The following is a 60,948-nucleotide window of genomic DNA, read 5'->3' as shown; positions in this document are numbered from 1 at the left end:
TTACAGTTGTGCTTGCATACATTTTCACATGGATGGCCCCTGTGGGAATTGAACCCACAATCCTGGCATGTTGCGCTGCAGGAAGTGAGCCATTTTTTTATATTTCACATTCTATACATGTACAGTTGAAGTCGGAAGTTTACATACACCTTAGTCAAATACATTTAAACTCACCTTTTCACAATTCCTGACCTTTAATCCTTGTAAAAATGCCCTGTCTTAGGTCAGTTAGGATCACCACTTTATTTTAAGAACGTGAAATGTCCGAAAAATAGTTGAGAGAATGATTTATTTCAGCATGTATTTCTTTCAGCACATTCCCAGTGGGTCAGAAGTTTACGTACACTCAATTAGTATTTGGTAGCATTGCCTTTAAATTGTTTAACTTAGGTCAAATGTTTTGGGTAGCCTTCCACAAGCTTCCCACAATAAGTTGGGTGAATTTTGGCCCATTCCTCTTGACAGAGCTGGTGTAACTGAGTCAGGTTTGTAGGCCTCCTTGCTTGCACACGCTTATTCAGTTCTGCCCACATATTTTCTATAGGATTGAGGTCAGGGCTTTGTGAAGGCCACTCCAATACCTTGACTTTGTTGTCCTTCGGCCATTTTGCCACAACTTTGGAAGTATGCATGGGGTCATTGTCCATTTGGAAGACCCATGTGTGACCAAGCTTTAACTTCCTGGCTGATGTCTGGAGATGTTGCTTCAATATATCCACATAATTTTCCTACCTCATGATGACATCTATTTTGTGAAGTGCACCAGTCCCTCCTGCAGCAAAGCACCCCCACAACATGATGATGCCACCCCAGTGCTTCGCGGTTGGGATGCTGTTCTTCAGCCTGCAAGCCTCCTCCCTTTTCCTCCAAACATAACGATGGTCATTATTGCCAAACAGTTATATTTTTGTTTCATCAGGCCATAGGACATTTCTCCAAAAAGTATGTTCTTTGTCCCCGTGTGCAGTTGCAAACCGTAGTCTGTCTTTTTTATGGCGGTTTTGGAGCAGTGGTTTCTACCTTGCTGAGCGGCCTTTCAGGTTATGTCGATATAGGACTCGTTTTACTGTGGATATAGATGCTTTTGTACCGGTTTTCTCCAGCATCTTCACAAGGTCCTTTGCTGTTGTTCTGGGATTGATTTGCACTTTTCGCACCAAATTACATTCATCTCTAGGAGACAGGACACATCTCTATCAAGAAATGTGTGGAGTGGTTGAAAAACGAGTTTTACTGACTCTATGTAAACTTCCGACTTCAACTGTACAGTCAGAAATATCTGTTTGTTTCTACTAAGCCTTCACAGTCTGACAATAAAGCAGCCCATTGCCCTGAGACATGGCTGACTTCAGTAAGGTCTACAGACATGTCTCAGGGCAAGGCAGCCCCCCATCTTGGTATCGCTATAACTCAGTGAACTCAGAATATGACATGAAAATGCACTACAGGCACATACCTGTTCAGATCTGACAAGGGAATATTAGTGGGAGGTTAAGTACCTGCAATTGCATTCCTTAAAATACAGGGCAAAGGGAAACTCATAGGTCTTGGGAATTGGGTCTGCACCCACAAGATCTGAGGCTGCATGTCACAGGGAAAACTGTATGGAATTCAGCTTGTGTGTTTTGATAAAGCTTGCAATGTGAGTCATAGTCGCACAAAGGTCAGATTTTAAATCCTATGCTGGATTTTCAAGGAGTACAGGGTGTGTGTATGGGATAGCGTGAGGAGGCTGATGTGCGGAAGAGCATGAGCATGATACATGTTAGCTTGGCATATTCAATAACTAGCCTCATTAAATCTGGCTTGAGTCTAAGCCTTAAAGGCCCAATCTTGCTACATCCATTTTTGGATGTATAAATTAATGATATATACACACCCATTGATTCTTGAATAATATAATTTATTAATGCCTCATGAGTTCAACTGTAGTACCCCATCAGAACTCAAAATAAAATATTATTTTACTCTAATGTTTGTAAACAAAGTCAATGTAAACAAACACTATATAGCCTCAAAACATGGTTGAAGCTATCATTTTGATATCAAGGATGGTCAGTCCTTGCATCCATAGCTCTGTCTCTGAATTTGAGTAGTGTGATATTTCTCCAGCCCCATTGCTCAGCTTTTTATAGAAACAGGGGCTGGGAGCATGCTTTGTCATTGTTTCAACTGCTGATTGCTCCTTCAAATGACACTTAAGGCTCTATTCAATCAGATCTGCTTTAGCCGACATCTGCATAGCGGTTGTTTTGGCGGTGTCAAAGGTGGAACTGTGATAGAGCTGTAAAATCCACAAGCGGCTTCTGGCATTATACCTAAAGCAGACATTGCCATTGGTTGCACTGAGTCGCATTAAGAGAAATCCCATGCAGCCTTGTTTACAAGTTTGAACAATGGAACGTGATATGTAATCTACACCTCGATTAGGCTGATAGAAAATCATGAAACTAAATAATGAGGATTTCTAGTTGAGCGTCATTATTTCTATTTAGCCTACACTTTCTCATTCTGAACTTCTAACGCGAATGGAACATGTGTGGCTTCCTGACAATGATCAAGAGCAGCTGCTCACTGATTTGACAGCTCCAATGCAGTTACACCTCTGACACCGCCAAAATACCAGCTACGCGGATGTCGGTTATTGCCGGGTTAATGCTTGATCCGATTGAATCTAGGTCTCACACCACATTTTAACCTCCTGTTCAGCACCACAATGAACATGATAATGAACATGTTGTTTAATAAAAAAAAATGGTGGAATTACACTTTTAAGTTAACTGTATGACATTCAATTAAATGAAGATTCTTTGTTACACTGTGGGCCCATTTACAGAATGACAGGGACAGAATGGTCTTCTAATATGCCATCACAACATGTCTAAAATATCTACATGGCATATTTAAATGTTATTTAGCTAGCCTATCGTAGCAGGCGTAAAATAAATGCCCGAGTGGGACACCCCACATTCGGGTCATGACGAGAAAAAAAAAACTGTTGGGAGAGGTTCTATTTTGCACTGTTCAACCAATGTAGTAAATGTGGAGGAGGAGTTATGATAGTCTGATTCTGATTGTTATTATTTTGAATGGAAACAACGTCAAAGAGCACGCTAGCTAACAAACGTGCCGTAGCTAACTGCTAGACAGATATTAGCTAGTGTTGTCTAGTGTTGTCTAGTGATAATGGTATGTGGTTTCTGTCGACTTTGTGGCAAGAATTTCATCTCGCTGAAACCTACATGAGGGTGGCTCTCCAGGAACAGGGTTGGAGAGCCCTGAGCTATGGTCATCATCAGATCATCATGGAGCACATGACTGTCTACGCTCTGAGGCACTAAAACAATGAAAGCACTATATCATAGTACAGCAGCTTGAGACAAAATACAGAGACATGCCATTAGAAAATATAGACAGGTATATTTCAAACCTTTCATTTTTGTGTAATATGACTTCCCAACATTCAAAAGGCAGTGTTTAAGTGGTATATAAATTAATATAAAATGAGTGAGTAACCCTTTATTACAGTCGGGTAAGTACTAGGTACTGGTAAATACTTGGCAACAAATTGTACTATTTGGTATAGTAGCTATTTGTAGTCCGAAGAAACAAAGTAGTCTACTCTAAAAATACATAAAAATGGCTGAGAAATATAATGCCTAGTGTTCCCTGCTAATTATTTCAAGTACCATGGAGGTTATGACTGCATTAACCTGATATGAAGCTGGTAATACTATATGATAACATAATAACAACATTCTAACTTTAAATATCTAGCTAGTACTTACCGTGCTGTTAAATAAAGTTACCAAAATGGGGTTAAAATAAAAAAGTTTAACAATTTGTTTAGAACTAGAACTCTACTCCAAATGTCCATTGTAATTGAATTATACATTTGACATGTTTAGGCACTTAAAAAAGAAACTACAAAGTGTTGTCTATCAGCATACAGCGAAGACAGACAACTATCATAGAAACATTATTGAAGTAATTGTCCAGTGAAAATCTCACTTTTAAAAAGTTTATATTCTGTTAACTCACACGCAAATAAATGTTGTTGACTCATATTTGTGGTCAAAGCATAAATTGGAGAAAATACACAAAACCCCACCCCTTAAACTCAAACAGACAGTTTAAAAAATGCTTGCTATTTCCACATAGAGGATGAGGTCATCCTCATTGAGCTTGAGCTGGCCAATCAGCAGTCTATTCGCATGAATATTTTTTATACCGGTATACGCCCACACCATTCCAACACAGAAAAGCTGCTTTTTAACATACTTGAACACATTTAAAGGAAAACAAAAATCACTCATACTGTATTCTAATTAATTTTGGGTCATATTTCATAGAAATCGGGAAACACTGGACAGTTACTCTAAAAGATCTATTGGATTTACCCAGTCTTTGGTGATTACAAGAGACACTCACAGGACATACTGTACATATTACAGTACACATTTTCATACATTATCTTGCTGAGAACGTCACATTCTGGTCTATGGGGGAATTACAATATTTGGGTCAATGACAAGGTGCTTTTCCAACATTAATTCAGTTTCTTTGGCAGCTTCTTCCACAGATTCTCTTGGTTAGAAGGATACTGTATAGTATTTGGGGCTCTTTGGGCGAGGCTTTATACATGGAAAAAATGTATACCATTGTATTCCACACTGCATAAGAGATGGAATACCAAATATATTGGTCTATGAGACAGGAAATACATTATGGCCATCAGAACCACAATATACAAAAAACAGAATAGTAAAAGGTGCAATTTCAGACAAGGACATTATTTGAGACAATTCGTATTGCATGAGAGCTGAATTTCAGACAAACGAGATCACATACGGTATATCCCAAATGATACAATATGCATCGACAGTCAAACACTCTAGATTCACGTTTGCCGTGGTATTGAGTCTAGAGGCAAGATTTGACTACACTGTTATAAATGTATACAACTTTCAATATATTTCAAATAATACAGTTAAACACAACAGGGGATTCATCCCAATTACCCACACTTCTCCCAAACTGTTAACACACAACCTGTCATGGATTTAACATAAGCTATGCAAGCACATGACTGCTAAGGAAGGACAACCTCAACAATAAAACGTTGCCCTTTCAATCAGTTAGAGTAAATTACAAAGGAAAAGAACAAGAGAATAATTAACCAAGGCACATTTTCACACAAGTATCCCATTGAAATCAATTAATGATTTATGTGGAAGTTAGAGTTGTGCAAGCTTCTCAACCCTGAATTAACCCCTTAGACAAGATGCTTAGAGGCATCAGAAGGCCCCTCCATCAGATTTTAAATTGAGGATCTCCGCAGCCAGCTTCTGGGAGTCCATCAGGTGAGGGAACATCCCCATGACCGTATCTACTTGGTGGGGGTTGAAGATGGCCTGCAGTTTCTTACGGAGCTCCTCTCTGTCTGTGTCAAAGGCAGAAGGTGGAGGTGGCTGGGCCCAGGAGTTGAGTTCCTGCTGATTCCTGTAAGAGGAGCATGAGTGGGGGGCCCCATGCGGAGTAGGGGGGTGATGGTGGGGGCTTGGGGTGAGGCTACACGATGCCCTAGCCTGGGGGACCCCGCCATGGAAGGGGTCTGACCAGTACTTCTGGGGGTGCTGATGGGGGTGGAAATTACGTGCCCCCACCCCGCCTTGCTGGAAGTTGCAGGGGAGGCTGTAGTGATGCATGTTGGGTGGGAACAGAGAAGGCGAGTAGGTGTCATACCTTGGCTGGGATTGGGACTCGAGGTGTGGGTTGCTGTGGTGCTGCTGCTGCTGGGGACCTGTGAAGGGAGCCACATGGAAACAACACCTGCAGGGCTGGAGGCTGTCCTGAGCCAGCCTCTCTGGATGCATGCCTGGATGTCTGGAACCAGAGGGGAAGCCCTGCTGTTGCTGCTGCTGCCTGGGACTGAAGGACTTGCTGTGGCCGTGGGACATATCTGAGTACTGGCTCTCATAGGTGCCAAAACCAGAGTCCAGGCACTCATGGGAGATGCTGGCATAGGGGAGGTCAGTAGTAGCGTAGGGGGAGAGCATACTGGGCCAGTCCATTTGTCCTTGGCCTACTGCTGTGGGGCTGCGGGCCTGCTGGTTCCTACTGGAGTGTGGCCCATCCCAGGACAGCAACATGTTCTCAGTTACCTGGCTATTGGGACCCTCCCTCAGGGAACCGCGGTGCTCCAACGTCAGCCTGTGCTCCAGGTCATTCTCCAGAGAATAGGAGGGAAAGGGGCTCGGGTCGGACTGGGGGCCCCTCAGGTGTGACATCATGTGATTCCGGTCCTCTTTTACTGAGGAGAGCCTTGCCTTCTCCCTGAGCTCATCAGCCAATGAGCAGTGGGATTGGTGAGTGCGCTCAGGGTGGTAGAACTTACACTTTACGCCGTACGTGCACTTTTTACCTGAAATAGAAAACATAAATGAGAGTTACTAAACATGACAGTTAAAGTATTTCTACCTAAATCTAAAATAATACAATTCTACAGGAGAAAGTATCTTGACTCTTCACAAAGAGTCTCAGATTAGAAGAGCTGATATAAAAATCAGTTATGCCTAATGGAAACCTGATCCTAGATTAGTACTTTGTGTTTCTCTTCTGCTTCAACAAGACAGGTTTTAAACTAAGCGTCAGTAGTCAGACAATATAATTAGAACCCTATGGTATCTCACTCATATATCTCTATGGTTGAGATCTTACCATAAGGACAGAGTTGGCGTTTGTGTTCTGGTAGTAGAGGCTTCTTCCTCAGGAAGTTCTCCAGACTGGGACCATGACGACCAAGCGGGTCATCTGGGGGCATGAATCTGGGCCGGAAATGGGTAATATTGATCAGAAACCATACAGGCAGAGAAGTGATAGGATCGAATTAGAACAATAAATTAGAATTAGAATTAGAACAATAAAACACAGAGCAGCCAGAGGGAATGTTTGCTTTTCATATCTGAAATAATTACATTAACACAGGTCTCATGAATCATCCTCTAACCATACAGGAGTGGTCACCAACCTTTTGAGTCAAGATCACAGAGTCAAAATGCAAGCGGAGATCTACCACAAATTTGTTTTAGAAGATTGCATAAAAAAAAAAAATGTAAGCCTATGCAACATTAACCTATTAAAAACAGTACTGTAACAATTAGGTTTATGCAGTAGGCTATAGGTCCAATACCTTATCACCGCATATTGGCTTTGCTTGAAATTGTCCTGCAAATGTATTGTTGTTCGCACCATTTTTATACATTTTAGGTAGGCTATACGGTCACACCGGTAATAGAGCAGATGTATTACTTGTGAGGCACAGCTGAGTGAGCTACATTTATATAATAATTTATTTTACTGGGCTGATGGTGCCTGCATCTGATGGTCAGTCTCAGTGGAGAGAGCGAGCAGCAGACTGAAGGTTCGCCTCTTAACGCCTCTTTCCATTTTCTACGCTGACCAAAAAGGGACACGTCTTCCAGCTGATGGCAAAACTCGAGTCGCACCACATTATTTCTGCCTCTGGACAAATACATGTTGTTACTCCTTTTATGGTGATTTTTCAGTAGCATATTGTGAAATATTAATGTAATAAAACAGAATCATTAAAAGCTTTAAAAGGATCCTGTAACCACACCTGTATAGCATAAGAAAAGCCAATATACAAAATAAAGAGACACACATTGTAATCTAGAAGCATGCCTGGATAAGAAGTGTCAAAATCAATATAATGAATGTATTTATGACTATAGCCTGGAGTGTGCTGATATAATCTACTTGTGACTGCAGCCTGGTAGGGGCCCCTATTACTTTTTAACCAAACTGTCACAGTTACGCCACCAATATAATCGGTTCAGTGATTTGTAGAGTGTTAAATGATTTGTTGAGGTAGGAAAAAGTCTGCCTCAAAGAAAGAACTTAGGGTTGGAAACAATTGTGGCGCAAAGCCAAAAAGAGTTCATAATTTACAGTCACTCCTCTCTATGTATGTAATGTAAGGATGAAACTGTATAAAAGGAGTGTGCTAAGGCTGGGAAAAACAGTTGATCCATGAACCAGCTCGGCTTTTTACTTTGTAATAAAGTTTACTTTGAATTCACAAGTTCTGATATCTGAGAAATATTATTGGACCAATATTTCTACGACACTTTCAACGGAGAAAGTGAAATATTCCTCTATATTAAAAAAGACCCAAGCCGCTAATAATAACCACGCAAGCCTACCGATGCACCTTTCTAATCATTCATTACAGTGGCAGTGCTGGTTGTAGCGCGAGTGGAAGTAGGATGAACGTGCACTTTATGACTTATAAAAGTGTAAAAAAAAAAAAGTTATAAAAAAGTTAAAAAGTTTAGACAGTGCTGAGAAAGAACTTAAACATCAACAAGCTCATAAAAACACCAGTCATGTTGTTGAGTCATGTTTTAAAAGTTCTTAAATATCAAAATATCAACTTTGCTGTAGCTTTCTTTTATGCTTGCTACATTACTACAGACATGGTAATCTGAGCCATCCGATTGGTAGGCCTATAGCGCACTTGATTTACTCTCCGGGCCCGCCGGGAAGGCAGAGTTTGTACCTTCAGACACATGAAATGGTTTAAAAATGGAACACTTCACCTACCTGGCATGCAGGGCAGCTGAATCGGGTGCACCTGACGCCAACAGCGCGAGAATAATAAAGTAAATATAGGAACGCAAGGCTTGTGATTGAGTTTTTTACAGAAATGTTTGGCAATCGTCTAGGAATGCCTTGGAGATCAACCAGTTGGTGTTTTACACTGCTCTAAAATGTGAAATCAGCCTTTCGGAACCAAGTTGCTCGCTATTTCTGGGCTGAATCTTGACTAGAGAACCATGTACATGACTCAAATTGTTCTACATATCTAACCTTGACATCAATTCATGATTAATACATGTTTTTTTTAAAGAGTTAAAAACCTGTTTTTATACATCTCTCCATCTCTCATGTTTCTGTCCAAAATCAGTATTTATGACATATGTTACCTGCTGAAACCCCCCATACCACATGTATGGTTCCCCTGCCTGCGTGGGATTGAATTCAGGCCCCACTGGCCTCTTCACCATTGTATCTTCTCTCTATCAATCTCCCCTTAATGCATGCCTGTCACCCCCCCCATTTTAAAAATAAATAAATCCAGCACTCACTTGTCATTGACGAAAGAGTACATAAGCAGCCTCTCCTCGATACAGCGCTTCCACTCCGGACGCTCTCCCTGGAGGTCCCTATAGGTGTCGTTAGACACGATCACGCCGTCCGACTCGTAGGCCAGCTTCACAATAAAACGGTCGTCGTAGCAGACCACCCGTTTACCACCGACACGTCTCGAGGGAGTGAAGACAACGATCTTCTTCTTCTCTAGCTCCATTAGAATGTGTTGGTCTGGAAATAAACGTGCAGATGTTTCACCAAGTGTTTTATTATGTCCCAGTCAAGGGCCTTTATTCATAAAGCTTCTCAGAGTAGGAGTGCTGATTTCGGATCAGTTTTGCCGTATAGATAATAATGAATAAGATTACATGGACAGCTGTTGCTGGAGATGTAAGAAGCAGAGATGGTTCGCTTTATGTTTGGTCTTTCATCATATTGGAATTCTGTTTGACACAAATTATTCCACTGCCTTACCTTGTCTTCTTAGTACACATTAACATGACTAATATTTAAAAACAACGTATTCTATACCTTTGCATGATGAACAAGCCAGGTGAAACTATGATAATAAAGGGTTGCATAACATTGCTTCAATCAAATATGGTATAGTGTACCAAATCAAACAGGGGACACGCTGTGTAAAAAAAAACACACAGAGCACAAAGCCATCAATCGTTTAAAACAAATATTACCTGACTGTTTAATTATTACATAAGCTGTTCAAACTTCACAACCTACATCCCCAATATCATATAACATGGAAACCTCCCAGCAGACTAAATTAAAGCATTGACAAATACATCCAAAATTAATGTTGAATAAATGCACCTGTGTGCACAGTGTTCAATATGACCTAAAAGTAATGTATTATTTCCTAGTGCTCCTAATGATACCCTTGAATATGGACCCTGACTTAAATAAGTGTGACAGAGCTCCATATTGAACAATTTTCTTGAGGTTTTAAGAGACTACTATTGACTAAAGCCTGAAATGCACTCACAAATGTCAACTGCCTGTGTCAAAAACGCTTTGATTGTTCAGGTAACAACAATCACTTGACATGTAAACCTTAACGCTTGATTAGAAACAGTTAAAAGACACAGTTTCAGACAGTAACCTGAGTGTGTGAGAAAAACAGTTTCACTTCCTGGTGGGGATTTCCCAATTCCCAGGTAGGACTGACTGTTGCGGTTATTTTTACTTCCTGGTTACTGGGACTGAAAATAGAACTTTTGGCATGCTTGCTCCACCTCAGACAAAGCCACTGAACCATGCAAGCAGTGGGCACCAAGTGATGATGCCTCAGCTTCAAATAGTGGTCCACCCTACTGCACACTGGCTTTGTTAGTGGTTACGCTAGGTTAACACAAACACCTCCTAAAAGATAGCCTTCAGGTACATGGACAAGAGTCACTGCTGTGTTCGACAACATGATGTGGGTTGAAGCAATCCCAAATTGGGATAATTTATTTAGAATGTTTTTCAGAAAGCCTAGAGTATGACGTCAGGCAGTATTTCTTGATTTCAGAATTTCAACATTTGTCCAATAATACCCTCTGGTGGAGTTTCCCAATGCCTTTTGCCTCAGTCTCATATTACAGACACATCATATGACTGGAAACATACCGTATGTGCAGTGAGTGTACTTACCAAAACCCCTGCATATAAAGGAGATAAGGGAATGTATTGCATTATTTTAAAGAGATAGTCACAATGAATACTGTATTGTACTTTATTCTATTGTGTTGATTATCTGTGTCTAGTATTTTTATGTATTGCTGACCTCACAAAATTAATTTCCATAGACAAACCTAATCCTGGACTAAAAAGAGAGATTAATCTCCGTCCCGGAAACTGTCCGTAAAAGCATTGTTTCATGTTGTACATGAACATAGTTTGTGTTTTCAAAATCCCCTGGTATTAAAGTATTAATATTCAGAAACAGAGACTAGTCTAATTTAAACTACAGTGCATTCAGAAAGTATTCAGGCCCCTTGACTTTTTCCACATTTTTTTACGTTACAGACTTTTCTAAAGTGGATTAAATTGTTTATTTTTTCTTCTCATCAATCTACACACAATACAACATAATGAAAAAGAAAAAACAAGTTGAGAAATGTTGGCAAATGTATAATTTTTTAAATAAGTATTCAGACCCTTTACTCAGTACTTTATTGAAGTACCTTTGGCAGCGATTACAGTCTCGAGTCTTCCTGGGTGTGACGCTACAAGCTTGGCACACCTGTATTTGGGAAGTTTCTCCTATTCTTCACTGCAGATCCTCTCAAGCTCTGTCAAGTTGGATGGGGAGCGTCGCTGCACAGCTATTTTCAGGTCTCTCCACAGATGTTCGATCGGGTTCAAGTCTGGGCTATGATCGGGTTCAAGTCTGGGCTATACCACAACTTGACTCCAATCAAGTTGTAGAAACATCTCAAGGTTGATCAATGGAACCAGGATGCACCTGAGCTCAAGTTCGTGTCTCATGGCAAAGTGCCTGAATACTTATGTAAATAAGGTATTTCAATTTTTTATTTTTAATACATTTGCAAAAAAATTGGGTATTGTGTGTAAATTGATGAGGATTTTAATTTATTTCATCCATTTTAGAATAAGGCTGTAATGTAACATAATGTGGAAAAGTCAAGGGTTCTTAATACTTTCTGAATGCACTGTATTTGTGAATCTCACCTGTGATGGGGACATCAGGCCTGGGCTGCTCCTTGCGCCAGGAGGGCACAAACACAATGACAGTTGAGTGACCTCTATCCAGGAAATAGATCACTGCCAACTCAATTCCCCTACAGGAGAACACTTCCTTGTTACCATGACTGGAAGGGAGACAAGAGAGCAGGAAATGGGATAAATAAATCTGTCATTACTTTCTATGAATCAACAAACCTTTCTAGTGAAGAGGGCAGATTTAAAAGGAAGGAGAGAGGTGAAGGTGAAAGTTATGTCGATCTCTGATTGTTTCATTGTTAAAAAAGGTAGAGAAAAGTTAATCTGACCAAATAATTTCTCCTCTGTCTACAATGCATTCGCTTCAGTGGCAATGCAAGTGAATGACAAGAATTACATAGTTAAAAAAATACAGGAACACAGGCATGCAGCTCAAACAGTACGCTTTCTGAGGAGTAAAGTAGCACGACATCATTAAAGTAAAAGTAGCTGTTATAAGATAACATGTGACAGAATGACAGCTATACTGTACATCAAGGTCCTATTTTACATACATTACCGTTCAAAAGTTCGGGGTCACAGAACTGTCCTTGTTTTTGAAAGAAAACCCATTTTTTTGTCCATTAAAATAACATCAAATTGATCAGAAATACAGTGTAGACATTGTTAATGTCGTAAATTACCATTGTAGCTGGATAGCTGATTTTTAATGGAATATCTACATAGGCATATAGAGGCCTATTATCAGCAACCATCACTCCTGTGTTCCAATGGCACGTTGTGTTAGCTAATCCAAGTTTGTCATTTTAAAAAGGCAAATTGATCATTAGAAAACAATTTTGTGATTATGTTAGCACAGCTGAAAACTGTTGTCCTGATTAAAGAAGCAATAAAACTGGCCTTCTTTAGACTAGTGGAGTATCTGGAGCATCAGCATTTGTTGGCCAGAAACAAAGAACTTTCTTCTGAAACTCGTCAGTCTGTTCTTGTTCTGAGAAATTAAGGCTATTCCATGCGCGAATGCCAAGAAAATGAAAATCTCGTACAACGCTGTGTTCTACTCCCTTCACAGGACAGCGCAAACTGGCACTAACCAGAATAGAAAGAGGAGTGGGAGGCCCCGGTGCACAACTGAGCAAGAGGACAAGTACATTAGAGTGTGTAGTTTGAGAAACAGACGCCTCACAAGTCTTAAACTGGCAGCTTCATTAAATAGTACCCACAAAACACCCGTTTCAACGTCAACAGTGAAGAGGCGACTCCGGGATGCTGGCGATCCATTGGAACGTGCCATTGGAACACAGGAGTGATGGTTTCTGATAATGGGCCTCTGTACGACTATGTAGATAATCCATTAAACAAAAAGCAGTTCCCAGCTACAATAGTCATTTACAACATTAACAATGCCTACACTGTATTTCTGATCAATATGATGTTATTTTAATGGACAAAATGTGCTTTTCTTTCAAAAACAAGGACATTTCTATGTGATCCCGGTAGTGTATATCAGTGCTAAATAACACTTGCAAAGAGACCTTTGGACAATAAATATAAAATACAGATAAAACAAAAAAACACTTCGGCAAAACATAAAAACATTACATGGTAGGGTGAGTGGGTGAAAACGAGCTTTGGTGATGAAATTTCACTTCCTTATGTTATAAAATGTATTTTACCAAGACAAATTATGATTCTTCATGTTCTGAATCATTCAGTTGGGTCTTTCTCTCACATATCATTAACATTATATCCAAAAAGTCAGATTTCATATCCTAATATATCCAATAATAAGCACTGAGCTCTTTTGACAGAGCGTTGACGCTCCTTGCTGCAACTGTTTTGGATTTTACATGTAGTGTTCTTCTGTAAAGTTTTTCCTGTGGGTCGCAAAGTGCTAAAGTAGCATGACACGAGCGGAATGAAAATGTAAAAGGCTTTGAAAATAAAAAGCTCGCGGTAGGCCTACACTCAGCGCTGTTGACATTTCACCCCCCCCAAAAAATGTGTTTTTTGGGTGAAATCTTCAAAATGTAACAGGAATGACGCATTAATATGAAAAGTGTAAACTAAAATACAACATGTCATGTCTCAAAATTGATATCTATCTTACCTCTACTATTTTATGTCCTCCGGATTCGAGAACAAAGATGACGAGTTCAACTTTGAGCAGGTCAGTTTGCCTCAATTCTCGCACAGCATCCAGCCTAGCTGACACAATGCTATTTTCAAGATTTTTGAACCCCCCCTTTTTTAATTATATAAAAAAAAAAACACATCTGGCTTCCATTGATTTAGTCACCCTAATCTTGGCCATCCTACAAGGGTAATAAACTGAACAGATTATTTTAGATACATGGGGTTTGGACCATTGGTTTTCTTAGAGAAGTGTCTACATAATTAACATATTATTTTACCCATTGGTAAAAAACATTTTTGATTGGACACCCTACATTTTTTTGGTCATTTAGCAGACGCTCTTATCCAGATAAATTAGGGTCAAGTGCCTTGCTCAAGGGTACATCAACAGATTTGTCACCCAGTCGGCTTAGAGATTTGAACCAGCAATCTTTCGTTTACTGGCCCAATGGTTTTAACTGCTTTAACCTGCTGTCACTTGTGAATCTGACATTCCTTTGAACATACACGTGGGTTGTGTTTCCTTATTGGTTTATGATTTGAATCGAGTCCAAACATACACTGTATACTCAAATTGCTAGGTAATCAAACTGTAATAATGTAAGTTCTAAAATGTTGGCGTGGCTCCATCCATGTAATAAGGAGACAAGTTAAAATGGTTGTAATTGCAAACACTTGAACTAAGAAGACATAATAAGACTGAGTGACAATGTCGTCTGGCCTGTTCAATATGAACTCTATCCTGACAATATAAACACCGCCTTGACACATAGCTATCACTGGGAGCCAGTGCGAGGCAGAGACTTGCGTAGGAGATTTGCATATAGTGCAGCATTAACCTTAGCAAAGGCATGCACAGGCATGGATAACTACCTCTTCAAACCCAGCTGACAAAATTATTAAGGTGTATGAGAAGAGCTCGTGGTTCTTGTGATGCAGGGTCATAGTTCAACTGCTGATAATGAGTAGTTGTACACCTGTAGTTTACAGGTATTTTTGCATAGCTGGCTGTCATTATCATTGTGATCTACAACCAACCACATGAGGATAACATAATACAGTACATCCGCTTCATCTAATTTCTCAACCACAATAACACCTTAACCCTTACAGGGCAGGACTGTCATGACCATGACATACAGGCGCGCATGCACAGAGCTGAACTCATTGAACCACTTCAATTGAATGCTAGCTCTTACAAACAAGACAAGAATAATCCCTTCCTCTCTTCTCGCTCACCTCATGGCCACATTGCTGCCGTCAATGACGATAGGTTTCAGTCCACTGTCTGTGTCCCCCCTGTCTTCCAGTAATGAGACTGGTCTGTCTCCTTGGGAGCCATGGGTCCTAGAGGAGGCCATGCTGGAGACTGTGTGGCCAGTAGTATCTTCACCACTCTCAGGAATGGTGGAGTTAGAAGTAGCAGTGCTGGCTCCACTACGGACCAACTCCCCCAGTACAGAGTTGGTGTCTGTACTCAGGCCTAGCTTAAGCAGGGCGGCCCGAACCTCCATGGGGGAGTAGCCCAACTTTCTGAAGAAGTCCACCCTGAGTTGGAGCTCAGTGGCTGGGGTCTGGAGACTGGGAAAGGCCTGGTCCATCTTCTACTACTGTCAGTCTGGGCTTTCCTGTGCAGCTGTTCAGCTTGGGAGGGTTATGGCTTATTTTTCATGTTGATACGGTTGCCTGGATTGAACGGAGAGAGACTTTAGTTAAATTCAAGACAATGTTATGCAAATATACTGAACAAAAGTAGTCCAAAGAACATTCTTTTTGATGATCATCCAGGTGCTTTTCGGCAAACCTGAGTCAACTTTATAGATAGCAGTTCTCCCATTATGCCTGGCGAAAACCAAACACTGTATTCCACAGTAAGAACCTCATACCAACGGTCAAGCATTGTGGTGGTAGTGTGATGGTTTGGGGATGCTTTGCTGCCCAAAGACCTGGACGACTTGCCTTAATAGAAGGAAAAATGAATTCTGCTCAGTATCAGAGAATGTCAGGTCATCCGTCTGTGAGCTGAAGCTAAAGCGCAGCTGGGTCATGCAGCAAGACAATGATCCAAAATACACAATCAGGTCTACATGAAAATGGCTAAAAAGCAACGAATTTAAAGTTTTGAAATGGCCTAGTCAAATCCCAATTGAGATGTTGTGGCTGGACTTGAAACGAGCAGTTTATACTTGAAAACCCACAAATGTCGCTGAGTTAAAGCAGTTCTGCAGGCAAGAGTGGGCCACAATTCCTCCACAGCGATGTGAGAGACTGATCAACAGCTACAGGAAGCATTTGGTTGCAGTCATTGCAGCTAAAGGTAGCACAACCAGTTATTGAATGTAAGAGGGCAGTTACTTATTCACACAACGGAATTGGGTGTTACATAACTTTGTTATTAAAAAAATAAATCCATGTTTTGTTATTTGTAAACTCAGGTTCCCTTTATCTAATATTAGGTTTTGCATCAGCATCAAAAATAGAGAAAATCAGAAAGGGGGCAAATACCTTTTCACGGCACTGTATAAAATGCGACAATTTCTAATATCTTACTGAGTTACAGTTCACATAAGGAAATCAGTCAATTGAAATAAATTAGGCCCTAATCTATGGATTTCACAAGACTGGGAATATAGATATGCATCTGCTGGTCACAAATAACCCGCCCCCAAAAAGGTAGGGGCGATAATCCGAAAACCAGTCAGTATCTGGTGTGACCACCATTCGCCTCATGCCGCGCGACAGATCTCCTTCGCATAGAGTTGATCAAGCGGTTGATTGTGGCCTGTGGAATGTTATCCCACTCCTCTTCAATGGCTGTGCGAAGTTGCTGGATATTGGCGAGAACTGGAGAACGCTGTCGTACGCGTCGATCCAGAGCGTTCCAAACATGTTCAATGGGCGACATGTCTGGTGAGTATGCAGGCCATGGAAGAACTGGGACAATTTCAGATCCTTGCAATATGGGGCTGTGCATTATCATGCTGAAACATGAGGTGATGGCGGCGGATGAATGGCACGACGATGAGCATCAGGATCTCATCACTGTATATCAGTGCATTCAAATTGCCATCGATAAAATGCAATTGTATTTGTTGTCTGTAGCTAATGCCTGCCCATAACATAACCCCACCGGTACCATGGGGCACTCTGTTCACAACGTTGACATCGGCAAACTGCTCGCCCACACGTTTGCCATCTACCCGGTACAGTTGAAACCGAGATCCATCCGTGAAGAGCACACTTCTCCAGTGTGCCAGCGGCAATCGAAGGTGAGCATTTGCCCACGAGTCAGTTACGATGCCGAACTGCAGTCAGGTCAAGACCCTGTTGAGGACGACGAGCATGCAGATGAGCTTCCCTGAGACAATTTTTGACAGTTTATGCAGAAATTCTACGGTTGTGCAAGCCCAGATTCATCAGCTGGCTGATCTCAGACGATCCCGCAGGTGAAGAAACCGGATGTGGAGGTCATTGGCTGGTGTGGTTACACATGGTCTGCGTTTGTGAGGCCGGTTGGAAGTACTGACAAATTCTGTAAAACGACATTGTAGTAGAGAAATGAACATTCAATTCAGCTCTGATGGACATTCCTGCTGTCAGCATGCCAGTTGCACACAGCCTCAAAACTTGAGACATCTGTGACATTGTGATGCACATTTTAGAGTGTCCTTTTATTGTCCCCAGCACAAGGTGCACCTGTGTAATGCTCATGCTGCTTAATCAGCTTCTTGATATGCCACACTTGTCAGGTGGATGGATTATCTTGGCAAAGGATAAATGCTCACTAACATTTTTACTTACAATATTATAATTAAGCGCCCTGTTCAAGGCACATCGACAAATTTTTCACCTAGTCGGCTCAGGGATTTGAACCAGCAACTCTTAACCGCTAGGCTACCTGCCGTCCACTAACAGAGAAGTAAACAAATGTGTCAACAAAATTTGAGAGAAATAAGCTTTTAGTGCATATGAAACATTTCTGGGATCTTTAATGTCAGCTCATGAAACATGGGACCAACACTTTATATTTTTGTTCTGTGTAGTTTGGCTGGTATTATGTTAGAGTAATATGCAAATAATTCAGTTGACAACTTGACATATTGACTGTACTGCATTACATTTGTATTACGTTGCAGGCCTAATATCTTTGTATTCACATTAGGCTAAAGTGTCATAGGTCAACAGCAATCGCAAACCGTTTTTAGTTTATTGCAATGTATCACAGAAACTACACAATTAAACTGGTAAACCTATTGTAAACTTCCCAAATGTTTTTCAACATTACCATAGCCTGAAGCACCCCAGACGAATCATGAAAGCAAATAACTGGATTAATCCCAAACCAATATAAAATGATTTACCCATGTAAATAATAAAATAGCATATACAAAAACTACGTTACATTACAAAGGCCGACAATGCAGAGGCAGACAACGGATTAGTGTATTCGTTTGTACAGGAGAGCCTGGCGCCGTGTTTTTCTCATGACAGTGGAATACAAGTACAGGTGACACGTAAATCAGTCATATGACGTTTGAGTGAAACTAATATAGTAAATCATTAGCTTTGTACAATTACACAACGTTGACAATGGCTTTTAGAATTTACCTTAACTTTCAAGTCGTGTTCCTCTTCGTGGTGCTCCATTTTCACCTCGACCATACATTTTGCATTTCTGATGTACGCTATGGTTATGACTTCGCAACCGCAGCACCTCCCTCTCTCGTGCTCAAAAGTGTCCTTCCTTTATTCCTGTGTGGCCACAGCCCCAACTTGTTAAAGTCCTCCCAAATTGCTTCCAAATTACAGCCTACGTTACTGTAGAGCTACATTTTCTCAGTCCTAGCGGAGAAGTCAAATTCAATTCTTGAATTTCTGAAACTGAAACTAACCCTGCCCTTATGCTTTTACTAAGTCTGATTTCTAAATAAATTCACCAACATTATGGACATGTTATACCTATAGGTATAGCAATAGGAAGTAGGGGTGCTGAGGGTGCAGAATAAAAAATATATAATAATTGAAGAAAATTGGGCCTTAACTAGTCCTGTGGACCAGCTACACCCCCGCCCCCCTCCCAAACATCTTCCTGCAGCTATGCCTGTAGGCCTATTTCATTGTCTTACTGGAATTGCTCTCTATGAAAACTTTAGAAGCGTCTAGACATTAACAATAGGCTGCAGTGATGATATAGGCTTAACCTACAGTGTAAATGTTTTTTTTTACAGTGATACGTATCTGCCCTCGTGAAATGTAGGCTCTAGTTCACTATAATTGATATATTCTATGGTACAGAACAGTTTTCCCCACTAGATGTCACCCTTTCCATTGTCTCATGCTGGGTTGATGCACTCGTAGGCCTACCTTGCAAGGAAATATCAAGCCAAAGCTATCTTCATGTGTGTGTTTGAGTATGACAATAGATTGCATGTGGGTTTCAAGTTTGGGGGAAGCTATTTTTTTCACAAAAATATGCACCTTTTATGATGAAGCATTGCATGGATCAGACTACTATAAAACAGGCAAAAAATATAACTCACTGTTCACAAAAAATACCTGCCTTCTTTTTTTGCTCATGTCACAATCGTCGCAAGAAGCGGACCAAAGCGCAGCGTGGTTTGAATACATTCTTCTATCTTTAATGAAGAACACTTAAACAAACTTACAAAACGTATAAGACGACCGTGACCGCTATATAAACAATGTGCTAACATGCAACATAACATAGACAATAACCCACAACCCACAATACAAAACAGGCTACCTAAATATGGTTCCCAATCAGAGACAACGCAAAACACCTGTCTCTGATTGAGAACCATATCAGGCTAAAACACATAGAAATATACAAACCAGACATACAACATAGAATGCCCACACAGATCACACCCTGACCAACCAAAACATAAAACATACAAAGCAAACTATGGTCAGGGCGTGACAGCTCACATCCAGAGCTCAGCCCCAGCTAGAGGAACATTCTTTAGCAGGACACGAGAAAAATGTAGTTTTATAAACACATTTTGTGCAATTCTACAACACTTTACTTGTCATGACTGGAGACATTAGCATAATCTTTAATACCACAAAATGACAGGGTAGGCTGATTTGCTGAAAATGACAAACTGAGATCAATAAAAAACAATATTGTCTTGAATGCAACCATCTAATTGAGGCGTATGAAAAGGGGAGACATTGTAGGCTATGTAGTCTATCTAGCCTAGATGAGGAAATTATTGTCCCAAAATAACTTGCCACGATAAAGACAGCTGATATTTGCTGCATGCTTGCCCAAACTGCACACTTCCTAAATTGCGAGCTTCCCGGCTGTATGTGCTGGTAATTTAAAACAATCCACCGCTATTTTTTTTAAAAACAAGCTAAAAATCCTCTGTGGCTAAATCATGCTCTCTGGTGTAGTGTTTTGAAGGATTACATTTTTTTGTGTATAGACAGGAGTATATCATTATGGCAAGTTCCATTCAAGTTACTTTAAGGGAAGCTTAGCTTATTGGACACGCCGCCTATGAATATGTGTAAGGCTAAGGGAGTAGCATTAAGGCTGGCTTGAGTCAAAAACAAATGTGTATTGTATGTGTGTGATTTGTTACTTCACGGGTTAGGAGAGGTTAGGCAAGTGTGTGGATGTGGCCAGTTTGTCTGTGCATTTCAAGTGAATCAATTTGTTTGGTAGGTACCAGGGTGGTAGCACTTTAGTTTAGAGTGCTAAAACAACAGGGTAACATCCGGAAAGTAATATGAAACAACAGCGAAACAAGACTGCAACGACCAGGTACAAACGAGGTAATAACCTGTTAATAGTTACTATTTAGCCGCTAAATACTGATGTAAAGTTACAGTTGAAGTCGGAGGTTTACATACACTTAGGTTGGAGTCATTAAAACTCGTTTTTCAACCACTCCACAAATTTCTTGTTAACAAACTATAGTTTTAGCAAGTCGGTTAGGGACATCTACTTTGTGCATGACACAAGTACGTTTTCCAACAATTGTTTACAGACAGGTTATTTCACAGGTTATTTTATAATTCACTGTATCACAATTCCAGTGGGTCAGAAGTTTACATACACTAAGTTGACTGTGCCTTTAAACAGCTTGGAAAATTCCAGTAAATGATGTCATGGCTTTAGAAGCTTCATATAGGCTAATTGACATACTTTGAGTCAATTGGAGGTGTACCTGTGGATGTATTTCAAGGCCTGCCTTCAAACTCAGTGCCTCTTTGCTTGACATCATGGGAAAATCAAAAGAAATCAGCCAAGACCTCCACAAGTCTGGTTCATCCTTGGGAGCAATTTCCAAACGCCTGAAGGTACCACATTCATCTGTACAAACAATAGTAGGCAAGTATAAACACCATGGGACCATGCAGCTGTCATACCGCTCAGGAAGGAGACACGTTCTGTCTCCTAGAGATGAATGTACTTTGGTGCGAAAAGTGCAAATCAATCCCAGAACAACAGCAAAGGATCTTGTGAAGACGCTGGAGGAAACAGGTACACAAGTATCTATATCCACAGTTAAACGAGTCCTATATCGACATAACCTGAAAGGCCGCTCAGCAAGGAAGAAGCCACTGCTCCAAAACCGGCATAAAAAAAGCCAGACTACGGTTTGCAACTGCACATGGGAACAAAGATCGTACTTTATGTAGAAATGTCCTCTGGTCTGATGAAACAAAAATAGAACTGTTTGGCCATAATGACCATTGTTATGTTTGGAGGAGTGAAGCACGGGGGTGGCAGCATCATGTTGTGGGGGTGCTTTGCTGCAGGAGGGACTGGTGCACTTCACAAAATATATGGCATCATGAGTGAGGAAAATTATGTGGATATATTGAAGCAACATCTCAAGACATCAGTCAGGAAGTTAAAGCTTGGTCGCAAATGGGTCTTCCAAATGGACAATGACACCAAGCATAATGGCTTAAGGACAACAAAGTCAAGGTATTGGAGTGGCCATCACAAAGCCCTGACCGCCATCCTATAGAAAATTTGTGGGCAGAACTGAAAAAGCGTGTGCGAGCAAGGAGGCCTACAAATTTGACTTAGTTACACCAGCTCTGTCAGGAGGATTGGGCCAAAATTCACCAAACTTATTTTGGGAAGCTTGTGGAAAGCTATCCGAAACGTTTGACCCAAGTGAAACAATTAAAAGGCAATGCTACCAAATACTAATTGAGTGTATATAAACTTCTGACCCACTGGGAATGTGATGAAAGAAATAAAAGCTGAAAGAAATCCTTCTCTCTACTATTATTCTGACATTTCACATTCTTAAAATATCCTAACTGACCTAAAACAGGGCATTTTTACTAGGATTAAATGTCAGGAATTGTGCAAAACTGAGTTTAAATGTATTTGGCTAAGGTGTATGTAAACTTCTGACTTCAACTGTATATACATTTCTCTGGTTGTTCTTTAGAAACAATTATTCTTTATTGAAGAACTATCAATAATGGAGGCAAATTAGCAAAAGTTATATAGTAAGTATTTAAGGACATTTTCCATCTTCTCAGCATCACTGTTTATACTTATTAAGAATGTACTTGGAACTTTCGTAGAAAAACTGTTTATTTAACAGAATCGTTTGAGAAACGACATCATACATGTACTGTATGTGGTCCAACCTCAAAACGTACATTTTGTGTCTTTGGCTATAGCTGGGTAGTTTGTTGTTGCCGTCATGTTGTTGCCGTCATGTTTCGCTATTGTTTCCTATTACTTTCCGTGCATCACCAAGTTATTTCGGCACTGTACTTAAGTAACTATTATGTAACTTACTGGTCATTTCTTTATAGTTTCACCATAGTTTCAGTATACAGTGGGTTAATGTATTCAGACGCCTTCCCCTTTTCCACATTTTGTTACATTACAGACTTATTCTAAAATTGATTAAATTACTTTTGTTCTTCATCAATCTACACACAATACCCCATAATACCCCATATTTAAAAATACAAATCTAAAATACCTTATTTACATAAGTATTCAGACCCTTTGCTATGAGACATGAAATTGAGGCCAGGTGCCTCCCGTTTCCATTGATCATCCTTGATATGTCTCTACAACTTGATTGGAGTCAACTTGTGGTACATTTAATTGATTGGACATGATTTGGAAAGGCACACACTTGTCTATATAAGGTCCCACAGTTGACAGTGCATGTCAGAGCAAAAACCAAGCCATGGTCAAAAAAATTGTCCGTAGAGCTCCGAGACAGGATTGTGTTGAGGCACAGACCTGGGGAAGGATACCAAAACATCTGCAGCGTTGAAGGTCCCTAAGAACACAGTGGCCTCCATCATTCTTAAATGGAAGAAGTTTGGAAACACCAAGACTCTTCCTAGAGCTGGCTGCCCGGCCAAACTGAGACATAGGAGGAGAAGGGCCTTGGTCAGGGAGGTGACCAAGAACCCGATGGTCACTCTGACAGAACTCCAGAGTTCCTCTGTGGAGATGGGAGAACCTTCCAGAAGGACAACCATCTCTGCAGCACTCCACCAATCAGGCCTTAATGGCAGAGTGGCCAGACGGAAGCCACTACTTAGCAAAAGGCCCATGACAGCCTGTTTGGAGTTTGCAAAAAGGCACCTAAAGGAACCCCCAGACCATGAGAAACAAGATTCTCTGGTCTAATGAAACCAAGATTGAACACTGAAATAACAAAAATAACAAAGATAATGACCGAAACAGTTCTGGCTGGTGCAGACACACAAAACAGGAAACAACTACCCACAAAACACAGGTGGGATGAGGCTACCTAAGTATGGTTCTCAATCAGAGACAACGATAGACAGCTGCCTCTGATTGAGAACCACGCCAAACACATAGAAATATAAAACACAGAACAAAAACATAGAATGCCCACCCCAACTCACGTAAGTGTGTGTGTATCCTGTGTTATTATTTAGTTAGTTAATAAATTATTAAATACATTTGTGTAGTACTGAATAAGGCTCAAGGTTGGGGTTCTTGCGGATCCAAGAATGTTGCGACTGCTCAGAATGAGACTGATATGAGGTAATGATTAATAAGTGACTGTTATCGATATATAATTTATATATCTTCTAGAGTTTAATTCGGGAGATGGTAAACAACTTATTCTGTGGTCCCCCAAATTCCTACGGAGTTAATTGTTACATGATTAATTTAATTGGGTAACAATTAAACATAGTTAGTGGATTAAATATGTAACAGTCATCAGATTAATTAAAGTCATGTCACTACAGACCTGTATTGTTGTCTGCTTCCCATTTTTTCCTGTTCTAGAATAGAGGCTGCTTGAGCTGAAGCTGTCTTGGGTGTGACACGAGTGAAACCCGGTGGCCTGCGAGCGAACTGCAAAGCATAGCCCTTCCGAATTGTATTCAGTACCCAAAGGGGAGCTGTGCATGCATGTTTCCACACACTCAGTCTGCTGGACAGGTCTGCTCTTTCTATTACAAAAGGCAAGGCTGTCGTTTGATTGGGAATATCTAACTGGGGTACAGGCAGAGGCTGCTGTGCATTTTGACTAGTTAGATTTTGGCTGTTTACCGAGTCACATGCAGAGGCTGCTGCATGACTGTAATTAAACTGTGTGTCTCGGTGAAACCTAACTGTCCCAGCCTTATGTTTGGCCTTGGGCTCATGGAATCTTTCTCTAAGGCCATGACGCTCATAAGAATAGGGGCAGGAGAATAGGTGGGAAACACAGGAGTGTGTACACTTAGTGTGTGTTGGAGGGATGTGTGGAAGTGTGTGTCTTGTGTGCACATATACCGGGCAGCTTTTTCTGGCATTGGGCAAGGTGTATCTAGTCTTCTCTTTCGTGTTGCTACCATGCATGGAGCGGATTTGACTAACTGTAGGATACAAAGCGAAGTCCCTCCCAGGAAGGCTCTCACGTCCTCCGTGGTTTCTTTCCTCTGTACGCCTGGGCAGTGGGGTGCTGCTGAGGGCATATAGGATTGCGGTTCCAGCCTCTTGCAACTGCTAATGGAGAAGCATGGGACATCTCCGATGTCGGAGTGGGTCTGTCCTGGGTTCGGGAAGCACTCGAAGTACAATGGCCACAAAAAGCTCAATTAGTATGACACGAGCTGAATTAAATGTAAAAAGCTTTGAAAATATAAAGTTTGGAATACGCTTAGTACTCCGTTGACATTTACAAGGATACACTTGTTTTTGTGGGAACAGGAATTTCAAATGAATATGAAAAGCGTATACTAAAATATGAAAATACATGTACTACATGTCATGTCTCAAAATCAATATCCATCTTATCTCTATATTGTTTTATGTCCTGCGGATTTGAGAAGAAAAATAATGAGGTCAATGGAAAAGTGAGCCTGTCAGGTAACCAGTAGCCTTAATTCTTGCACAGAATCCTGCTACTCCTACTGCTATCTCTTCGTCCGCCCACGTGTTCTCGCACACCCCGAGAGCAGCTGGTCAGCGGGGTGGTGGCACCGAGATCCTCATCTCTCCCAAGTGGTCATTCTCTCTTTCTCCCCTTACCCATCTGTCTATCGCCTCCTTTGAATTCCATGCTGTCACAGTTACCAGCCCTTTCAAGCTTAACATCCTTATCATTTATCGCCCTCCAGGTTCCCTCGGAGAGTTCATCAATGAGCTTGATGCCTTGATAAGCTCCTTTCCTGAGGACGGCTCACCTCTCACAGTTCTGGGCGACTTTAACCTCCCCACGTCTACCTTTGACTCATTCCTCTCTGCCTCCTTCTTTCCACTCCTCTCCTCTTTTGACCACACCCTCTCACCTTCCCCCCCTACTCACAAGGCAGGCAATACGCTTGACCTCATCTTTACTAGATGATGTTCTTCCACTAACCTCACTGCAACTCCCCTCCAAGTCTCCGACCACTACCTTGTATCCTTTTCCCTCTCGCTCTCATCCAACACTTCCCACACTGCCCCTACTCGGATGGTATCGCGCCGTCCCAACCTTCGCTCTCTCTCCCCCGCTACTCTCTCCTCTTCCATCCTATCATCTCTCCCCTCTGCTCAAACCTTCTCCAACCTATCTCCTGATTCTGCCTCCTCAACCCTCCTCTCCTCCCTTTCTGCATCCTTTGACTCTCTATGTCCCCTATCCTCCAGGCCGGCTCGGTCCTCCCCTCCCGCTCCGTGGCTCGACGACTCATTGCGAGCTCACAGAACAGGGCTCCGGGCAGCCGAGCGGAAATGGAGGAAAACTCGCCTCCCTGCGGACCTGGCATCCTTTCACTCCCTCCTCTCTACATTTTCCTCTTCTGTCTCTGCTGCTAAAGCCACTTTCTACCACTCTAAATTCCAAGCATCTGCCTCTAACCCTAGGAAGCTCCTTGCCACCTTCTCCTCCCTCCTGAATCCTCCCCCCCCCCCCCCTCCTCCCTCTCTGCAGATGACTTCGTCAACCATTTTGAAAAGAAGGTCGACGACATCCGATCCTCGTTTGCTAAGTCAAACGACACAGCTGGTTCTGCTCACACTGCCCTACCCTGTGCTCTGACCTCTTTCTCCCCTCTCTCTCCAGATGAAATCTCGCGTCTTGTGACGGCCGGCCGCCCAACAACCTGCCCGCTTGACCCTATCCCCTCCTCTCTTCTCCAGACCATTTCCGGAGACCTTCTCCCTAACCTCACCTCGCTCATCAACTCATCCCTGACCGCTGGCTACGTCCCTTCCGTCTTCAAGAGAGCGAGAGTTGCACCCCTTCTGAAAAAACCTACACTCGATCCCTCCGATGTCAACAACTACAGACCAGTATCCCTTCTCTCTTTTCTCTCCAAAACTCTCGAACGTGCCGTCCTTGGCCAGCTCTCCTGCTATCTCTCTCAGAATGACCTTCTTGATCCAAATCAGTCAGGTTTCAAGACTAGTCATTCAACTGAGACTGCTCTTCTCTGTATCACGGAGGCGCTCCGCACTGCTAAAGCTAACTCTCTCTCCTCTGCTCTCATCCTTCTAGACCTATCGGCTGCCTTCGACACTGTGAACCATCAGATCCTCCTCTCCACCCTCTCCGAGTTGGGCATCTCCGGCGCGGCCCACGCTTGGATTGCGTCCTACCTGACAGGTCGCTCCTACCAGGTGGCGTGGCGAGAATCTGTCTCCTCACCACGTGCTCTCACCACTGGTGTCCCCCAGGGCTCTGTTCTAGGCCCTCTCCTATTCTCGCTATACACCAAGTCACTTGGCTCTGTCATAACCTCACATGGTCTCTCCTATCATTGCTATGCAGACGACACACAATTAATCTTCTCCTTTCCCCCTTCTGATGACCAGGTGGCGAATCGCATCTCTGCATGTCTGGCAGACATATCAGTGTGGATGACGGATCACCACCTCAAGCTGAACCTCGGCAAGACGGAGCTGCTCTTCCTCCCGGGGAAGGACTGCCCGTTCCATGATCTCGCCATCACGGTTGACAACTCCATTGTGTCCTCCTCCCAGAGCGCTAAGAACCTTGGCGTGATCCTGGACAACACCCTGTCGTTCTCAACTAACATCAAGGCGGTGGCCCGTTCCTGTAGGTTCATGCTCTACAACATCCGCAGAGTACGACCCTGCCTCACACAGGAAGCGGCGCAGGTCCTAATCCAGGCACTTGTCATCTCCCGTCTGGATTACTGCAACTCGCTGTTGGCTGGGCTCCCTGCCTGTGCCATTAAACCCCTACAACTCATCCAGAACGCCGCAGCCCGTCTGGTGTTCAACCTTCCCAAGTTCTCTCACGTCACCCCGCTCCTCCGCTCTCTCCACTGGCTTCCAGTTGAAGCTCGCATCCGCTACAAGGCCATGGTGCTTGCCTACGGAGCTGTGAGGGGAACGGCACCTCAGTACCTCCAGGCTCTGATCAGGCCCTACACCCAAACAAGGGCACTGCGTTCATCCACCTCTGGCCTGCTCGCCTCCCTACCACTGAGGAAGTACAGTTCCCGCTCAGCCCAGTCAAAACTGTTCGCTGCTCTGGCCCCCCAATGGTGGAACAAACTCCCTCACGACGCCAGGACAGCGGAGTCAATCACCACCTTCCGGAGACACCTGAAACCCCACCTCTTTAAGGAATACCTAGGATAGGATAAAGTAATCCTTCTGACCCCCCCCCCCCTTAAAAGATTTAGATGCACTGTTGTAAAGTGGCTGTTCCACTGGATGTCATAAGGTGAATGCACCAATTTGTAAGTCGCTCTGGATAAGAGCGTCTGCTAAATGACTTAAATGTAAATGTAATGTAAATGAGAATCCAGCCTAGCTGACACGATGCAATTTTTATGATTTTTTACCACTGTAAATCTCTCTAGTACAAGGTGACTTTTATCAATATATTCGCCTGAATTTACCCCATAAAATGAAATGATAATTAGCTGCCAATCTGGCTATCATAAAGAACTACAAATGCCATAATGATCTGGACAAGACTGCCAAATCGAAGCAAAGGTATGAATCTCTGGGTTAACTATCTAATGTTAGCTAAATGTAGTAATGAATAAATAGGATACATTTCTTTAAATGGACAATTCTGTGAACTGTCTTGTTCAAGTTTTAAATTGACACAATAACCATTAACAAAGGTGTCAGCTAGAGATGGAGTGCAGGTTCTTGCAGAGATTTGTAGTTTTGCATGATGATGCTAATTAGCATTTTTGAAACAGAGTAATAGAGCCGAATATATTGATAAAAGAGAGAATCCAAGAGAAATATACTTGGTTATCATAACGACGCGTCAGGTAAGCCTACACAAAACGCAGCACTTATTAAGGATCAGGCCCTTTTTTTCCTATTTTTGCCTAAAATGACATACCCAAATATAACTGCCTGTAGCTCAGGACCTGAAGCAAGGATATGCATATTCTTGATTCCATTTGAAAGGAAATACTTTGCCATTTGTGGAAAGAGAATATAAATATAACACATTGATCTGGTAAAAGATAATACAAACAAAAAAACATGCTTTTTCTATTTTGTTATTTCTTTCCATCATCTTTGAAATGCAAGAGAAAGGCCATAATATAATAATGCAGTTTAGGCACAATTTTGATTTTGGCCACTAGATGGCAACAGTGTGTGTGCAAAGAGTTCAGATTGATCCAGTGAAGCATTGCAATACTGCACAGTATTTTGTTTCAAGTCTGCCCAAATGTGCCAAATTGGTAAATTGATACATTTTCAAGTATATAACTATAGAGAACATACAAAATGATATGGTGATACAACATTTTAGTTTACACACTCCCAGGAATGTCATACATGATGGATAATTAGCTTATATACTAACTTTCATGAATCTAGATGGCTGGGCAGGGTGGATGTGGAGCCAGAGACAGCAGGGGTTCAAACTGTAGAACCCAGTTCCTATATTTGAATATAACAATGGATTTTATCAAACAAAACTATGCTACATTTTTATCTCTGGGACCCTCAGGATGACAAATCAGAGCAAGATTACTGAATGCAAGTACATTATTTACCTTCAGAGGAGAATGTATCAAACCAGTTGCTGTGATAAAAGTGTTTTGTTGTTGTGCACTCTCCTAAACAATAGCATGTTATTTTTTCAATGTAACAGCTACTGTAAATTGGACAGTGCAGTTAGATTAACACCAATTTAAGCTATCTGCCCATATAAGACATGTCTATGTCCTGGAAAGTTTGCTGTTACTTACAACATAATTCCAGTCACAGTAGCGCACGTTAGCTCACGTTAGCATCAGCCGTCCCGGTATAGGGACACCAATCCCGTAGAGGTTTTAAGTGTATCTAAAATACCCTTTGTGAAAAATGAGTGGTGGAATAACTATTGTTTGACCACTAGGTTTATTGTGTATTATGACACCTCCACTGTGTGTCTCTATTGATTTAGTCACCCTATTTTTGGCCATCCTACAAGGGTAAAAACTATTTTGAATGAATTATGATAGAGACATAAGGTTTGGACCATTCGTTTTCTGGGAGGATTATCTACACAATTAACTTAGTATTTTACCCATTGGTTAAAATATGTGTTTTTGATTGGACACCCTATATAATACACCAGAGCACTTGTAAATACACACCTCCCTTCTGTAAGCATCAAAGCAGAGCAGGAGAAGGAATGCATGCTGGTCTGATATATATATATATATATTGTTTTATTTTACCTTTTTTTAACTAGGCAAGTCAGTTAAGAACAAATTCTTATTTATAATTGTGTATAATAGGACTCCCGATCACGGCCAGTTGTGACACAGCCTGGGAACAAACCAGGGTCTGTAGTGACACCTCTAGCACCGCTATACAGTGCCCTAGACTCCTGCGCCACACAGGCCAATATTACTCCAGACCAAAGCAATCCATCACAGAGTGATTCTCAATTGCAAAAGGCAGACATGAAATTCACAGCACTTGAATGCTGGAAATTCACAGCATTGATGAGAATCTGATGGATTGCATTGGTCTGGAGTAAGGTCAGACAAGCATGCACTCTGAACCCTAACTTTAAGCACAAGGCTAATCCTAACCTTAAATCAATGTTCCAACATCTAGTGGAAAGACTTCCCAGAAGAGTGGAGGCTGTTATAGCAGCAAAGGGGGGACCATATTAATGACCATATCCATATTAATGCACATGATTTTGGAATGAGATGTTCAATGAGCCGGTGTCCACATACGTTTGGTCATGTACTGTTGTCTATCAAATCTGTTATATGAGTCTGCCTTGATGCTTGCTGAGGAGAGGTGTGTACAGCATAGAGAGGCTCGCCATTGTATGTAATTGCTTTGCATTGCATTTATTCACTGCAGTTATTCAATCTCATCCAGTAATAAAATAACCTAACCGGCGGCAGTGTGCCCTGTGTCCAGAAAATCTACATGCACAATGCAGAACCGAAGCCAGAGAGCAGTAGCCAGCGCATTCACATGTAGGCCCAGACCGGCTACACTAACAATAAATGAAGTTCCATTAATGAACATAGCAGATGAATAACTTGTGCTTGTGTTCATCTGTCTGTGGAGTAATTGCATGAAATTAAATCTGATGTACCTAAAGGTAAAGCTATAAAGAAAGTATCAGTAAAGTACATGATTTGCTTTAGAATAGTGGGTACACTGGAACTACAGTATAAAGAAATGACCAGTTCCTCAAACGTTTCTGTTAAATAAACAATCCTTCTAGAAAAATTCCAAGTACATTCTTAATAAGTATAGACGGTGCTGCTGAGAAGATGGGAAATGGTCTAAATTACTTACTACATAACCTTTGCTTATTACCCTCTATTATTGATAGTTCTTCAGTAACAAATGATAGCTTCGTCATAACAATCAGGAACATTCATATAACTTTATGCCAGAATTTAGCAGCTACATACTAACTACGAACAGGTTATTACGGCGTTCGTTGCCGTCTTATTTCCCTGTTTCCTGTTAACTTCTGGACGTTACCCTGTTGTTTTAGCACTGTAAACTAGGTGTTACCCGTAGGGGTATAGTTGTTTACGTATGTGTGCATGTGTGCATACATAGGGTTAATGCCACGGTCTGGTTGGAGGTCATTCTGTCGTGTCCTAGGTTAATGCCGTGTACTAAGAGGAGTTCTGGAGACTGGAGAAACTAATCAGGGCCAGTTGCCAGGGCCAATGCCTTCCTAGAGGTCCCACACCACTGGCCACACATCTCTGCAGGGAGGGTTGATATTACTGCAGAGCAATGAGCTAAAACCAGACTGGATGACTTTCCCCACCCCTCCACCCTGCACCACTCTCCGACCCAGCCTCCAGCCCCTCTACTCAACTAAGCCCCTCTCTATCCCTCAACTAACCTGGCAACCACAGGGAGAGTGCAGGCTTTTTAGTATGTTTCATGAGCAGGAGAGATAATATAATGATACAATGTTAGAGAGTAACACACTTGTAGGAAGCCTATGTAATACCTTAAACATATTTGTGAAGCATGTAGAGACTAAACTTTTTGGAATATCTCCTGTATTGCATCCGATGATTCTAGATATTCAATGTATTGGCCTGTAAAAATATTGTAAGGGCAGGATATTGTAAGGGCAGGATATTTATCAGCAGAAGTCAAGGCAGGTTGAAGTGCTCAAAGTGTAGACTTTTTTTTATGTGATCCAAATGTGAAGATAATACAAAATATACAGCACATCTTCATCTTAGATTTACAATATAATACACTGGCAACAGCAAAAATAAATAGCCTCTGAATCAGGGTTAACCTGTCCTTGTCACGGTTTTCTTCCATAGGTGAAGGAGAGGACCAAAATGCAGCGCGGCTAGTGTTCAACATGTTTAATTAGACGAATAAACGGTAACACTAATACAAGTAACAAAATAACAAATGTGAAAACCGAGACAGCCCTATCTGGTGCAGACAAAACACAGAGACAGGAAACAATCACCCACAAAATCCCAACACAAAACAAGCCTCCTATATATGATTCTCAATCAGGGACAACGATTGACAGCTGCCTCTGATTGAGAACCATATTAGGCTGGACACAGAAACAGACTATCTAGACACACAACATAGAATTCCCACCCAGCTCATGTCCTGACCAACACGAAACAAGCAAAACACATGAGAACTCTGGTCAGGACGTTACAATACCCCCCTTTTGAGGTGCGGACTCCGAACGCACCCCTAAAACTCAAGAGGAGGGTCTGGGTGGGCATCTGTCCGCGGTGGCGGCTCCGGAGCAGGACGATGACACCACTCTACCACTGTCTTTGTCCCCCTCCTTAGCGTCCTTTGAGTGGCGACCCTCGCCCCCGACCTTGGTCTAGGAACCTTCACCAAGGCCCCCCCTAGATAGAGGAGATAGCTCAGGACAGAGAGGTAGCTCAGGACAGAGAGGTAGCTCAAGACAGAGAGGTCGCTCAAGACAGAGAGGTCGCTCAAGACAGAGAGGTAGCTCAAGACAGAGAGGTAGCTCACGACAGAGGGGCAACTCACGACAGAGGGGCAACTCCGGACTGAAAAGCAGCTTCGGACAGAGAGGCAGCTCTGGACTGAAGGGCAGCTTCGGACTGAGTGGCAGCTCCGGACTGAGTGGCAGCTCCGGACTGAGTGGCAGCTCATGACTGGAGGGCAGCTCATGACTGGAGGGCGGCTCATGACTGGAGGACGGCTCATGACTGGAGAGCGGCTCATGACTGGAGAGCGGCTCATGACTGGAGGGCGGCTCATGACTGGCTGGCGGCTCATGACTGGCTGGCGGCTCATGACTGGCTGGCGGCTCTGGCAGCTCCTGACTGGCTGGCGGCTCTGGCAGCTCCTGACTGACGGACGGCTCTAGCGGCTCCTGACTGACGGACGGCTCTAACGGCTCGGGACAGACGGATGGCTGATTTTAATATCTAGCATTTCGATGGCCATGACGAATAGATATGGTGACAGCGAACAGCCATGTTTAACTCCTCTTGACAATTCAAAACTCTGAGAAGTAGCCGTTATTTACTATTTTACACCTGGGGTTGCTATACATTACTTTTCCCCATTTAATAAGAGAATCACCAAAATTGAAAAAATCCAGGCATTCATAAATCAAATCCAGTCTTACTTTATTAAATTTCTTTTCAAAATCAACTATAAATACCAGGCCTGGCATCTTATATGTTTCATGATGTTCTATTATTTCTAGTAGTTGTCGTATATTATCTCCAATGTACCGTCCATGTAAAAAACCTGTCTGATCAGGATGAACAATACCTGGTAAAACCCTTTTAATTCTGAGTGCTATGTATTTCACTAGTATTTTTTTTATCACAACATAGAAGTGTAAGGGGCCTCCAGTTTTTTAGATAGACTGGATATTTATATTTGCCATCTGGGTCTTGTTTTAATAATAGTGAAACCAGACCTTCCTGCTGAGTACCTGACAGACTACCATTTCTATAGGAGTAGTTAAAACAATCTAACAATGGAGCTTTTAGTATAAAAAAAATAATACTTGCTATACTTCTACCGGTATGCCATCAAGCCCTGGGATTTTTCCAGACTGAAAAGATTTAATAGCCTCAAAAAAGTTATTCCTTTGTAATTTAGCCTTTACACTGATCTCTCTGTACATTTGTTAATTTGACATTTTTTGTATTATTTGGAAAGAATTCCTTACAGTAATCTTCAATCAGTGGGAGAGGATGAGACGGAAAAAAGAACATCTGCTTAAAATATTTAGCTTCGTCTTTTAGTCTTTTAAAATATAATTTGGAGAATCATAGATGACTGTCTTCAGTAACGATTTTCTGCAAATTATTTTTGTTAGCATTCCTGTGTTGGAGATTCAGGAAGAATTTTGTGCATTTTTCTCCATATTCCATCCAGTTTGCTTTATATTTGTAATAGATTACATTAGATCATTCTTGAATAAGTGCCTCAAGTTCTTTATGTTTTTCCTGTAACTTATTTTGTATCTCAGTAGTAGTTTTTATTGCTATCCTCAAGTACTATTAGTTCATGTATTTTCTATGTTAGTCTTGTCTCTTTAGCCAGAAACTGCCTTTTAAATTTTTTATTATTGATGAATATTGAATTGAATGACCTCTGAAGGTACATTTAAAGGTATTCCAAACAACAAGTGGATTTGCTGTTCCTATATTATACTGGAAAAATTAACTTATAAATTATTTTGTCTTAGTTAAAAATAAGTTGTCCTCCTTTAAACTTTGATAAAATTTTCAATATCCCTGCCACACCCTGACCTTAGAGATCCTTTTTGTGTCTCTATTTGGTTTAGTCAGGGTGTGATTTGGGGTGGGTATTCTATGTTCTATTATTTGTATTTCTATGTTTTGGCCGGGTAGGGTTCTCAATCAGGGACCCTTTTTCCCACCTGTCTTTGTGGGAGGTTGTCTTTGTTTGTTGGCACTGTAGCCTTTAGCTTCACTTTAGCCTTTTGTCGGCGTCATATGAAATACAGGAATATGTACGCTTACCACGCTGCACCTTGGTCCTCTTCATTCAACGACCGTGACAATGCCCGTCCACATGGAAATTCTATAAGAGTTATGTGAAGTCCAATTAGATGATGATCAGATCGCATTCTGTTTCCTATTGAAACGTTTTTAACCTTTGATGCAAGAGAGAAAGAGACAAGAAAGTAGTCAAGACGACTAGCTTGATTAAGTCTCCTCTTTTGAGTTTTTAGTCTCCAAATATCCACTATTCCTAATGTGCCCATAATATTTGTGATTTCCTTAAGGGCACGGTGATGATAGTTTGTAGAGTGATTTCCTTTACGGTCCATTGAGGTAGTTAACACTGTGTTATAGTCTCCTACCATAATGATTTGATATTTTGTTGCCTGTAGGTTCAATAAATTGGTATAAATATTTTCGAAGAAGTATGGATCATCCTGATTTGGACAATATAGAGCAATGAGCCAAATCTCTTTTTCGTCCACTTTCATATTAAAAAAGATCCACCTTCCTTGCAAATCATTCCTAACTATTTGCACAATTTTTTTGTTAATAAATATCATCACACCTCTTGAGTTCCTTTGTCCATGACAGAAAATAATTTCACCACCCCATTCCTTTTTCCACACAACTTCATCTAAGGATGTAAACAATATATGTTATATTCCTTTTCTTGTAGCTAAGTAAAGACTGATTTTTTTTTTTAATAATCTGCTAATCCGTTACAATTATAACTGGCTATACTTATTTCACCCCTTACCATAACTAGATACTATTCTCAGTCTAAATTGACCATAATTAGTGCTTGTAAAGTTACTGCCATCAGAGGTATTATGAAGGTCAAAACTAGTGCTTTCAAATGTCTGATATTTAGAATTCAAGAAATAGGTTCTGGTATTATATGTTTTATTCCCTTGCCTGTTTGCCTGTGAGCCAATGCCACAGATGTTAGAAAATTGAGACAATAAATTATGTGTGTCGTAAATCTGAGTAAGTTGATGTGAATGATATTGGATGTGATTTAGTGAGAGTGTGTACGATGTCTGTATAAGAGTAAGACTATAATGTGTGATGTCCAAATAAATAATAACTCCGCCAATTTGCACGGTTTAGTGTCTATGTGTGTACCATGTAGTGCATATAGCCTTAATATTCATGATGATAATTGTGCTCCATATTGTATCACCATCTGTCACGTTCCTGACCTATTTATGTTAGTTTTTGTGTGTTAGTTGGTCAGGACGTGAGGTTGGGTGGGCATTCTATGTTATCTGTTTCTATGTTGGTTTTGGTTTGCCTGGTATGGCTCTTGATTAGAGGCAGGTGGTTTGCGTTTGCCTCTAATTAAGAGTCATATTTAGGTAGGGCATTCTCACTGTTTGTTTGTGGGTGATTGTCTCCTGTGTCAGTATGTTTGTTCGTACCACACTGGACTGTAGCGTTTGTTTGTTTCGTTTTCGTTTCGATGTCGTCTGTTTCCTGTACGTAAGTTTATGTTTAGTTATATAAGTTTATGTTCAGGTTTCGTCAACGTCGTTTTGTTATTTTGTAGTTTGGAAAGTGTTTTGTTTCGTTTCGTGTTTGCCATCATCGTTGTTAATAAAGATGGCTTATTTCCCTGAGCCTGCGTTTTGGTCTGAAGATCCTTCTCTCCTCACCTCATCCGAGGATGAGGAGAGCGTCACTCGTTACAGAATCACCCACCAAACTAAGACCAAGCGGCAAGGGAAAAATAAACGGAGAAAAGGACAGGAGAAAAACAAGGATTTCTGGACATGGGAACAGATAATGAATGGAGAAGGTCCCTGGGCTAAGGCAGGAGAAAATCGCCGTTCTCAGGAAGAGAGGGAGGCAGCTAAAGCCCAGGAACGGTGGTTTGAGGAGGCAGCAAGGAGACGTGGCTGGAAGCCCGAAAAGCCATGGGAACAGGTGGAGGCACTGAGGAGAGCAGAGGCTACCGGGGAGAGGAACCGGAGCTATGAGGGAACGCGTCTGGCACGGAAGCCAAAAAAGCCCGTGAGTAATTCCCAAAAATTTCTTGGGGGGGGGCTAGGAGATAGTGGGCCAAGGGCAGGTAGGAGACCTGCGCCCACTTCCCAGGCTTACCGTGGAGAGCGGGAGTACGGGCAGGCGCCGTGTTACGCAGTAGAGCGCACGGTGTCTCCTGTACGAGTGCATAGCCCAGTGCGGGTTATTCCACCTCCCCGCACTGGTAGGGCTAGATTGGGTATTGAGCCAGGTGTCATGAGGCCGGCTCAACGCGTCTGGTCTCCAGTGCGTCTCCTCGGGCCGGCATACATGGCACCTGCCTTACGCATGGTTTCCCCGGTTCGCCTACATAGGCCGGTGCGGGTTATTCCACCTCCCCGCACTGGTCGGGCAACCGGGAGCATTCAACCAGGTAAGGTTGGGCAAGCTCAATGCTCAAGAGTGCCAGTACGCCTCCACGGTCCGGTATTTCCGGCACCACCTCCCCGCCCCAGCCTAGTACCTACAGTGTATACACTACGCACTAGGCTACCAGTGCGTATCCTGAGCCCTGTTCCTCCTCCACGCACTCTCCCTGTAGTGCGTGTATCTAGCCCGGTGCCTCCAGTTCCGGGTCCACGCACTAAGCTACCTGTGCGTCTCCAGAGCCCTGAACCCACTGTATCTTCTCCCCCTACTAATCCTGATGTGCTTGTCCTCAGCCCGGTGTCACCAGTGCCGGTACCACGCATCAGGGATAGAGTAGGCTTTGAGAATACAGTGTGCCCTGTCCCTGCTCCCCGCACTAGTAGGAAGGTGCTTATCATTAGCACGGTGCCTCCAGTTCCGGCACCACGTACCAGGTCTACAGTGCGCCATATCCGGCCAGAGCCATCCGTCTCCCCAGCGCCATCTGAGCCATCCGTCTCCCCAGCGCCATCTGAGCCATCCGTCTCCCCAGCGCCATCTGAGCCATCCGTCTCCCCAGCGCCATCTGAGCCATCCGTCTCCCCAGCGCCGTCTGAGCCATCCGTCTGCCAGGAGCCTGCAAAGCTGCCCGTCTGCCATGAGCCTGCAAAGCCGCCCGTCTGCCATGAGCCTACAGAGCCGTCAGCCAGACAGGAGCCGCTAGAGCCATCAGCCAGACAGGAGCCGCTAGAGCCGTCAGCCAGACAGGATCTGCCAGAGCCGCCAACCAGACAGGATCTGCCAGAGCCGCCAACCAGACAGGATCTGCCAGAGCCGCCAACCAGACAGGATCTGCCAGAGCCGCCAACCAGACAGGATCTGCCAGAGCCGCCAACCAGACAGGATCTGCCAGAGCCGCCAGCGAGCCATGAGCAGCCAGAGCCGTCAGAGCGCCATGAGCAGCCAGAGCCGTCAGAGCGCCATGAGCGTCGAGAGCCGTCAGCCTGCCATGAGCGTCGAGAGCCGTCAGCCTGCCATGAGCGTCGAGAGCCGTCAGCCTGCCATGAGCGTCGAGAGCCGTCAGCCTGCCATGAGCGTCGAGAGCCGTCAGCCTGCCATGAGCGTCGAGAGCCGTCAGCCTGCCATGAGCATCGAGATTCGTCAGTCAGCCATGAGCTGTCCTTCAGCCTGAAAAGGCTGGATACCCAGAACTGCCCATCAGTCCAGAGCTGTCTCTCTGTCCGGAGCTGCCTTTCAGTCCGGAGTTGCCCCTCTATCCTAATCTCCCTCTCTATCTTCATCTATCTCTATATTCTTATCTATCCCTCTTTCTTGATTTATCTCTCTGTCCCGGTGTTGTCCCTATTAGATATGTTGTTAAGGGAATTTTGTGGGGGTCAAAAGAGGGTGGACATTCTTGGAGGGAGGAAGTTAGGATGGATTATGGTGGGGTGGGAACCGCGCCCCGAGCCTGAACCACCACCGTGGTTAGATGCCCACCCAGACCCTCCCCTAGACTTTGTGCTGGTGCGTCCGGAGTTCGCACCTTGTGGGGGGGGTACTGTCACGTTCCTGACCTATTTATGTTAGTTTTTGTGTGTTAGTTGGTCAGGACGTGAGGTTGGGTGGGCATTCTATGTTATCTGTTTCTATGTTGGTTTTGGTTTGCCTGGTATGGCTCTTGATTAGAGGCAGGTGGTTTGCGTTTGCCTCTAATTAAGAGTCATATTTAGGTAGGGCATTCTCACTGTTTGTTTGTGGGTGATTGTCTCCTGTGTCAGTATGTTTGTTCGTACCACACTGGACTGTAGCGTTTGTTTGTTTCGTTTTCGTTTCGATGTCGTCTGTTTCCTGTACGTAAGTTTATGTTTAGTTATATAAGTTTATGTTCAGGTTTCGTCAACGTCGTTTTGTTATTTTGTAGTTTGGAAAGTGTTTTGTTTCGTTTCGTGTTTGCCATCATCGTTGTTAATAAAGATGGCTTATTTCCCTGAGCCTGCGTTTTGGTCTGAAGATCCTTCTCTCCTCACCTCATCCGAGGATGAGGAGAGCGTCACTCGTTACACCATCATAGTTCCATCATAATTAACTTTAACATCATTGAAAAACACATCCAGCATTTCCATAGCAATTGGCGTTTCACATGATCATGAAAGAGATCTTGCATTACTATAGAGATGGCTTCACTACAGTACCACTGTATCCCGTACAATATGTTATTATTCCCAAATGTGTATGTTTACATGCACACTAATAATTCAACATTAAACTGCTTATGTCAGTAGGCCGAGTATGGCAATAGTCATGTAAACACTTTACTCTGCTTATCTTAATTGGCGTAAGTTCAAAATCGAAGTAAGCATCTGCCGATTAAAACACCTGGTATTCTGAACAATCTTTTGAATTATTAGGACATGCAATTAGCTTAAATCGGCATTCCAGAAGTGCATTTGATCGGCACATGTGCCAGCACCGTTAGCGCAACCCTTCCTCTTATGCAAGCAAGTGAAAACTGAAAGTATGCATCTTAAAATTTGTTTTTACATACAAACTTTCTATGTCCGAACTCAGAATCAATTTGGCTTTGCAAAAATAACATGATTTTCTGCATTTTTTTACCTTTAGGGATCTGTGCCCCTAAACCGGGACGGTTGTTGCTCAATATGCGATAATGTGACTAGAAAATGTTGTATACACCAGCCAACTTTCCGGGACATAGACATGTCTTATATGGGCAGAAAGCTTAAATTCTTGTTAATCTAACTGCAGTGTCCAATTTACAGTATATCATACTATTGTTTTAGGATAGTGCACAACAACAAAACACTTTCATCACAGCAACTGGTTTGATACATTCACCTCTGAAGTTAAATAATGTACTTAAATTCAGTAATCTTGCTCTGATTTGTCATCCTGAGAGTCCCAGAGATAAAATGCAGCATAGTTTTGCTTGATGTGTGAAAGTTAGTGTATTTTCTGTAGGGAAGCTAATGATTCATCATGTATGACATTCCTGGGAGTGTGTACATTTTTTTTATTACCATAGCATATTTGTATGTTCTCTATAGTTATGTTCTTGAAAATGTGTAAATTGACCAATTCGGCACGTTTGGGAAAACTCCTGGCAGACTTGATACAAAATATTGTGTAGTGATGTAATTATTCACTGGATCAGTCTGAAACTTTGCACACACATTGCTGCCATCTTGTTGACACAATCTAAGTTACACCAAGCATCCTAACTCAATATGTGGCCTATCTCTTGCATTTCAAAGATTATGGAACAATTTATTTTTGAAAAGGATCTAATGTGTTATATTCTCCTACATTAATTTCACATTTCCACAAACTTCAAAGTGTTTCCTTTAAAATGGAATCAAGAATATGCATATCCTTGCTTCAGGTCTTGAGCTACAGGCAGTTAGATTTGGGTATGTCATTTTAGGCGAAAATTGAAAGAAAGGGTCCGATCCTTAAGAGGTCCACCAGGTAGCCTAATTTCAAACTATTATTCTAATCTGACTATCCACAATAATCGAAGTGTCCACTACGAGAATGAGAACAGTAAATTTATGTGATAATTGTAAGGTTCTGCTTTTCTTTTCTTTGTCAACCTTCTGTTCTTTTTCTTTGTGTTCTTGAGCTTAGCCTTGTCTTACATTTTTGTTAATTGATTTCACCTGTGTTCATTTCTCACCTGGTCTCATCAGCTCCCTATTTAGTTCAGAACTTTCTGTCTGGATGGTTGTGAGGTATTGTTTGTTTTTGACTACCTACCTGTGTTTGACCATTGCCTGCGACCACGATTCCTGCGTTCTGCGAAGGTTTAATAAGCATTTGCCGCGCTCTGCGCCTTTTTCTCCCTGAGTATTCATTACAATAATATTTTCATGAACAGAAATTACCGATGTAATAAAACACTAACATTCTAGATTAGGCTACTGCTAATGCAGAGATTTAACGGTAAATTCAATACTGGTGATATAGTTAGTGGGGAATTAATCAATATTTAACAAACTGGAAATAATTCACACAATGAAACAATGAAAGTGTGCCCCAGAATTGGTGGGAGGCAGCTAGAGAGTGGACTACGTTTGTGTTGAGATCCCTAGCACTCACTTCATCACAAGGCCTTTATGCTCAATGTTGATTACATGTTGTCCAGAACTTTCGATCAATTATCAAATTGGATTTCCGTTGAAAAAACAAGTTAGGGATCCCTCTGTGAGTTTGGATCACTTTCAATTCCCAGTATGCCTAAACTAGCCTTGATCGTCTAGCTGACAGTTATCTTATAGCAAAGTCCTACCATTTTGATTATTTGCATAAGTATGGATGAGGCCCGTGAGAGTATTCTGATGAAATACACCATCTCTAATAAGCTGCTAATTTAGATATTAGACTAATGCAATTGCATACACTACAATGTCAAACCAGTACAAACCATTGTAGGCCTATATGGATTTCTTGGATGCAAATTGGCCTTAAGTGCTTTTAATCCTAGGACATTGTTCATTATGAATAATAAAGAGGTACATTGAAATAAGTTGTATTTATCATGTAGTTTACATACAACCAATAGTTTCAGTAGGCCACTTCTGTTAGGAAATGGTAGTTTAGAGTATTTATTTAGTGAGACAGCAGTGATGTGGTCTGAATTCTTGGTCCTGGTAAGGACCCTGGCAGCATTGTTCTGGATTAGTTGGAGCCTCTGTAGTGATTTGGCTGGGAGGACCCCGAACAGCGCATTGCCGTAGTTGATCAGTGAGAAGATGAAGGCATGGATGAGTTTCTCTGCATCTGGCAGGGGAGAGTGATGGTATGACCCAGGCAATGTTTTTACGATGTAAAAATGTGTTTTATGTGGATAGAGAAGGATCTAACTTGACTCATAGGTTGGAGATGACAAAGGACAGGTGGATGGCCTGGCCATTGATTGTAGGGCAGATGTTTCCAGCACTGGTGACCTGCTTGGGTGTCCCAATAAACATAGCCAAAGTCTTGCTACTGTTCAACTAGATGAAGTTCTCTTTCATTCATGCACTGATGTCCTCTAGGCAGCTAATGAGTGATTTTATGTGCATTATTATCAACTTTTATTTTTTTTGAAAGCTAATCAAGAACTGAATACAAAAATGTAGTTATTTAAACTGAAAACGTTAAACTAGACAACATATTAGCTTACTTCTACAATCAACTAGCTATAGTGCCTTGCAAAAGTATTCATCCCCCTTTGCGTTTCTGTCACGATCGTCGTATGGTGGAAGAGAGGAGGACCAAGGCGCAGCGTGAAGTGAATACATACTACGTTTAATGACACGAAACGAAGAACACTTGACAAACTAAACAAAACAACAAACCGACGAACGTGACGCTAAAGCTAAACAATGCAGACACAGGCAACTGACATAGACAATAACCCACGAAATACCCAACGAATATGGCTGCCTAAATATGGTTCCCAATCAGAGACAATGATCAACAGCTGCCTCTAATTGAGAACCAATCTAGGCAGCCATAGACATACAAACACCTAGACTAGACACTGCCCAATAAACATACAAAACCCCTAGACAATACAAAACACATACATCCCCCATGTCACACCCTAACCTAACTAAAATAATAAAGAGAAACAAAGATAACTAAGGCCAGGGCGTGACAGTTTCTCCTATTTTGTTGCATTAAAACCTGTAATTTAAATGTATTTTTATTTGGATTTCATGTAATGGACATACACAAAATAGTCTAAATTGGTGAAGTGAAATGAAAAAAAAAAAAAAGTATTTTGAAAAATGCAATTTTCTTTTTTACAGAAAAGTGGTGCATGCATATGTATTCACCCCCTTTGCTACGAAGCCCCTAAATAAGATCTGGTGCAACCAATTACCTTCAGAATAATTCACATAATTAGATCAATAAAGTCCACTTGTGTGCAATCTAAGTGTCACATGATCTGTCACATGATCTCAGTATATATCCACCCGTTCTGAAAGGCCCCAGAGTCTGCAACACCATTAAGCAAAGGGCACCACCAAGCAAGCGGAACCATGAAGACCAAGGAGCTCTCCAAACAGGCAAGGGACAAAGTTGTGGAGAAGTACAGATCAGAGTTGGGTTATAAAAAAATATCTGAAACTTTGACATCCCACAGAGCACCATTAAATCCATTAATAAAAAATGGAAGGAATATGGCACCACAACAAACCTGCCAAGAGAGGGCTGCTCACAGACCAGGCAAGGAGGGCACCAATCAGAGAGGCAACAGAGACCAAAGAGAACCCTGAAGGAGCTGCAAAGCTCCACAGCAGAGATTGGAGAATCTGTCCATAGGATCACTTTAAGCCGTACACTCCACAGAGCTGGGCTTTACGGAAGAGTGGCCAGAAGAAAGCCATTGCTTAATTATGGCAGCAATCCCGCTACCGGGATCGATATGACAACAGCCAGTGATAGTGCAGGGCACCAAATTCAAACAGAAATCTCATAATTAAAATTCCTCAGACATTCATGTGTCTTGTATCATTTTAAAGGTAATCTTGTTGTTAATCCCACCAAAGTGTCCGATTTCAAATATGCTTTTCAGCGAAAGCACTACAAACGATTATGTTAGGTCACCACAAAACCACAATAAGCACAGCCATTTTTCCAGCGAAAGATAGCTTTCACAAAAACCAGAAATAGAGATAAGATTAATCACTAACCTTTGATTATCTTCATCAGATGACACTCATAGGACTTCATGTTACACAATACATGCATGTTTTGTTTGATAAAGTTCATATTTATATAAAAAAAATCTCAGTTTACATTGGCGCGTTAGATTCACTAGTTGCAAAAACATCAAGTGATTTTGCATAGCCACATCGTTTCAACAGAAATACTCATCATAAATGTACATGATATTGCAAGTTATAGACATGGAATTATAGATATACCTCTCCTTAATGCAACCGCTGTGTCAGATTTCAAAAAAACTTTACGGAAATATAAACCATGCAATAATCTGAGACGGAGCTCAGAACAATAGCCAAATTAGCCGCCATGTTGGGGTCAACAGAAACCAGAAAATACATGATAAATGTTTCCTTACCTTTGAACTTCATCAGAATGCAGTCCTAGGAATCCCAGGTCCACAATAAATGCTTGATTTGTTCGGTAATGTCCGTTATTTATGTCCAATTAGCTACTTTCAAATTGTTTACCAAACGCCCTAACCAAAGTCTCAAAGCGCGTCCACTATAACATGACGAAATGTCCAACAGTTCCGTTACAGTCAGTAGAAACATGTCAAACGATGTACTGAATCAATCTTTAGAATGTTGTTAATATACATCTTGAATAACGTTCCAACCGGAGAATTACATCGACTTCAATTGACCGATGGAACGGAGCTCACTCTCACATGAACGCGCCAGTTCAATGCGTGGGCACCTCATGGAAGTGATTACTCATTCCTGTCTCATTCGGCCCCCCTTCACATTAGAGTCATCAGACAAAGTTCTACTGACTGTTGACATCTAGTGGAAGCCGTAGGAAGTGAAAACCCATCCATATCTCTCTGTATTTTCAATGAGAGATTGGGTGAGAATCTGGCACCTCCAGAAAATATCCAAACAGGAAGTGGAACTTCTCAGGTTTTTGCCTGCCATATGAGTTCTGTTATACTCACAGACATAATTCAAACAGTTTTAGAAACCGCAGAGTGTTTTCTATCTAATACTAATAATAATATGCATATATTAGCAACTATGACATAGGAGCAGGCCATTTACTCTGTGCACCTTTCATCCAAGCTACTCAATACTGCCCCTTCAGCCATAAGAAGTTAAAGAAAAAAATAAGAAAACATGTTTGGTGTTCACCAAAAGGCATGTGGGAGACTCTCCAAACATATGGAAGAAGGTACTCTGGTCAGATGAGACTAAAATTGAGCTTTTTGGCCATCAAGGAAAACGCTATGTCTGGCGCAAAACCAACACCCCATCACCCCGAGAACCCCATCCCCACAGTGAAGCATGGTGGTGGTAGCATCATGCTTTGGGGATGTTTTTCATGGGCAGGGACTGGGAAACTGGTCAGAATTGAAGGAATGATGGATGGCGTTAAATACAGAGAAATTCTTGAGGGAAATCTGTTTCAGTCTTCCATAGATTTAAGACTGGGACAGAGGTTCACCTTCCAGCAGGACAATGACCTGCTAAAGCAACACTCAAGTGGTTTAAGGGGAAACATTTGTCGTGTCTTTGGCATCATTAAACTGAAGACTTATTTGTCAAATAACTCTCTGTAATTATTATTACGCGATTAAACTGATTAATCATGTAACTGTAATTAACTAGGAAGTCGGGGCACCAAGGAAAATATTCAAATTATAAAGTTATAATTTCTATTAACTTTCAGATATGTAATATCTGATCACTTAGTCTTCTGATTAATGACATATTATTTACCTCACGTTAGTCTCATTCCAAACGTCGTAAATTGTTGGTTATCTGCACAAACCCAGTCTTCACTATGAGTCATCCATACATCAATTGTCTTAAAATAATTTATTTACTAACTAAGTACTCACAGGAATGCATAACAAACAAGATATGGTTACAAAGAAATGATAGGGGGATGTGCCCTATAACCCAACCCTGATCTGTACTTCTCCACAACTGTATTTCGCGTTCAATGATACAGAATTCCTAGCTGCAGACTAGTAATTAATATCAAAGACTTGTTCTTATTCTGTCGGTATCAATAGTCTAAGAGTTTAACCACGTGGTATGGTTAAAAGATTCAGCCATCTACTCAAACCATGGCCCTCTCGTTATCGAGGTAAGCTGGTCTCTTGATAGAAAACCCAGGTGGGGGTTTTATTCGGAAGAGCAGAAAAGGGCCTGTCCCAGGATGCCCGACCATAACTGTGCTCATGGGCGGTCCTCTGATTTAGTAAAACTCCAAAGGGAATTGGAGTGTCCTTCATTAAACAGTCCAAAATCACATTACACAGTTTCACAAACAGTATCATCCTCACTCATTCATTTTATACAACAATTAGATGTAAGCCTCATAACTGAGGCCATTATATAAACAGCGTTATGGTAATGAGGCCGTATTGTCTCCCATGAGTTTCACAAAATTGTACCAAACGGACTAGTTCGTAGCTGGATTCTTCACTGATCTTTTATATCTTCTCCAGAACATAAATGTTGTTCGGACCTCAAGTTCTGTGAGGTGGAATAAATTCCTTTGTTCTCTCTATGAAAACTCACTCTCTCTCTCTCTCTATAGAGGCCATGAGGAGATAATCTCCTCCATGGTGCCCGCTGTACCCAAAGAGGGCAACGTCATGACACATTTAAATGTCTTGGAATGGCCTAGTCAAAGCCCAGACCTCAATCCAATTGAGAATATGTGGTATGACTTAACGATTGCTGTACCCCAGTGGAACCCATCCAACTTGAAGGAGCTGGAGCAGTTTTGCCTTGAAGAATGGGCAAAAATCCCAGTGGCTAGATGTGCCAAGCTTATAGAGACATACCCCAAGAGACTTGCAGCTGTAATTGCTGCAAAAGGTGGCACTACAAAGTATTGATTTTGGGGGGGTGAATAGTTATGCACGCTCAAGTTTTCAGTTGTTGGTCTTATTTCTTGCTTGTTTCACAATAAAAAATATTTTGCATCTTTGAAGTGGTAGGCATGTTGTATAACTCAAATGATACAAACTCCCAAATCTATTTTAATTCCAGGTTGTAAGGCAACAAAATAGGAAACATGCCAAGCGGGGTAAATACTTTTGCAAGCCACTGTAATTGTTTGGATTTGAATTCCAGACTAGATCTTCCTCTCATCTTATCTCATCTCCTGGACCGAAGGCTGGACCAAAGCTTAAGAAATGGCAGCAACTTTCCTCCATTACACAAAATGATTCCAAATAAGTTTTTAACTGATTAAAACAACCGTGTGCAAGGAGCTCAAGAACAACATTATCCAATACAGGATCCTACGGAAAACATGCAGATAGCGAGGTCAACAAGAAATTGATCATCAAATTAAAGCCTATTGTGTGCTCTTGCAGTGTTCCAGAGTTGGACAATAAAGATCACTTGCCAGTTCTGCAGGCTGATCCTCAGGCAATTGACTTCACCCACTCCAAGCCAATACAGCCAGACAGAGCACAGTGGACCAACCAAAATGCAATGAATCTGTTTCCACCAATGCCTCCACACGTTTTGCACTCTACAATCCTTAAAGAAAAACTCTCTGTATGAGTTTATCTCTGACAATGATTTTGAAATTATCTGCCTCACTGAAACATGGCACAGAAAGGGTGACTTTTACCATCTTAATGAAGCAGTTCCGCCTGGATACAAATACATTGAAAATGTGTGCAGCCACTGCCATGGTGGAAGCCTTGCAGTTTTATGCAGAGACTGCTTTATATAAAACCCACTGACTGTTGCTTGAGTGCCTTGCTTTTAAATGTAAACAACCAAATCCTCTCAGTGTTATTCTTGTTTACTGCCCCCCCAAGACATGCACCTCTTTTATCTCGGCGTTGTCTGAACTGATAACCTAATGTTCCCACCCACAACCGTGAACACACATGGACTTCATTATCACTGGCAATGTCTCTGACTTGGGTGTCATCGAGCTAGGCGTCTTTGACCACAAGGCTTGGACACAGTCTCTGACTGCTCCAACTCCTCTCCACTGCCCAAAGAGGACCATTAAATTCCGCAACCTGAGGAAACTTAACCCATCCCTCTTTCAGGAACACATACAGCCCACTGCAGTGAACTAGCCCTCGATGACATGGGCAATCTGTATAACAGCATTCTGAGTAATACTCTGAACATCCTTGTCCCTGAAAAAACACCTAAAGTAACATTCCAACATTTGTCTCCTTGGTTCACTGATGAACTCCGAAGAATGAAGACTCATGGCCGTAAGCTTGAGAGACTTATATAGACTTATATTTGTCACCAGCCTGATCAACAAGTCCCCGCTGACCTGAAGAGGTAGCATCGATCTTCAAAACAACTGCAGTCACCCCCTTACAGAAGAACCCCAACCTTGACCAGGACATCCTATCCAACTACAGGCCCATCTCCAATCTCCCCTTCCTATCAAAAGTACCAAAGAAAGTGGTTGCAAACCAGCTTTAAACGCATCTATCATCTAATCAGTTGTTTAAGGTTCTCCAGTCTGGCTTCCGGACCTTGCAATCAAACGAAAAAGCTCTCGTTAAAGTTACCAACAACCTACTGCTGGCTGCTGATTCTGGATCTCCTAGCATCCTCCTCTTAGATCTCAGTGCTGCTTTTGACATGGTAGACCACATCATCCTGCTGCGGCGTCTCAGTGAGCACACTTCTGTCTGAACTGTTGAACAGCTTTGAACTGGTTCTCTCTTCCTACCTCTCCAATAGAAAGCAATACATCACTATTGGAGGGTCCAGATCAGAGGAGTCTGTAGTCACATGCGACGTCCCAAAGGGTCAGTGCTGGGGCCAATCCTATTTTTCATTGACATGCTCCCTCTCGGCCAAATCCTCCGAGATCATAACATCAATTTCCACTGCTGCGCTGATGATACCCAGGTCTACATTAGCACCACACCGTACACCATTTCTGCCCTAGCAAAACTTACAAGAAATAATTATAGAGTAAACTACCAACGCTGCCACTAGGCACCACGGCAACCATGGAATCCCATGAATCAACGTTGTTTCCACATCATTTGAACAACAAAAAAATAAAAGTGATAACATGGAATCAATGTGGAATCAACATGGAAAACTGTTTGGATTTTATGTCATATTCACGTTAACTGACAACTCTCTCAAATGTAAATTAAAACTAGACGTTGAACTGATGGCTGTGTCCACTTGGTGTGCTCTCAATGTTAATCTGAGGGTTTTCTTGTTTGGAGCTGATCAAATGAAGGGTGTGGTGAGCGCTCACTCTGTTTTTGGTTTGGGACTTTCAGATGTCATGTGGTGGTGAGTGGCTCGTTTGGTGTGTTTCTGTATATGGAGACAGAATGGATGAATGGACTGATGGACTCAAGTGCTTTGGACCCAGACATGGCGAGTGTAAGCTTATCAGTAGAGTTAATAGTCTGGCTAACTGTTTTCATACCACTACAGAAATTGTCACGTTGTTCAATGCTGTAACCAATAGTTATGGTAGGCCTATTCAATTTTCACTTACAACAAGAGCAGCAGTGGGGCAGACTACTCATTGCTGCTTCCACCCCCTATCTTGTCAAATTAAATCAAATTTTATTTGTCACATACACATGGTTAGCAGATGTTAATGCTAGTGTAGCAAAATGCTTGTGCTTCTAGTTCCTACCATGCAGTAATATCTAACAAGTAATCTAACCTAACAATTTCACAACAACTACCTTATACACACAAGTGTAAAGGAATGAATAAGAATATGTACATAAAAATATATGAATGAGCAACGGCATAGGCAAGATGCAGTAGATGGTATAGAGTACAGTATATACATGTGAGATGAGTAATGTAGGATATGTAAATATTATATAAAGTGGCATTGTTTAAAGTGGCTAGTGATACATTTATTACATTTTTTTTCATTATTAAAGAGGCTAAAGATGAGTCAGTATGTTGGCGGCAGCTACTCAATGTTAGTCATGGCTGTTTAACAGTCTGATGGCCTTGAGATAGAAGCTGTTTTCCAGTCTCTCTGTCCCCGCTTTGATGCACCTGTACTGACCTCACCTTCTGGATGATAGCGGGTGAACAGGTAGTGGCTCGGGTGGTTGTTGTCCTTGATGATCTTTTTGGCCTTCCTGTGACATTGGGTGGTTGAAGAGGCGCTGCTGCGCCTTCTTCACCACGCTGTCTGTGTGGGTGGACCATTTCAGTTTGTCCGTGATGTGTATGCCGAGGAATTTAAAACTTTCCACCTTCTCCACTACTGTCCCGTCGATGTGGATAGGGGGCTGCTCCCTCTGCTGTTTCCTGAAGTCCACGATCATCTCCTTTGTTTTGTTGACATTGTGAGGTTATTTTCCTAACACCACACTCCGAGGGCCCTCACCTCCTCCCTGTAGGCCCTCTCGTCGTTGTTGGTATTCAAGCCTACCACTGTAGTGTTGTCTGCAAACTTGATGATTGAGTCGGAGGTGTGCAAGGCCACGCAGTCATGGGTGAACAGGGAGTACAAGGAGAAGGCTGAGAACGCACCCTTGTGGGGCCCCGGTGTTGAGGATCAGCGGGGTGGAGATGTTGTTACCTACCCTCACCACCTGGGGGCTGCCCGTCAGGAAGTCCAGGACCCAGGGTCTCGAGCTTAATGACAAGTTTGAAGGGTACTATGGTCTTAAATGCTGAGCTGTGGTCGATGAACAGCATTCTTACCTAGGTATTCCTCTTGTCCAGATGGGTTAGGGCAGTGTGATTGGGATTGCGTCGTCTGTGGACCTATTGGGGCTGTAAGCAAATTGGAGTGGGTCTAGGATCTCAGGTAGGGTGGAGGTGATATGGTCCTTGACTAGTCTCTCAAAGCACTTCATGATGACGGAAGTGAGTGCTTTCTTGGGAACAGGAACAATGGTGGCCCTCTTGAAGCATGTGGGAACAGCAGACTGGGATAAGGATTGATTGAATATGTCCTTCAACACACCAGCCAGCTGGTCTGCACATGCTCTGAGGACACGGCTGGGGATGCCGTCTGAGCCGGCAGCCTTGCGAGGGTTAACACGTTTAAATATTTTACTCATGTTGGCTGCAGTGAAGGATAGCCCGCAGGTTTTGGTAGCGGCACTGTATTGTCCTCAAAGCGAGCAAAGATGTTAGGTTTGTCTGGGAGCAAGACATCATGGTCCGCGACGGGGCTGGTTTTCCTTTTGTAGTCTGTGATTGATTGTACACCCTGCCACATACCTCTCTTGTCTGAGCCGTTGAATTGCGACTCTACTTTGTCTCTATACTGACGCTTAGCTTGTTTGATTGCCTTGCGGAGGGAATAGCTACATTGTTTGTATTCGGTCATGTTTCAGGTCACCTTGCCCTGATTAAAAGCAGTGGTTCGCGCTTTCAGTTTTGTGCGAATGCTGCCATCAATCCACGGTTTCTTGTTGGGGGAATGTTTTAATAGACGCTGTGGGTACAACATCACGATGCGCTTGCTAATAAACTCGCTCACCGAATCATCAATGTTATTGTCCGACGCTATGCGGAACATATCCCAGTCCACGTGATCGAAGAAATCTTGAAGCGTGGAATCCGATTGGTCGGACCAGCGTTGAACAGACCTGAGCACGGGCGCTCCTGTTTTAGTTTCTGTCAATAGGCTGAGAGCAACAAAATGGAGTCGTGTTCAGATTTTCCAAAAGGATGGCGGGGGAGGGCTTTATATGCATTGCGGAAGTTAGAATAACAATGATCCAGGGTTTGCCAGCCCGGGATGCGCATTTGATATGCTGATAAAATTTAGGGAGCCTTGTTTTCAGATTAGCCTTGTTAAAATCCCCAGCTACAATAAATGCAGCCTCAGGACATGTGGTTTCCAGTTTACATAGAGTCAAATGAAGTTCTTTCAGGGCCGTCGATGTGTCTGCTTGGGGGGGATATACACAACTGTGATTATGATCGAAGAGAATTCTCTTGGTAGATAATGCGGTTGGCATTTGATTGTAAGGATTTCCAGGTCAGGTGAACAAAAGGACTTGAGCATGTTTTTATGATCACACCCCATCTCATTAATCACAAGGCATACACCCCTGCCCTTCTTCTTAACAGAGAGATGTTTGTTTCTGTAGGCGCGATGCGTGAAGAAGCCAGATGGCTATCTCTGATGTCTCTCTGGAAGGCAACCCTTGCTCGGATTTCATCTACCTTGTTGTCAAGAGACTGGACATTGGTGAGTAGTATGCTCGGGAGCGGTGCGCGATGTGCCCGTCTACGGAGCCTGAACAGAAGACCGCTCCGTCTGCCTCTTCTGCGGCGCCGTTGTTTTGGGTCGCCGGCTGGGATCCGATCCATTGTCCTGGGTGGTGGACCAAACAGAGGATCCGCTTCGGGAAAGTCGTATTCCTGGTCGTAATGTTGGTGAGTTGACGTTGCTCTTATATCCAATAGTTCCTCCCGACTGTATGTAAAATACAACCTTAGATTTCCTGGGGTAACAATGTAAGAAATAACACATAAAAAAAGGAAATACTGCATAGTTTCCTGGTAACGCGAAGCGAGTCGGCCATCTCTGTCGGTGCCGGAAGTTCAGGCCCCTACTTGTCCAGGCCCCTACTACTACTATACTGTAGCTCTGCAGTGGCGTCTTTTCTTTGTCTGTCTGATTCAATTTGTTCAGCTCCTAGCCAACACAAAGGCCAACATAATTGACCGTTTCTCATGGCCATGTTCAATATCCTCACCTGCTACAGTGCATTCATTGATTGCCGATGCATTTCTCACGGATGCAGTTGTTGTGAACTATGTCCATTAAAAAATGAACTTAATTGGGTAATTGTTTGTAAGGTTTTTATTTTTTTCTCACTCAATTCCTCTTCCGCCCTCTATCGCTCTGTTATTGTTTCATTGCTCTTTCTGAACACACAAGTTATTTGAAGGATGCGTAATTGCTAAGTAGTCCTGTCGATGTTGACCTCACATAAGAATCTCTCAACAAAAGCTGTATCGTAGTATTTCTTTGGTAGCACTTGCAGCTGTATAACTGTCCACTTTGATTGTCAAATATCAAAGGAACCTATACTGAAGATCGTGCTGTCGGAAATGTTGTTGTTGCACTGTATTTTTTTATGCTGTTCCTTCAATAATACCTCTTATTTGTTGAAGCAGAAAACTTGAACTTTGGATACGAGACCGTTTTCCCACCTATGTCAAAACGTAAATGTAAAGGATATAATATAAAAAGAATAGTGGGGTGTTTTTGATCTGAAGGTGGAGAAAACACTCTCCCACACATCTACCATTGGCTTTAGATTGACAGTTATTCTAAGGCTAATGTATATCTGGAAGTGGCATATGAAATTCTCTCTCCCTCCGCCGCACTGTTGAAAGTCAACGCTAAAGACTACTGTACAAACCTCAAAGTACAAACATGTCTAGAATGCCTTCATTACATAGCCAAGTGCTAGATTCTGGTTAGGCTATATACTGTAAGGTCAGTAGACTAATTTCCTTTTCCCGCTATCGTGCCGACCAAAACAGTACTGTGCTGGCTCTGTAATTCCCTTTCACATTGTCCTTTCCAGCACGGTTCTAGCAACTATGATGGATGTGTAACCAGGCCAGCCCAGTACAACTCAGCTTGGCTTGGCTCAGATCAGTAGTGTAAAACTGGTTATACCGCAGATTGCATAGTTTCAACATCAAATGCCTCCTTCCCAAAGAGATTTGAAGGAGAGGCATTTGTCCTCCTGGAGTCATATCTTTTTAACACAGCAGGCTCAGTTTGGCAAGGTTGGTTGAACCTGAGACAGTTGATCAAGTATTTGCCAAGCCTCATTGTGCAGTGAGAAACGTTGGATCTGGTCTTGGACATCCGGGCTGATAAAACGGTCTTTGTACTTTTCCGCTACTGGCCATCTCTTCTAATTTCAATGATGGCCAGAGCCAGTCATCTGTCACGAAAATGTATTTTCATATGATTTCTTAAAAAGACCCAAAGAGAAGAAAAGGGAGTCCTTTACCTCGAGTCATCCATCTTGTGCCACATGTCTCAGGGTGATTCACGGTTTCCAATTAAGCCAGGGTTTGAATGTAAAGTAAATCAGCCATGGCGACTCCACCCTTTGTGCCACCGGATGACTCAAACACTCTCTGACTGAGCCTTCAAATGAACATCTCCCTTACATTAATCTTGTTAATTTCATGCTCTCGACACCCTAGTGCTTTCCCTACGTAAATCACAAAACCTAGTACTCTCTCACATTGTGTGAGTTTGGATACGGACGTAGGTATTATAATGGGTTGACACTGCACATAGAAATGAAAAGCAAATTGTACCACAGAGCCTTAACATTTCTCAAGTATCGAGTTCTGGATTGGTGTTGCTTTGCCACGTGAACTTAAAGGAATACTTAACCCAAATTACAAAATCACACATTGGTTTCCTTACCCTGTAAGCAGTCTATAGACAAGGTAAGACATCAAGCCTTCACATTACCGTATGTACAATAATACTTTCTTTGAAAGAACAGACAAACAACCTTGCTCATTCTAACACATAACTTAAAGGGATTTGTATCAGCCAGCAATATATCGTTACTAAAAGACCTTTTGTTCAGGTGTGTCAGATTGAAATGCTATTCCAGCCACAGCAGGTGTAGCCTCACTGACGATCAACAACACCAGCACCCTGATTAATAGCTCCCGTCGGCCTGATGCAGAGGTAATTGAATATTTCCTGTTATTCTACATAACACACACACGCATATACCGCCCTGTTTGATACCAGCTCAGGTAGTCAGGAGGCAACACTCCAAGGTATTCATTACTATTGATGTCAGAATCCAGAACTAGTAGTGATCACCCCACCTCCAGTCTGTACTGTTTAAAGCTGAGTTGTTTTCCCTGCCCAGCTGTTGTTCTCTCTCTCCACACTGGGTCGACTGTGATGATTAATTCACTCTGCTGGGAGAAAACCAAATTGTTTCTCAACAATGGATGTGTACAGTAGGTCTCATACTACACTCTTGTACTACACTCGTGTACTATATTTGTGTGGAGAAACATGGATCAAAATACAGCACAGTGAGTACACTGATTTGGGCACCAGTGTAGTTCAAACTCAAACACGCATGCCAAACATGCATCTAACCATTATTTACAAAATATAATATGAGAGTTGATTATGGATAGCATTACTGTCATGCCAATGGATGCAATACAATAGTTTATTACAGTCAGAATATCTTGTGACAACACAAAATATTGTTCTTGTTGGAGGCAACCACATTTATTATTCACCCAATGTATTTTGAGGGATTATACCCACAGGGTCATGGTGGGATATTGACAACCTTGTATGCACCACTTTGTATGGTGTGGGCATCGGTTTGCTGTCAAGGTTGCCACCATGGGGTGAATGTTGCCATTAGCTGTTAGAATTCTGATTCGCAACCAGCAGGAGTATTTCTCAGGGGCGCAGCTGCCAACTGGCAGGGCCAGTCTAAGCCTGAGCCTTGCTTTGTCCTGCCCTCCACTGGCAAAGCCTAGTCCGTCTCGGAAGCATCACACCTCTACCTGTCACCCTTGACTCTATCACCCCTGTCCCTCTGCCACCTGTCTGTCTGTTTGTCTCCTTCACTGGCTGGGCTGATAACCAGGGTCATCTAGAGCCAGGATCATGCCTGGACTGACTGAATGGAAAGGGAGGCTGACTGTCAAAAAAATGGCAGATATCAATAGTAGCCTATAGCCAGGTTGTTTTTGGCCTATATTTTTATATGAGCTAGATGAGAGAGGCTTTTAACTCTACCCAAATCAAATCAAATCAAATGTTATTGGTCACATGCACATGGTTAGCAGATGTTAATGTGAGTGTAGTGAAATGCTTGTGCTTCTAGTTCCGATCATGCAGTAATATCTAACAAGTAATCTAACAATTTCACAACAACTACCTTATACACACAAGTGTAAAGGAATGAATAAGAATATGTACATATAAATATATGGATGAGCGATGGCCGAACGGCAGAGGCAAGATGCAGTAGATGGTATAGAGTACAGTATATACATATGAGATGAGTAATGTAGGGTATGTAAACATTATATAAAGCGTGATTGTTTAAAGTGACTAGTGATACATTTATTACATCCAATTAAAGTGGCTAGAGATTTGAGTCAGTATGTTGGCAGCAGCCACTCAATGTTAGTGATGGCTGTTTAACAGTCTAATGGTCTTGAGATATAATCTGTTTTTCAGTCCCCCGGTCCCAGCTTTGATGCACCTGTACTGACCTCGCCTTCTGGATGATAACGGGGTGAACAGGCAGTGGCTCGGGTGGTTGTTGTCCTTGATGATCTTTTTGGCCTTCCTGTGACATCGGGTGGTGAAGGTGTCTTGGAGGGCAGGTAGTTTGCCCCCGGTGATGCGTTGTGCAGACCTCACTACCCTCTGGAGAGCCTTGCGGTTATGGGTGGAGCAGTTGCAAAATCAGGGATCACTCACGTATTCCTCCCCATTGTGCCGATTGGCACATAGGGCAGCAACCAATGAGCTTGATTTCTGGTACATTTCAGGGATATTTGATTAAAATGCCAACATAGAGAGTTCAGTCTGAGGTGTCCACCTTGGTTTCCCGGTGAAGACAGTGTGACATTAAGCAGGTCAAGGAAGAAGAACCAGGGGGCGGAATGATAATAAAAATGAGTGATGTACGTAAAGCCTAGGATATGATACGAAACCAGGGGAGGGGACAGTAAAATAGCTATTATTTCATCCGGCAAGGCGAAATTAATGCCAGACGTTAGCGGGAAAAGCAAGGAAGGCCCTAGTTTGAAACAGGGGCCATTTTGGGACCTTCGTATGATTAATGAACGTCTTTGGCATTGACAACTCACTTCTCTCATAGCACTATTAAGACCGCCCAAAAAAGATTGATAGCTGATGCATTCCATACAATGCTATCACCATTTTATTGTGTGTGCTTTGAGGTCATATTGTACTGTTTTGATGGGCACTTAATCATTTATTGATAGTGGGAGATACTCCATTGAGAATCCACTAAAGGAGTGATATTTCTCTTTTGTGGTTGGTAATCTTTCCACAAAGAGCTTTAAACCCTGTCTCAGGCTTTAGTTTTCCCAATGGGTGATGTGCAAAATTGTAATTCGTTCTTATCGTTACAACCCAAACAAGCAGCCATTCATTCAACATCTGCCATGTTTTATTTGCACAGTTCCACTTCACTTGTCAGTTGTTGGCCATGAATACATTATGGTAACATTTTGAACGATTAAATACTTGGAGTAGTCCATGGTGTTCACCCTATAAAAGCTATTTGGCCGGTTTGCCTGATACAGAATAAGCCTAGTCCTGGACAAAAATAATTCACAATTGAAATGTATAGTGCTTTTTAGCCCAAGACTTAACCCTATAAGACCCAAGTATAGATTCAAATGAGGAAACATTTTATTACCTTTCAGAATTGTTTTTAATAGGCCTCTGATTATCAGGATCGGTCCCATCCACAGGATGGTTGAGCTTATGTAGGCTAATGTGATTAGCATGAGGTTGTAAGAAACCCCAAAAATTCCCAGGACATATATATATCTGATATGGGCAGAAAGCTTAAATTCTTGTTAATCTAATTGCACTGTACAATTTACAGTAGCTATTGCAGTGAAATAATACCATGCTACTGTTTAAGGAGAGTGCACAATTCTGAACTTGAAAATGTATGAATAAACCAAGTAGGCACATTTGGGCAGTCTTGATACAGCATTTTGAATAGATATGCAATAGTTCACCGGATCATTTTGCACATACAGTGCTGCCATCTAATGGCCAAAATCTAAATTGCGCCTGGGCTAGAACAAATCATTATGCCCTTTCAAAGATGATGATACAATAAAACGGTTGTTTTTTTATTTTTATTATCTTTTACCAGACCTAATGTGTTATTTTCTTCTACATTCCTTACACATTTCCACAAACTTCAAAGTGTTTCCTTTCAAATGGTATCAAGAATATGCATATCCTTGCTTCAAGTCCTGAGCTACAGGCAGGTAGATTTGGGCATGTCAGTTTAGGTGTAAATTGAAAAAAAAGGGGCAGATCCTTAAGAGGTTTTAAAAGAATACATTTGCGGAATAATTTTCTGGAAATGTTGCAAGAATTTACATGTGTGAGAGTAAAATTACAAGATTATGTTATAATACTGTTAATGCATTGAATAGCTTTGATGAGTGCTTTCTTATCTATGTCTGTGTGGACTGAGAGGAGCCTAAAAACCAACAGCTGGCATTCCATAGATAAGATGTGGTGGGTGTAACTGAGATAGAGAGAGCCTGGAGGAATAGCACAAAACCATTTATCACATTTTAGGGAAGACCCAGATGCAGACCACACAAGTTTATTACTAGAACAGGGGGCAGGCAAAATGACAGGTCAAGGGAAGGCAGAGGTCAGTAATCCAGTGTGGTGGGGCAAGATACAGGACAGCAAGCAAGCGCAGGGTCACGCCAGGCAGAATGGTCAAAACCGTGAAAACTAGAAAACAGGAACTATAGAAAAGACAGAAGCAAGGGGGAAAACGCTGGTAGGCTTGACGAACAAAACGAACTGGCAGCAGACAGAGATCCCAGGATAATGAGGGGAGATGGGAGACACCTGATGGGGGGTGGAGACAAGCACAAAGACAGGTGAAACAGATCAGGGTGTGACACCCTTATTGTGTCTAATCATTCTTGCATCTGGGAAACAACACCAGAGGCAGATAAACAGGAGATGTACCCAAAGTGGCTTATGGTTCCCCCCGATCTGCATAAGAGAGGTGGAACCAGCCATGACTTATTTGTAACTTATTTTGTACATAATGTTTCTGCCACCGTCTCTTATGACTGAAAAGAGCATCTAGATATCAGGACATCGATTACTCACCCCGTACTAGAAGAAGTATTTTTTTCTTTAACAAGTTGGACACAAAGGATTAACTCCAGACACCCAACAAGGCCCTCATCCCCGTCATTTGCAGGAGAACGAGACAGAGATATTGGGGACATAGGTCTGGGTGCCTTGTAAGGATCCAACGGTGAGTGGGTAATCTGCCTTTACCATCGATCCTATTAGCCAACGTACAATCACTGGATAATAAAATAGACTAACTACGAGCACATATTTCCTACCAACGGGACGTTAACTCTAATATCTTATGTTTCACGAGTCGTGGCTGAACGACAACATGAATAATTTTATCAGGATAGAACAGCCGCCTCTGGTAAGACAAGGGGTGACGTTCTATGTATATTTGTAAACAACAGCTGGTGCATGAAATCTAAGGATGTCTCAAGGTTTTGCTCGCCTGAGGTAGAGTATCTCATGATAAACTGTAGACCAAACTATTTACCAAGAGAGTTTTCATCTATGTTCTTCGTAGCTGTCTATTTACCACCACAAACCGATGCTGGAACTAAGACCACACTCAATGAGCTGTACACGACCATAAGCAAACAGGAAGAATCTCATCCAGAGGCGGCGCTCCTAGTGGCCAGGGACTTTAATGCAGGGAAACTGAAATCCGTTTTACCTCATTTCTACCAGCATGTTAAATGTGCAACCAGAGGGGGAAAAAACTCTATACCACCTTTACTCCACACACAGAGACGCATACAAAAATCTCCCTCGCTCTCCATTTGGCAAATCTCACGATAATTCTATCCTCCTTCCTGCTTACAAGCAAAAACTAAAACAGGAAGCACCAGCGACTCAGTCAATAAAAAAGTGGTCAGATGAAGCAGATGCTTAGCTACAGGACTGTTTTGCTAGCACATGGAATATGTTCCGGGATTCTTCCGATGGCATTGAGGAGCACACCACATCAGTCACTGGCTTCATCAGTAAGTACATCGATGACGTTGTCGCGACAGTGACTGTACGTACATACCCCAACCAGAAGCCATGGATTACAGGCAACATCCGCACTGAGCTAAAGGCTAGAGCTGCTGCTTTCAAGGAGCAGGACTTATAAGAAATACCCTCTGCCCTCCTGACAAACCATCAAACAGGAAAAGCGTCTATACAGGACTAAGATTGAATCCTACTACACTGGCTCCGATGCTCGTCGGATGTGGCAGGGCTTGCAAACTATTACAGACTATAAAGGGAAGCACAGCCGCAAGCTGCCCAGTGACACAAGCCTACCAGATGACCTAAATTACTTCTATGCTCGCTTCGAGGCAAGTAACACTGAAACATGCAGAAGAGCACCAGCTGTTCCGGACGACTGTGTGATCACGCTCTCCGTAGCCGATGTGAGTAAGACCTTTAAACAGGTCAACATTCACAAGACGACAGTGAATAGGCGACTCCGGGATGCTGGCATTCTAGGCAGAGTTGCAAAGAAAAAGCCATATCTCAGACTGGCCAATAAAAAGAAAAGATTAAGATGGGCAAAAGAACACAGACACTGAACAGAGGAACTCTTCCTAGAAGGCCAGAATCCCGGAGTCGCCTCTTCACTGTTGACATTGAGACTGGTGTCTTGCGGGTACTATTTAATGAAGCTGCCAGTTGAGGACTTGTGAGGAGTCGGTTTCTCAAACTAGACACTCTAATGCACTAGTCCTCTTGCTCAGTTGTGCACCGGGGCCTCCCACTCCTCTTTCTATTCTGGTTAGAGACAGTTTGCGCTGTTCTGTGAAGGGTGTAGTACACAGCGTTGTACGAGATCTTCAGTTTCTTGGCAATTTCTCGCATGGAATAGCCTTCATTTCTCAGAACAAGAATAGACTGATGAGTTTAAGAAGAAAGTTCTTTGTTTCTGGACATTTTGAGCCTGTAATTGAACCCACAAATGCAGATGCTAAACTAGTCTAAAGAAGGACAGTTTTATTGCGTCTTTAATCAGAACAGTTTTCAGCTTTGCTAACATAATTGCAAAAGGGTTTTCTAATGGTCATTTAGCCTTTTAAAATGATAAACTTGGATTAGCTAACACAACGTGCCATTGGA

General features: G+C 42.2%; 1 protein-coding gene across 1 annotated transcript; it reads right to left on the bottom strand.

The window, feature by feature from the left end:
• Positions 1-1,882: 1,882 nt before the first annotated feature.
• Positions 1,883-18,851, bottom strand: LOC129857725 (endoribonuclease ZC3H12A-like). The gene is made up of 6 exons (XM_055926237.1): positions 18,601-18,851; positions 15,232-15,678; positions 11,866-12,005; positions 9,171-9,405; positions 6,721-6,827; positions 1,883-6,424 (listed from the first exon to the last, which is right to left on the bottom strand). The coding sequence occupies exons 2-6, from the start codon at positions 15,591-15,593 to the stop codon at positions 5,298-5,300; spliced, it is 1,971 nt and encodes a 656-aa protein (XP_055782212.1). The 5' UTR covers positions 15,594-15,678; positions 18,601-18,851; the 3' UTR covers positions 1,883-5,297.
• Positions 18,852-60,948: the final 42,097 nt, after the last annotated feature.

The sequence above is a fragment of the Salvelinus fontinalis genome, chromosome 6, assembly GCF_029448725.1.
Source record: "Salvelinus fontinalis isolate EN_2023a chromosome 6, ASM2944872v1, whole genome shotgun sequence".
Classification (NCBI taxonomy): Eukaryota; Metazoa; Chordata; class Actinopteri; order Salmoniformes; family Salmonidae; genus Salvelinus; species Salvelinus fontinalis.
This window is presented reverse-complemented; position numbering and strand designations above follow the sequence as displayed.

Coding starts and splice junctions, on each gene's coding strand:
- LOC129857725 (XM_055926237.1), bottom strand. CDS start 15,593: ATGGACCAGGCCTTTCCCAGTCTCCAGACCCCAGCCACTGAGCTCCAA. Junction 9,406..11,865: donor GCCTGATGTCCCCATCACAG/GTGAGATTCACA, acceptor GTTTATTTCCAG/ACCAACACATTCTAATGGAG. Junction 6,425..6,720: donor ACGCCAACTCTGTCCTTATG/GTAAGATCTCAA, acceptor TTTCTATTTCAG/GTAAAAAGTGCACGTACGGC.